General features: G+C 56.3%; 1 protein-coding gene across 1 annotated transcript; it reads right to left on the minus strand.

Moving 5' to 3' along the window:
• Positions 1–5,558: 5,558 nt before the first annotated feature.
• Positions 5,559–60,720, minus strand: KCNQ4 (potassium voltage-gated channel subfamily Q member 4). The gene is made up of 14 exons (XM_087446180.1): positions 60,155–60,720; positions 30,299–30,389; positions 29,511–29,637; positions 29,120–29,295; positions 28,279–28,404; positions 27,790–27,900; positions 27,526–27,621; positions 24,561–24,649; positions 22,708–22,869; positions 15,401–15,621; positions 13,572–13,671; positions 10,966–11,097; positions 8,564–8,693; positions 5,559–7,754 (listed from the first exon to the last, which is right to left on the minus strand). Exons 1-14 carry the CDS (start codon positions 60,466–60,468, stop codon positions 7,542–7,544), a joined length of 2,088 nt encoding a protein of 695 aa, XP_087302306.1. The 5' UTR covers positions 60,469–60,720; the 3' UTR covers positions 5,559–7,541.
• Positions 60,721–60,948: the final 228 nt, after the last annotated feature.

The raw sequence follows: 60,948 nt of genomic DNA on the forward strand, positions 1-60,948 counted from the left end.
TCCATTGTAAGGCAGGTAGAGAAATACACTCCACGCAAAGGTAGCCATCTTAATGACGAGGAGGGAAGACTTTCAGATAAATGATACAATCTACTACAATCAATAAAGAATGTATTGTGGAGTGTTCCCTTGTAGGGAGGCACAGTAAAATAGAAGAACATGGTCCCCAGACCGCCTGGGTTCAAGCCCCAACTCTGCAATTTACACATGTGCTCAACACGTGTGCAGGGTGAGAATTGAGGCCACCTCTGAGAGGTCCCCATTTTTCAGTTGCATTGATTTTATCTTTTATACTGGGATTCCAAATAGGTTATGTTGTAGCATAGGTCCTGGGGCTAAAAAAACAAGGTTTCCAAACCACTTGGTTTCATGATGTATGGCCATGTGTCTGCATCTGTCCAGCTGAGATGCAGCAAGCCCCAGAATGTATTCTCAGCCCTGTGCATTTACAGCAGAAAGGGGACCAGGTTGGAGGGTCAAACCCCCAACTCCAGATGTTATGGGCTGAATTATGAGACCTCGAAATTCATATGTTGATGCCCTAACCCCCAGTACCTCAAAATGTGACTGTATTTGGAGCTAGGGCCTTTAAAGACGGGATTAAGTTAAAATGGGGTTGTTAGGGTGGGCCCTAATCCAATATATGACTGGTGTCCTTATGAGAAGAGGAGATTAGGACAGAGAGAGAGGCAGAGACAGACCAGACACATGTATGCACAGAGAGATGATCACGTGAAGACACTGGAAGAAGATAGCCATCTACAAGCCAAAAAGAGAGGCGTCAGAATGAAACCAACCCTGCTCACACCTTGATCTTGGACTTCCAGCCCCCAGAATGGTGAGGAAATAAATTTCTGTTGTTTCAGGCACGCAGTCTGGGGGCTGGCCCGGTGGCACAAGTGGTTAAGTGCGTGCGCTCTGCTGCGGCTGCCCGGGATTCGCCGGTTCGGATCCCGGGCGCACACCGATGCACTACAGCCATGCTGTAGTGGCATCCCATATAAAGTGGAGGAAGATGGGCATGGATGTTAGGCCAGGGCCAGTCTTCCTCAGCAAAAAAAGAGGAGGATTGGCAGATGTTAGCACAGGGCTGATCTCCTCACAAAAAAAAAGAAGGTAACAACCAATGTAATTATACAAGAAAAAGCAATAAAGGGTATATTAAAAAAAAAAAAAAAGGCACCCAGTCTGTAGCATTTGTTATGGCAGCCCCAGCAAAGTAATACCCCAGGGTGGCAGCTTTCACAAGCCTGTTGCACACAAGAGGTGGGTGGAAGGGGCAGATGTGCCACCCAACTTCTCAGAGAGAAAACAAAGTTGTTTTAACAACTGAAACTCTCCAAAGTACATGAAATTACTACCTAAATTGAGAAATACACAGAATGGTTTTCTTTGTAAAAATTGCAAAGATTCAGGGCATCCCACAGCCAAGGGAGCTGAGCCCCTGCAGCACTGCAGTCCCAGGCTGCTTGGTACGGCTCCTGAGCCTGGGCCTCAAGAGCCCGTATAGCTTCTGCTTTTGCCCTCTTGTCATGTGAAGAAGCCCAGTCTAATCTATAGGAGCATGAGAAGCCACACAGAGCAGAGACGGGCCATCCCACCCGTGGACATACCAGGTTGCTGACAGCCAGCACCAAACACCAGACATGTGAGTGAGGCCGTCTTGGACCATCCAGCCCCAGTCAAGATGCCAGATGATTGCAACCACATTGGTGATGCCAGGTGAGAGCAGAACTGCTCAGCTGAGTCCAGCCCAAATTGCTGACCCACAGAATCAAGAGTAAATAAAATGGTTGTTGTTTTAAGCTATTAAGTTTTAGATGAGTTGTTACAAGCCATAGATAAATGACACACTAAGCTAAAATCCTATCTGCTCTCAAGGCCATATCTTATGTCAGTTTCGGGACCCCCGTAGCCACCTGCAAACCCTCCTTGCTGAGCCAGACAAATTTAGAAGATAAAGAGTGGCATGTGCATTGGTTAATTGTGCATGTTTCCCCCAGGGGCTGCATGACCTCAGGGCGTTAACTGGGTCTCCTGTGTCTGCTCATCCTGTAGATTGTGCTGAGCTAGGGTCTGACAGATAGCAGGTGCTCTGTAGACATTTACACAATTAGTGAAATGCCATGGGACTTGTCTAGGTTACCAACATCTCCTGCTCTCCTAACTGGTCTTCCTGCACCCAGATTGCTCCCTCAAATCCATCTTCCATCCTAGGAAGAAAACTTCCTAAAATGCAAATCTATCCTGGTTTGATCCCTGATCAAAATCTTTAATTGGCTCCCCGCTGCCATCACGGTTAAGTCCTATCTCTTTGGACTGATTTATGAAATCCTGCAAACCTTGACCCCTAATTCTAAAGTCTCATCTTGCGCCACTCTCTCCCTTGCTCTCTGGGCCCAATCAGAGATTTCTTTCAGTTCTTTTCATATACCACACTCTTTTGGTGCCTCTGGACCTTTATACATGCTATGTCCTCCAGTGGAAACACTCACCACCACCCAGTTCCCATGCTTGGCTAAATCCTACTCATCCTTCGGTACATTTGGTTGTCCACTTTGCCTGGATTGAGAGGTGACAAGAAGTATGAATCTACCATGGTTTCTTGGCAGCAGCTAATGGTTTGGCTGGATGTTCAGGGACTCAGAAAGCACAGAATTGGAGGACTGTGATAAGGAAGACTTGGGAAGAGGTTTTTAGATGGACTTTCAGAAATAGGCACAGAGTGTAAAGATACTTCTATCCCAAGTGCAATCTCATCAAAGGGCATCCATGGCAGAGGAGGCTCTCAATGATCAGATGGCTAAGATAGCACATCCCATGGATGTCTGTCAGCCTCTTTCTGCAGTCCCTCCAGTGCATGCTCAACATGCTCTTCTGCAGTGTGGTGATGGCAACACGAATGGAGACTATTTATGGGTTCAATAATATGGGCTTACCTCACCAAGGCTGATCTAGCTAATGCCACTACTGTATGTCAACCTACCATCAGTAGAGACAAATGTGGAATACCCAATATATTACCATTCTACAGGGATTCATCTAGCCACCTGGTGCCAGGTTGATTCCACTGGATCCTTTCCATCATAGAGCGGCAGTGATACATCCTCACTAACAAAGCCAGAATATAAGGTTCCAGGAATCAAAGTGAAGTCGTGGAAGTGGCTGCTCTCGCTATTTTACCAAATAACCCACAGCGTTAGTTTCCTAGGATTGCCGTAACAAATTACTATCAACTTGGTGACTTAAAACAACAGACTTTATTCTCTCACAGTTCTGGAGGCCAGAAGTTCAACATCAGCTTCACTGGGCCTAAATCAAGGTGTCAGCAGGGCCACACTCCCTCCAGAGCTCTAGGGCAGAATCCGTTCCTTGCCTCTTCCAGCTTCTGGTGGCTGCCAGCATTCCTTTGCTGTGGCCATATTACTCCAATCTCTGCTTCTGTCTTCATACTGCTTCCTCCTCTTCTATGTGTGTGAGATCTCCACCTCTCTCTTAAAAGGGCAGTTGCAATTGGATTTAGGGCCCACTGGGTAATCCAGGATAATCTCTCCATGTCAAGATCATTAATTTAATCACATCTACGAAGATCGTTTTTCCTTACAAGGTAACATTTTACAAATTCCAAAGATTAGGACCCGATATCTTGGGTGGCCATTATTCAGGCTACTACACCCACTCACAAGACTTTTGCTTCTTGTCCCCACAACATTGGGCTCTGCTAGTTTGGCGGTCTTAGTTCTCAAGGGAAGGGAAGTAACATGGTTTTCACTGAATTGGAAGTTGAAATTTCTAACTGCCGTTTTGGGCTCCTCGTGCCACTAAACCAACAGGCAAAGAAAGAGTTAATGTACTGGATACCTGACTGATCCTCATTCCCAAGAGGAAATGGGGATGCTGCTGCAAAACAAGGGTGAGGAGGACCAGGTCTAGAGCCCAGGGGATTCTATAGGGTCCCTCTTAGTACTTCCACGTACAATAGTGCAAGTCAATGGAAAGCTAGGGCACCCATAACCATGCAGGACCACTGAGGATTCAGACTGTTGAGGAATGATTTTTTGGGTCACTCCACCACATCAAGAAGCCAAATCAGCTGAGGCCCTGGCTGAGGGCAAAGGGAACACAGAAAGGCAGTGGAAGAAATATGATAGATAGATAGATAGATAGATAGATAGATAGATAGATAGATAGATAGATGGATGGATGGATGGATAGATAGATATAGTATAGATCAACTATGGCACTGTGACCAGTTACAAGAAGGTCTATTGTAGCTATGCATATTCTCTCCCTTGCTTGTTGTGTGTGTGTGTCTTATTAAGTAATTAATATTTTCCTCCCTCCTCCTTTTCCCCTAACTTAACAGTTTAGTGTTTAACTGCAGGTGGGATTGTGACCGAATGAGAGAAGTAATTAACATCACCGAAGTATGGATTCAATGACTAACTCCTGGAGATGGAGACATCTATTGGATGGTGGGCCTTTGTGTTTTTCCCATTTTGGGGGAGAGGGTTAGAGTGTCTTCATTTGTTTGCAAGATAGTTTCATCTTATTAAGTGGGAGCTACCGTTGCTGTATGGAGGTTCAAATATGTGTGGATTGATGTGTATGGATACTGAGTGTCCAAAGGGATAGACTGCGCTAGTTATTAAGCACAGTCTTTTAGTTCCAAACGCAGCCTTCTATGCTCTGCTCTGTGATACCGGGGCTGGGACTCTGCAAAGCACATTACTCCTTTGTTAGCTGGCTTCGACAATAAGGGGCACTAGGGAAACACTGAAAGGCAGGAGGAGTGGAGACCTCCTTCTTCCTTTGCTTAGTAACCTTATCAGCAACAGCCTGGTAGCCACAGTGGATCCCAGCCTTCAGTTTTCTTTCTGCATTGCCAGACAAGCTTCATTGTATCACCTAAGAGGTACTGGCACAGGCAGACAGCACCCCTCTTCAGACCTCTAAGTCCCCCACTATACAGCTCCCCCAATCAAACTTGTGGGTTCTGCTAACCCCAACACCTTCCCTATATTCCTGCAGCTCTAGGAGTGGAAGCTGCTTCCTGCCTGATTTTCTCTAGCTTCTCTCAATGTTCTCTTTTTGTTCTTTCAGCTCACCTACATCAGTGTAACCCGTCCCCTATAGTAAATTCTCCTTGTTGAAAAACCTAGTGTAATTTCTGTTTTCCTGACTGAACTCTGACTGATACAAACTATTAGGAAAGTGGCACTCACTCTTCCCTGGGGCACTATGCCAGGAGGAAGTAAATGTGGAAGTGCTGGGGGTCACCGCGAGAGGTCAGCTTGCCTGAGAGGAAGACTGAGACCAGAGACAGACCCCTGACACAGTGCAGCACCCAGATCTAGCAGTGCATGGAGCCAAACCTTTCCCCTGGACTTTTTAGTCATCTGGGCCAATAAATTTTATATTTTGCTTAAGCCATAATGGGTTGAGTTTTTGTTGTTACAACCAAGAGTCCTAATTCAAATCTCCTCACCCCCACCCCCAGACCAGGTGCCCCACCCCACAGCCGCTGAACAGCCAAGACCAACCACCTCCTACTGAAAACTTTAATGAAACCAATAAGTTAATAAGTTAACAAAGTGAGGTACTTGCATATCCGAGAACCAGGTTGGTGGGGGAACCTTGATCGTGGAAGGAGGGCAGGCTTCTTGCCAAGTCTCCCTTGGTCATAGGGTAATCCCATTCTCCTGCCCCTCTCCACAGCTCTGTCTCTGTGTGGGCGGAGGGGTGGCTCTCTGAGGACAGTGGAGTGCGGGTGAGGTGAGCCAGGACAGGTTCCATCCAGGGCATGATGGTCACATGCAGAGGGCATGTTGGGGCAGAGGCTGGGCACCATGGGGCTGAGCAAGACCCAACCCCAGCCCTGGCGCTGGTGCATGCAGGTCCCCAGTCATGAGACGCAGGCAGCTGGGCCCGAGCCCCTTGTTCGCTGGCACCCCACAGAGGGTCATCATTGGTCCACTACCCATCACCCCCCTGCCAACTGCATTGGCTTTGCAGAAGAGGGACAAAGGGGTAGGGATACCAAAGAGGTGCTGGGGGCCTGGAGTGGATGGGGGCTTATGCCAGTATGGGGGCTGCCAACCAAAGTGAAGAGTGGGGCATGGAAGAAGGGGAAACAGTGCATGTGAGTGCCAGATGCAGAGTTGGTGCCTGAAAAATGGGAGTTGCTAGGCGCATTATTATTTTCCCTGGGAGTTAGAGTGACTAGAAAGGGGGAAGCCTAGATAGAAGCGGGCCTGATAACCACCTGGGGAAGCGCCTGGGGCCTTTCCAGTGCTGTCCAGGCCCCAAAGGCCTAGGCCTGAGTTGTGCTGTGGGGACGCCGAAGAGGGCTCTCAGGGGCAGGCAGAGGCAGCAATTAGGGCTCCTGGACCACTGAGGAGTAGATCTTCTTGAGAAAGGGAGCTGGTAAAGCTCTGGGGTGGGGCCTGGAGAGACCTGGGGTCACTTCAGAGCTCCCTCTCCTACCCAGATGGAGTGGGGGAATCCTCACAGTGGACATCACCCTGCAAGGCCAGTCTACTGGCTTCAGCTGCAAAGGCCCAAGAAAGGCTGAGCGGCTCTGTGCTCATGTCTCCAAGTGTGTGTGATTGTATGTGTCAGTGTGAGTGTGAGAGACTTTCTGCATGTCTGGGGAAACTAAAGGGACATGTTTGTAGGACTGCAGGAGCATTGTCTGCGGGAGGTGTGAGGGAGAATACAGAAACTTGTGCTATTAAAGGCATCTACACGGCCAAAGAGGGGACTGGACATCCAGCAGGAAGAGGGAGCCACTGGGAGGGGACACCTGCAGATGGGAAGGAAGGCCTAGGCACTGCCCTTGGGGGAGACAAGGGAGAAACAGGCCCCATGCTGGGTGGGGAGGGGGTGATATGCCAAAGTATGGGGATGGGGGTGATGGCCAAGCAGCCTGAGACCAGCTACTGCTGGAGGCCCATCTCCCAATGGGGGAGGGGCAGAGGGACCCCATGGGGGTCCCCAAAGTTGCATATTTAACATAGTTTGCATATATGGTGCCCACCTGCCTTGTGGCAGGGTCCTGTGCTTGGGGGTACCTGTGGGGGCACCTTGGGCCCACCCTCAAGTGGGCGGGGCTTGGCGGGACGGCTTCCCTGCTCTGTCCAAAGGGCAGGCCAGACACCTCACCTTGCATAGCTGGAAGCTGGGTCAGGGCTCAGGGCCCCGGGCCCCAGCGCCCGGTTCCCACTCCCCGGGCAGTGCCCCTGCCAGGCGGGCGGCGTCGGGCTTTGATGGAACGGGCAGGGCGCTGGGGGGCCCAGAGGTCGCGTGCAGCCGCTGCTGCTGCCTTCCGTGCGGCCTGGCATCTCGCGCTCCTGAGGTGGGCCGGGTCGCTGGCACCCACATCGGTAGCTCGCCCGCCCAGGCAGCTCAATACTGCGTGTGGCCTCTCTCCCCGCGAGGGAACGAGTTCAAGTAAGAGAGGAGTCCCGAGGCCTCACGGGGCGGGGCCCAGCGCTGGGCCGAGGGGCTGGCCGAGTGCTGCCCCGTCCCTGAGAAGCCCCTCAGTCCACGTTGGTGCTGACCGAGCGGGAGATGCTTAGTGTCTGTGCGGAGGCGGAGATGTCCTCGTGGTCCACAGGGCTGTGGTAGTCAGAGGTGATGTCGGGGTCGAAGAGCGGCACTTGCACGGCGCCCAGGCTGGCCGAGGTGCCAGAGCGCAGGCAGCGCGAGTAGAAGCCCAACAGCAAGTCCAGCTTGTGCTCGATGGACTGCACCTGGGGGCGGGGCGTGCTGGAGGCGGGGCTGGGCCAGGACTTGGGGGCGGGGCGAGTATGGAGGCGGGGCTTTGGAGGAGAGCGGATGTAGGCGGGGCAGGAGGGGGACGGGGCGCGACTGGAGGCGGGGCTTGAGCGGGACGGGGCGCGGCTTGAGGCGGAGCTTGGGAGGAGAGCGGATGTAGGCGGGGCTTGAGCAGGACCGGAGGCGGGACCCGAGGGCGGGACGCGGCTGGGAGGCGGGGCTTGGGAGGAGAGCGGCTGGAGGCAGGGCCTGGCCTGGACTGCAGGCGAGACTTGGGGCGGGACGCGGCTGGGGAGGCGGGCTTGTCCAGAGAAGGGCGCGTCTGGGAGACGCGGCCTCTCCGGGAGGAAGTGCGACAGGAAAGGCGGAGCTTGGCTGGAGGGCAGGACGAAGCTGGGAACCTGGGGCTTATTCCGCTTCCCCCCACTCCCCGCCCCGCGAAATTTAGTTGTGATTGCTTGGGATAGTCTGGGCAATCGAGAGAGACAAGAGAGGCGAGGGTAAATGAAGTAGGTTGGATTTAGACCGGCTTATCTGAGACTATAGCGACCCAGGGCGGGGGTGGCAGGAGACGGTGGGTTTATCGGGTTGTTCAGCAGGAGTGGGCGGGCTTCCTGGGAGGCGGAGTTTATCTGTGGGGCTGGGGTCTGCCGGGCAGGGGATGCCCGGCCAGCTCCGGGTTGCGGCTCTGAGAAGCGCACCTTCCCCCAGTGCTTGTCCCCGCGGCCTTCCAGAGCTTCTCAGTCGACAACACCACACCAGCGAAACTCCCTCCCACACTCACCTGCTTCTCCACCTTGACCACGCGTCCCATTATACTGATTTCATCCACCGCCTCCGAGTCCGAGGGCCCCCTGTCGCCCTTCTCTCGGGCCCTCCGGTCCCCGGGGCCCCGGCCCACAATCTGGTCCACCCTGTGGGGAAAGGGAACCGTCAAAGGTCCCAGACACACGCCAACGGACCCTCCCATAAGAACTCGAGGTTGCCTGCTGAAAGGGGAGACTGCCTGCCCCGGTGGGAGGGGGCCGTTTTGCCCTGCCAATGGAGACCAAGTTGGATGGAGGGACCTGGCTGCTGCTTTGGGGGTTTTCCAGCCAGCCTAGCAAAGGCACCACACACAAGCATGACAAAATAACCACCTGATGGGAGGACAGGTGGGAGATGGTGGACTGGGAAAAGAGGGAGAGACACAAGCGGGAAGGTGAGTTATAAGGTGGACAAGGCTGGAGTTGGTCCCACCTTGTTTTTCTGCTCTCCTTTACAGCAAACTTCTTGAAAGGGTTACCTCTACCCTCTATCTCCAATTTCTCTCCTCCTTTTCTCTCTAAAACCTACTCCAATCACGCTTTCATTCCCACCATTTCACCAAAACTACTGTTGTCAAGATCCCAAATGACCTCCATGTTGCTACATTCGATGATCAACTCTGGGTCCTCATTACGCTTGACTATTGGCAGCGCTCCGCACATCCGATCACTCCTTCTTCCGGCACTTTCTTCATTTGGATTCCCAAACACCACCCTCTCCCACTTCTCCTCCTACCTCACTGACCTCTCCTTCTCTGTCTCCTTTGCTGGTTCCTCCTTTATCTCCACAACCTCTAAATATTGCAGGACCCAAGGCTCACTCCTGGGACCTCTTTTCTCTATTTATTATCACTCGCTAAGTGATGTCTTCAGTTCCAGATTTTCAATTCCTCTATACACTGTTGACACAAATCTCTATCTCCAGCCTCTACCTCTCCTCCGAACTCCACAGTCCTCTAACTGCCAGATCCACACTCCACTTAGATGTCTGACTCCACTCCATCACAAACCCAACGAGTCCAACTTTCCTGATTGAAACTTGCTCCGCTCCTTGCCTTCTCTATGTCAGTCAACGGCAACTTTTTCCTCTTGCTCAAGCCAAAAACCTTGTCTTCATCCTTGACTCTTTTTTTCTCTTACACCCCATCAGACAACCTGTCAGCTCTACCTTCAAAATATATCTAGAATCTGACCATTTCTCCCCTCCATGGCTGCCACCCTGTCCAAGTCCCCATCATCTCTTGCCTGGACGTCTGAAGTAGCCTGCTCGCTGGTCTCCCTGCTTCCACCCAGCTGCCTCATAGGGACCTAGAGTGATCCTTTTACAATAGAACTCAGATCTTGTCCATCCTTTGCTCAAAGCCCCCCAGTGTTTGCATCTCACCCTGGATGAATGCCCACATCTCTGCAGTGGCCTTCAGGACTTTACACAGTCTAAGTGCCATCAGCTTCTCACCTCAGCTCCTACTTCTCTCATGCCAGAACACACTGAGCTCCCTGCTGTTCCTGAAACAACACCCCAGCCACCTGCCCACCTCAAAGCCTTTGCACTTGCTGTTCCCTCTGGAAACTCTTTATTTAAACAGCCACAGGGCTGGTTGCCTCACTTTCAATTTTTTCCTCAAATATCACCTTCTCACCTATTAAAAATTGCAAACCCCAACACCCTAACCCTTATTTTTTCTCTGTAGCATTTATCGCCACCTGACATATTCTGGTGTATGTATTTATCATCTGTTCTCCTTCCACAGGAACGAAAGCTCCCTGAGGGCAGGGACTCTGCTTTGCTTTCCACCATATCCCTGCTGTCTGGTGGGTAACAAATGCCCAATGGCTGTTTCTTGAGAGAACAAATGAATGAAGGGCAGTGAGAATGCAGCCACAGAGAGGGGCCCGGTGTAGGTGACTGAGGTCTCGGTGTGAGAATTCTTCCTATATGCTGGGCTGAGAGAAGATGTGCAGGGGTGGGGGGGTGGGTGATGCCAGAGGCAAGAGGTGGGCAGCATTGAGAACAATTTGCCTAACCCCGGGGAGATGGGTGGTCACTGATTATTTTTAAGCCTATTATTTTAAGAGTAGGAAACAGTCATCTAAAAATGTCCCCCAAGGCGTGCAGGTCAATAGGGTTCGCACAGAGGACCTGCGGCTAGGCCGGCTAGGTCGTTCTTCAGATTCGAGACAGGTGTGGGGTCTGGCCTTGGCCGCGCTGCAAGCCAGGGGCCTTGCCGAGGCCGGAAACGCCAGGGGCCGCAGCGGCCCCTAGGGGGCGCTCGGGGCTGCGTTCGAAGCTTGCGAAGGGTCTCCCGCCCGCAGACCTCCTGCCCGGGCTGGGGCCCGACGTCTCTGCCGCCCCCACCCCATCCGGGGCGGGCGCACCCACCGAGCCTGCAGGCTCTTGATCCGGCCCAGCATGTCCAGGTGCCCTGCCGAGTACTGCTCGATGACGTCTTTCACGTCGTACGGTCGCAGCGTCTCCTTGAATTTCCTTTTGGCCACCAGGAACTTCAGGATCCTGTCGGGGTAGCGGGTCTCAGAGGGAAGGGATTTTTTTCCAGCCCCCTCTCTGTCCCTTCGCTACCCCCTTGTCCAGCACCAGGGCAGCTCCTGCTTGGGCCACACGGCCTCTGCTGGGTCTCCCAGCCTTCCTGCCTACCCCTCAGCTCCCACCCCAGGGCCCCCTGTAGGTTTGCTTGGTGTTTTTTTTACTATGCCTGTACTGCAGTCGCATTAGCCTAGGAGGGCAGGGACTGGGCCTGCTCTCTCTCTGCTAGGTGGGGCACAGGGCAGACCTCTGTGCACACTGTTGATGATGGCAGCAGGGGGGAAGACATTTTTGCATTCACTCCACAATTGCTTGTTAGCACTGCTGTGCTGCACCCTGGGCACCCAAGGGGCGTCAGATCCGATCCCTGGCCTCAGGAGCCCTGGTCTGGGGAGGGAGACGGAGAGGACACAGATATTATGGGGTGACAAGGGCCGAGTCAAGGAATGGAGAAGAGGGCTGGGACCACGAGAAGGGGAGGTCAGGTGACACGTCTTGGGAGTGATACTTCCCAGTCACTGGGCAAGAGGAGCGGGATGAAGGGTGGCTTTCTGGACACAGACAGGCATGGAGGTGTGGGAGTGAGTCAGCTCAGAGTAGCCAGAACTTGGATGTGAAGACAAGGGATTAATCCACCTGGTCGAGGAGGGGGCAGTATAAGAAGACAGGGAAAGAGACTGGCCTTGGGAAGGAGACTGGGAGGGGGGTACTCTGAAGAGCCCTGAATCCCTGGCAGAGACTGGGCAATGGGAAGTTGGGGTGGTGGGGAAGGGGGCATGTGGTTTACTCTGCTTTAGCATGACTCTTCTGCCAGCCTCTGTGGAGAATGCCCTGGAGGGGCAGAGTCTTGGGTAGGAAGACCAGCTCCAAGGCCTGAGCTGGGAGGGGCCAGTGGGGTGGAGATATGGGGCAACTTTGAGCAGTTCAGGAGATGGAAATGAAAGACTTCTGAGTCTGAGTCCAGGATGACTCCCATGGCTTGAGTGACAGGTTGGATGGTGGTGCCACTGCTTGAAATGGGGACATGGGAGGAAGAGCAGGTTTGGGGCATGCTGGGTGTGAGGGGTCTGTGGGATGGCCAAGGAGAGCTGACCTGAGCCAGGTGGCAGCTCAGGCATTGTGTTCAAGAAGCTGGTTACTTGGAGGGGAGAGACAGGATGTGTATAGAGGGGGTGAGGAGAGGCCTCAGACTCTCTAGGGGAGGGGGGGTCCATTTGACTCAGATTTTAAAAGGAACACAAAGGGAAGAGGCTTGTGGGCAGGTGTATCAGCCAGGGAAGAGAGGAGGTGAGTCTGCAAGGCTGGGGGTGAGGGGGGTCTGGAGCTAGGGCTGCAGGCTGGAGACAGAGACTAGGCCGGAACTCCATTCCAAGGAGGTTGGGGGCCAGATCCATGGCTGGGCCATGGCTGAAGGGCTCAGGAGACTGGTCCCCCCTTCATTGTCGAGACAGGGAGATGGCCAGTAGGGCAGGGGCTCTCAAACTTTTTGACCAAAACCCAACATTTGACCTCAGAAACCAGTACACACATATACATATCTGAAATATAAATTTCACAAACATTCTTTATCCTTACTATGAGGAATGCACTCTGATATTTTCTATTCTGTTCTTTTTTTTAAAATGCTGAGCCGGCCCTGTGGCTTGGTGGTTAAGTGCGCGCACTGCGGTGCTGGTGGCCCGGGTTCGGATCCCGGGCGCACACTGACACACCGCTTCTCCGACCATGCTGAGGCCGCATCCCACATGCAGCAACTAGAAGGATGTGCAGCTATGACATACAACTATCTACTGGGGCTTTGGGGGGAAAAAATAAATAAATAAATAAATAAAATTTAAATAAATAAAAAATAAATAAATAAAAATAAATAAATAAAATAAAATAAAATGCTGACCATGGTGCACTAAATTGATTTCACTAAGTTGATTTCAAACTGTTGTGACCTGTGGTTTGAAAAGCGCTACTCTAGAGGGAGTCCTGGGGGAGACAGACAGGCTGAGGGCAAGCCCCCCAAGGAGAGAGAGAAAGTCTGAGACTCAGAGGCAAAAAGTGGATGAGACTGAGACACAGGGAGAGGCAGGCAGAGGCTGACAGACAGCTAGGGAGAGAGAGAAATAAAGAGCAGAGAGACTGACATAAAGTGAGAGACAGAGGAAAGGAGAGAGAAGCAGACAGGACACTGCAGGTGTGAGAGGGGGACTGTGATGGGCAGCCTGCCCATTGCCCCACCCAGCTGGCCCTTCAGACCTGAGGAGCCATATGCCACCTCCCCACCCCACCCACACTCCAGGGTCTCTGCCAGCCCAGCACCGCCAAGGGTGCCAGGTGAGCAGCAGCTGGCGTGCCCGGGAGCTAGGCCAGGCCTGGCCATGAGGGCAGGCCCCAGATGGGGAGCAGCAGCGCGGGGCAGACGGATGGGGGCCCACCTCAGGCCTCAGTCTCACCTGACGGAGCGGATGACCGTCTTCACAGCAGGCATGACATCGTCCACTGTGAGCTCACACTGGTAGCTCTTCTCCTCTGCCACTTCCTCCGGGGGGCCCTCTGGAAGGTCAGGGGGGCCCAGGTGGTGGCAGCAGAAGAGGCCACTCCCAGCCCCTACCACCACCTGCTGAGGTACCAGGGAGACAGAGGCCCAGAAAGGGCCCAGAACCTTCCTGGGGGCACAAGGCAGACCAGGCTCCTGCCCCCTGGCTGCCCTACCTAGGGTGGAAAACTCCAGTTTGTTGCACGTCCATCTGCCCTGTGGCCAGTCAGGGTAAACAGCTGTCTGGTGGCCAAGTGGGAGCTGCTTTAGGGCACATCTGGTCTGGCCTGGGGCAAAGTGCACCCAGCCCTGGAGGAAGCCCCACTGGTCCCACCATGCAGGACAATGAGCCCAAGAGAAAAGGGGCTTGCAGCTTCTGTACATAATCATGCACACAGTCATTCTTCAGCCAAGAGGGAAGGAAGCTCAAGGGGCTGACTCCTGTGCCCAGCTCTGCTACTGGGGAAGGCCCCCAAAGCAAGTCATTCTCTCCAATGAGAGAAATGGCTTCTCCGAGGGTGGTGCCCTGCACTGCACAAGGAGGTGATACTGTCCTGGCCTCATGGGGCCAGGAGGTGGCGGGAGGCCAGGCAGCTTCTTAGGCAGGGAAGAGGAGGCCCGGGGTACCAGCCATGGCCAGGTTCCCGTGGGTCAGCACCTCCCAAAGACTGGTTTGTGGGGTTCTGTAACTTTCTAGGAAAAGGCTGTCCGAGCTGTCAGCCAGCAACATCTTCGGGGCTGACAAGCACAGAGAGAGGCAACTGGGTCCCCTCCCTCCAAGGCCAAAGGGGCTTCCTGTCCCCGTCCTCCATCCTTGTCCACCCACCCCTCCTTCTCCCACCAGGGGCCTGAAGCATGTCAAAGCTGGGAGAAATCTTCCAGGGGACTGGGTCCAACCCTTTCGTTTTCCAGAAGAGCACAACGAGGCATAGAAAGGGCAGTATCTTGCCTAAGTCACAGTGGAAGTCAGGAGCAGAGCTAGAACTCAAAAAAGTGACTGAACTGGTTAAAAAACGACCCCCACCAGGTTCACAGTCTCATACCCACCGGCTGGGCTGCGTGAAGACTGGCAGGGTGGGGAGCATGAGCTGTGGAGATGGACAGACCTGGCTGAGGACAGCAGCTCTGCCACTGACTAGCCGAGAGATCTCAGTCCCCACGTCCGTAAAATGGGGATAAAAACAGAACCTACTTCCCAGGGTCGTTGGGAGAAGTCAACGAGATAAATCCAGTGTGGGGCTGCACAGTCAGGGCTCAGCAAGGATGACTCTTGCTCCTTCCAAAGCACTTGGAATGTGGCTGGCTTCTGTTGAGGACTTACTATATTCCAGAAACTCTTCTGGTCACCTTCCAGGGATAATCTCATTTAATCCTCACAACAATCTTATGAAGCAGATACTATTACTGTCCCCATTTTACAGATGAGGAGAATGAGGCCCAGAGAGATTAGGTTACTTGCCCAAGACAAACAGCAAAGCCAGGATTCAAACGCAGGCCACCTGGCCCCAAAGCCTATGCTCCTCACCACTACCGAAGTCCACCCTCCGCATTCCCATCAGATTCTCAAACAGTCTGGAGCCCAACCAAGTGGGTATTATGATGCCCATTTCACAGACCAGAAGATCGAGGCCCAAAGATGGTCACTCAGTTGCAGAGCTAGGACTAGAACCAAGTCTTCCCACCCTAGCCCAGACTCGGTCCCTACCCTGCCACCCAGGTCCTGACCCTAGACCCCCAGGGGCTCACCCTCCGCAGAGGTGCGGGGTTTGAGTCTCAGTGATGCCCGGAAGCGAGTGCGATCATTGAAGCTCCAGCTCTTCTGCACCTTGGTGGGGCTGGTGGCCTCACCCACCTGCTCACTGCTCGGAGAGGCAGGCATCGGCGGAGGTGCCAGGTGCTGCTTGGAGGGGCCCGTCCGCCGCTGGGAGCTGCTCATCCGGATGCGGTCTTTGATGCCCATCCGGCTGCTGGCAGGGCCGGTCGGTGGGGGAGAGAGCCCAGTTAGCCACAGCTAGAGGTGGGGGGTGTGAGTGGGGACACAGCTGACTTAGGACTTAGGGGTGGCTATTGGGTCCTGATTCTCCACCAAGTGCATGGGGCAGGGTGTGGTGAGGGCGGCCCTGACTCTGACAAGAAGCTGAGCCAGGGTCAGTCTGAGCAGATCCTCTCCCCACCCCCACCTCCCACCCTCATCGCCCGGACAGATAAGGGGTGCACAGGAGACAGATGTCAGAGTGGAAGGAGTGAGAGAAACCCAAGAAGAGAGTCAGAGACAGACAGGAGGACAGGGGAGCTGGCCTGGCCAGGTGGGTGGGTGGAGCGGAGGCGGTGACCCCTTTGGACACAGACAGGCTGCTAAGGGATGGAGAAGCTCACCTGGCCATGCACACTGAGGTAAGCCTCCAGCTCCTCACTGGACACAGAGGCAGGCTGTGTGGAGTTGAGGGTATGAGTGTGTGTACGTGTGTTTGCGTGCATGCAGGTGACAGTGTGGGCACACTGGTACCAGCGTGTGTACATATGTGTGTGTGTGTGTGTACATGTGTCATATTTTCCTCCTTTCCCCACTGCTGGAGCTATCTGATCCCACACTGGTTTGGTCAGGACTTTAGGACCTGGTATAGCTGTACAGGCAGTGCACTGCAAAATTCCAAAGTTCTCCATCACACAGACTTCAGTGTAAACAGCGCCCCTGGAGGTGTGCAGTGTCCTGGCTGCTGGGGGTCTTGGCCTTGTGGGTCTAGCTGCTGGGCCCACATGTATGCCAGGACATGCCTGGTGCCTGCCCTCCCAGTAAAGGTTTATAACCTGTTCTTCAGTGGTCTCCCCTGCCAGAGCTCTGCTTCTGGACTGACATGCTGCCCATGTGACCACGGATCTCCCCTCCCAGACCTGCACCACTGCCTACTGAGCCCCCAGTTCAACAGCACCTACACATGTCTGTGTGCATGTGAACATACACGTGCATGTCTGTGCGTGCGCTCAGACTTCCCTTCCCACACCCCAGCTCCCCACCACATCCCCCAAACCTTGGAGGAAGACAGGTGGGGGGAGGCCTCAGGGTCCCCAGGCCAGGCCCTGGTAACCAATACCTGGCAGAGTAACTCTGTGTCCAAGAGGTTCAAGGACCATGTTATCGCAGTTTGAGTAGGACCTATGCAAACGTCCCCATCCCATGCCCTGTGGTGTCACCGCTGCCTCCCTGCTGTGGGTGTGGCTTGCCTCTTGGAGGGCCCTCTGCAGACAGGTTCTGGGCCCTTCCATCCCAAATGTCTGAGGCCCTGGCTCAGGAGAGCGCCAGTCAGTTGCGGAAGAGGCCTCAGATGGGGCAGGAATTGGGGGAGAAGACTGTGTCACCTACTCTCAGGGACTTTCAGATCAAGGCTTGAGCAGAGGACAGATTCTGGTTTCAGGGTTGGGTGGAAGTCGGGGTCCCTCATGCCCAGGGCATGGGGTACAGGGTATAGAGCTAAGGTGCCGAGGTGAGGGAGATCTCGAAACCAGGAGCACCTTCGGGAAGGCAGCCAGGATGTAGGGTCATCCTTAGGGGTTGGGGCCTCTGCCCAGAGGGGAGAGGTTATAGGTTAAGGATTGGGGCCCTGAGGATATGAGAAGGGAAGGACAGGAGTGGCTCCCCAATCCAGCATGCTGTTTGCTGGCCCAGTATCCACTCAACACCCCACAGATTCCAAACAAAGTTTGAGGGTGGCTCTCCCAAACTTTCCTTTGCAGAGCCATTCCTTTGGGCTCTCCTCATGCTGGCAAGCACCCCCCACCCCGCTGGCCCGTGCAACCCCTCCTTCTGTCCTCCGTTCCTCCAAGGGGGAGAGGACGTAAGGGGGGTGGAGGAGGCCTTGACACTCAGCCAAGGGCCTGGAAGTCTAGATCTCTGTGCCCAGCACATCATTCCAATGGCGTTCTGGGAGAAGGGAGTGACCTCCCTGTCACAAGTATGCAAGCAAGACTAAGCTTGCACTCAGCAGGACTTATGGAGGAGGGGTCTGGGGGCTTGCACTAGAGGCCTTGAAAGGTCCCTTTCCAGCTCTGATTCTGTGATGACTGAAGGAGCTTCCAGCCTGGTTTGTGGGGTTCTGTAACTTTCCAGCCAGCCAGAGGCCCTGGGCTCCTCTTCAATGTAAGAGGGTACTGTTCTCCCACGGGGTGGCCCTGGGTTCCAGCTATTTGGGCAGGGCCCAGAGAATGGCTCACGTCAGCCTCTCTGGAGCCTAAAAGCTCAAAGAAAATGGAAAGAAACCTGGCACTCGGTGGACATCGAAAGAGCTCCTTCCCTCCCCAGGCTCCTTAGAAGACGCAAGGTCCTGTCTGAGGCCTGAGCTCTTCCAGTTCTCCAGCCACTTGATGTGGTGGCTTCCATATTTACCACCCTTTTTTTTTTTTTTTTTGGTGAGGAAGATTAGCCCTGAGCTAACATCTGTTGCCAATCCTCCTGTTTTTTGCTGAGGAAGATTGGCCCTGGGCTAACATCCGTGCCCATCTTCCTCTACTTTATATGTGGGACGCCGCCACAGCATGGCCTGACAAGTGGTGCATCCGTCCACACCCGGGATCTGAACCTGTGAACCCCAGGCCACCGAAGCAGAGCGCCCGAACTTAACCACTACAGTACCGGGCTGGCCCCTACCGCCCCTATCTTATGGATGTGGAAGGAGGTGGAATGACTTGCCCAGGGTCACAGAGCTGCTATGGATGGAGCAAGGACTGGAACCCAGCTTTCTCTGACTTCAGAGATGGCATTCTTTCTCCGGGACAAGCAATCAGGATACGGTCTAGGGCAGCGGTTCTCCACTGGGGGTGATTGCCAGGAGACATCTGGCAATATCTAGAAACACTTTTTGGTTGTCACACTGGGGGTGCTCCTGGCACCTCGTGAGCAGAGACCAGGGATGCTGGTAAACATCCTACAATGCTTGTGACAGCTCCCAACAACAAAGCATTACTCCACCCAAAATGTCAACAGTGTGAGGTCAAGAAGCTCTGATCTAAGGGGTCTGTTGGTGCCTGGGAGAAGGATGGGGTGGGCTTGACTGGGGCTGTCCTATGAGGGAGGGCAAGCTCTGGGCACAGGCTGCACTCTGACTGCCCTGCTGGACCCAACCCCCACCCTCTCTTCCACAAGGAATTTCTTTAAGGACTCATCATCTGCCTGCCAAAGGCCAAGATCACGGGGGGAAGGGAGGCAGCCTACCCCTTCGGGTGCTACATACAGCCGCTCTCCTCAGGACTATGGAAACAGCCTCATTGCTGGCCTCTCGGCTCTGGCCTTGCCCTTCCTGCCCACCTCACCCAGACAGCCCAAGTAATCTTGCACAGGGGCAGATCTGACCCGGCTCCTCCCTTCAGTGTGTTCCCGTTTCCGACAGCCGTGGTTTCCAAGCTGTTTTCTGAAGTAGGCAAGATCTTAACTGCTCAACATACCAAATCAAATGAGGCCAATATTTCCATAGCACCTCCTGTGAGCTAGGCACAGTTGGATTGGAAGCAGATCCTATTACTATCCACATTTTACATCTAAGGAAACTGAGGCACAGAGGGCTTATGCCCAAGGTCCCCTAGTTAGTGAGTGGTGGCCAGGTTCAGATCCAGAATGCACATTTCTAAGAAACATGCCTCTTGGTAGAGCAGCCAGGAGCTCTGTCACTCAACTTCCACTCATGGGCCCCCCAACAAGGCTCCAGAGGCACTTTTGGGAAACCCAGGACTCCATGAGCCCGGGCTGCCAGGCAGTGCAGTGCCAACAGGATGAAGCACACACTGGGCTTTTGGGTTCTTCGTGACCCAGCTCTGCCCCCAACCTCAGCTCCTGACCTCCCGCTCTCAGATCCGGCCACACTGGGCTGCCCGCTCCTCTGCCATGGCTGTGCTCTCACCTCTCACCTTGGGGCACGCTGCTTCCTTGGCCTGGAATGCCCTCACTCACGCTCACTCCTCTTTGGGCCTCTGGTGAAGTGCCTGACCCAGGCTCCACGGCGCCTCTGCTTCCTCCTTTTGTTCCACTCATCACACCGAATAGCAGTCACTCTTTGCAGCTCTCCAGGCACCATGTTTTATTCATCACCATGTCCCTAGTGCGGGGCCTGGCACAGGGCAGGTACCAAGGAATGTGGGGGTGACGCAGCTAAAAGAGCTGGGCTCTGGAGTTGGCGAAGGAGGTGCCAATGCCACCTCCTTCAGGCATCTGCTGGGTCCCTAGGTGGGCAGTGCGGCACTAGGAAGCTAAACCCACGGCCTGGCTAAAGTCAGAGTGGGAAGGACCCTCAGAGAGCCTCTAGTTCAATCTGCCCATTTCACAGATGGGAAACTCAGGTCCAGAGAAGGGAAGCAATTTGGCCAAGGTCACATAAGGGGTCAGCGGCAGAGCCAGAGCTTATCCCAAGGCTCCTATAAGTGTCCCTCCTGGCAGACTGGGCGCCAGGCTCACGCCCCCAGACCTGGCAGAGGCATCCCCAGGAAGGCGAGGGGCTCGTCGGGGCCCCAAGGCAGACGGCAGGCGGCAGGCACATGCACCTTTTCCTTGGCCCCTCCTGTCCCCCTCTCCAGCCCCCAAAATGGTCGGGCGAGGAGGAGTGGGGACAGGAGGAGCAGGCGAGGGGGTACCTCGGTCTCCAGCTGGCGTGAATCCGAAAGAAACTCCGTTTATTACTAAACATCTGGCTGGAAAGTTGAGAACAAGACACAAATAGAGGTTAGTGGGAAGGAGGCAGATGGGTAGAGCGTGGGGAGCTGCCAGGATGGGGCTGGCCTCCTGTGGCTGGTGGGAGAGAAGGACCCCCACCTAAATCATCCTCCAGCCCACATCCCCAGAATGTGGAGCTTCTCAAGCTTTGCATAAGGATCTCCTGGGAAGCATGTTAAACATGCTGAATTCTGTGCCTCTTCTCCAGCGAGTCTCATGCTGTGGGCTCGGGGAGAGGTCCAGGCATCTGCATTTTGAACAAACACCCCAGGGGATGCTGATGCAGGAGGTCAGTGGACCACGCTTTGAGAAACACTGCTTAGCGCCTCATCGCAAAACCCCAAAGAGAGGAGATGCTGGCCCTGACTATGCCATCCCCCAGGAAGTCCCGCTCCTTGTAGTCCTGGGAAGGTGCTCAGCCTGGGTCCAGCCACAAACACTCAGGATGTGGCCAGGTGTCTGTGTGTGTGTGGGGGTCCTATCTGGGGCCCCCACCCCAGAGGGCCCAGGCAGCCAAGAATAAGGATATGGCCATTTGGCCTGAGCCTGGTGACTGATCTAGAAGTCACAGCTCAGCCCCCTGGGGTCTCTGGGAAGAAGGGACACTCCACCACCATCAGCATGAGCCCCAGCCATAGAGACACTCCAGGGCAGACAGAGACAAGGCTGGGAGTTAGTGATGGCCATGCCCTCAGCAGTAATCTGTTCCTAGGCCTTGGTGGGCCCAGAGACCCAGAGCAGCTGTGGGAGATGGCACAGGGGCTGGGCTCCAGGTAATCTCCATTCCCAGAGCCTTCCTATTCAGGGAAGAGGAGAGCAGAACTGGAAGCTACAGGGAGCCCCAGCTCAGGCCCTGGGCAGGGTTGCTCAAATGCCAGAACTTTTGAGCTTCTGCCTGGAAGCCATGGTTGGAGGGGGATGGGGGTAACAATGAGGGGCCTTCAGGCAGCGGCAGAGAATCCGAGTGAGGCCCACCATGGACTCTCTTCCAGGGAGCTCCCAGCCTGGCCTGGTCAGTCATGCTTCCCCTCCCTCCAGCCCCAGACCTAGAGGGGCTCTCCCTCTCCAGCCACTTCCCATTCAGCCCTGGCCAGAAATGACCTTCCTGAGAAGAGGGAAGGAATGCTGTTCCCAGAATCCTCTACACAAAAACCCCCTCCTCCTGGTTCCCCAGGCCTTTTTAGCCCAGAGGCCCTGATCAGCCTAAGTATCACCAATTTTCTGCCCAGGACCTAGAGGCTCAGAGTGACTTGATGCCTTTCTCAAGGACATATAGCTTCAGGTGGCAGAGGCAAGCTTTCACTGCACCTCCTCCTTCTGCTCACTGAGTGGCTCACCTCCTCTCCCCGCCCTTGTTCTGGACCCAGGACAGCATCATACCTGAGGCTCAAGGCCCAAATGTCCACCTGGCTGATTCAGGGATGATGTGTGGAGACGAGACAAAACAAAGAGACGGGTAAGGGACAGGGGAGGATTGAGGGGGCACTGAATCCTTGACCTCAAAGCTACACCTCTATAGGCACAGCCACTTTCCCATGTGTGAGTTAGTGGGCTTCCCTTACCCCAATACACCTGAAATTCCACTATTTATGAACATTTACGTGGAGGTAAGCATTGTTCTTTATTTGTTCTTCTTTCAAGATGCAAAAGCTCCAGGAGAAACAGGTCAAGGGGAAAGAGACTGTTGGGAGTAGCAAAATGTCCCTCAGTAAGGAAGAAAGGCATTGTGGGAGAACCCCGGGAGCACCCTCTAGGATTAGCAAAGCCGTGGACAGGGCTGCACAAGACAAGAGCATTAGTCATTGGATGAGTTTACGCAGGTCCTACAGCGGTTCTTAGTCACAGAGCTCTCTTTCCAGCTGGCATCTGGGTCCTGAGAGGCGAGTTCAGTGTCAAGCCCCTTTTAGAGGAACATGCTGGGGCAGGGGGTTCCCTGCCCTCACACCCCAGAATGGTGCCCACGATTACCTGAGCCGTAAGCACCTGTGGCCAGCGGCCTCCTCCTCTCTCCAGCTTCCCGGGAGGGATGGGGGTGCAGGGATGGAAGAGTGAGGGGGACGTGGAAACAGAGAAAGAAAGAGGACAAGGGAATGAATGGAGGAGATGATGGCAAAGGATGGGGTGGACATCTCCCCCACTCGCCCAGGTGACAAAAAGGTGAGTCCAGCCTGGCCTCTCCAGAGAGGCTCTCAGTCTGTACCTGTCAGGCCATCCGAAGACAACTGCCCAGCCTCATGACAAGGCCTGGGAGTCCCCAGAAGAGGCCCAGACACCCACGTAGCAGCTGAGAGAGAATGAGACAGAGAATGGAAGAGGAGAAGGAGAAGCAAGAGGAGGTGGCGGCCCTGGGGGCCCCTACCTTTCCCCAGGGCAGAAGGAGGCGCTGCCCGGCCGGTGGCAGGTGGCAACGGGCGGGTAACGGGAGGGCGCTCCGTCGGGTACTGGCGCCCGCCGCACCTCCAGGGGCCGTAGGCCCCCATTGCGGGCCCGTTGCACGTGCTCAAACAAGAGGGCCAGCTCTCTGCAGGAGAGGGCGCCATCAGCAGCAGGCAGGGACCTGGCACCACCCCCTCAATCAGTGGGCACTGAGCTCGGATCCTGCCAGGCCCTGAGTCTCTAGAGGTGCTCAGCAAACACCCCAGGCCAGAATAGGCAGGGGTAGGGGTGGGAGAGACTAGCTTTCCTCTCTTGCTTTCTGATCCCAGGATTTCCTGGGAGATCCTCAGGGATGCCGGCTGGGCACAACTCGAGGGCACCTCCACAAGGTGGAAAGTAGGAGCTCCAATCCAGCTTCCTCTGCTAATCAAGCTGAGTACCTGGGCATAGCGCTGTGCCCACGTGGAGGTGAGCGGCAGCCCTGAAGTCCTCAGATCTGACTCTGGATTTTAGGGGGAAACAGATGCTGAGGAAGCGGACTTGATAGGGTGGCTAGCCCAGCTTCCTTCCCCTGCAGCACTGGGTTCTTAGAGACTAGATTTGGCGCTCAGCTTCTTCGAAACTCTCCAGGCCATTTCCTGTTTCCAGAACCCACGGAGGATATCTCTCCTCTGCCTTCTCATTGTTCAGATGAGGAAACAGAGGTCCAGGGAGCAGGAGGCCCAGCGGACCCAGAATCTCCAAACCAGGCTCTGTCCCTCTTAGAGGACCCAAGACCACCCGCCCCTAAGTTTTCCCTCCCCCTCACACACATCATAATTCTCACAAACCAGCCCCTGCCCCACTCCCCATGGCCTGGCCTTGAGTCCTTAGGGCTACCCCTGGAAGGGCAGCTGCTTCTGATCTAACCACCTTCTCTGTCTGTGAGGAGGGAGCTTTTCTCTGCCAGGGGCAGAGATGGGGGGGAACAGTGTGCTTCTAGGAGCCCTCCTTCCCAGCCCCTCTTCTCCTGCTCCTCCCCTGGGAAGCCCCTGGGGCTGGGAGGGGGCAGGCAGGGGGGCAGCCAGGTGTAGGGGTGAGTGGGATCACGCAACAGCTGCTCTTGGAGAACTAATGAGGCAAAAAAAGGCTCCCGCAGACGCGCTGAGCACAGCAGCCTGGCCCAGCCGCGCACTTGACGCCTGCCTGCCGGCAGGACTGAGCTATCCTCCATGGTCTTCATTCCTGCCCAAGGGCCTGGCCAGGCCCCTGGCCACACAATCCTTGGTGATGCTATTAATAATCCCCTGCGTGGAGCCACCCCCAGTGCGGTCTTACCCTGGCCTGGGCCAGTGGGGCGAACCCACTTCTGGGCCCTAAGGCTGCTGCCTGGCACAGTAAAAGTAGGTGCATATTCGTGCACAGGGGTGCTGTGTGGGTCCTCGCACCCAACTCGGCACAGCCGTTCTGGTCCATCCCACACTTTCTCTACCCAGCTGCAACATGCCAGGCTGGCAAGGGCTAACACTGCCCCCAACTCAGACAGGGGAGATGAGCTGGCTGTGCCACTGCCCTGAGTGGCATCAACTATGGGTGAGCACGTGACTGCCAGCACTCCAGGACCTGGCCCAGCCAGTGGGGCAGGGCTCCACCCCATGCCCTGTGTCCAGTGTGTACCACCTTCCCTGGGCAGAGCAGAGTGGGAGAGAGGACACTCAGGCTCTGGGTTACATAGGATCTGCAGAGCCAGCCTCACATGCTCCCTTTCCCATCCTCCAGGGCTGAATCCCAGCCACTTGTCCTCAAGGGGCATTACTGTCAGCCCCCGCCTCCCCCCCACCCCACAGCAGGGCCTACCTGAAGGATGGGAGGATACTGTCGTAGTAGTACCAGGTGGCCGTCAGGTAGGCCCGGCTCGTGTCAGTGGAGTACAGGCGCCACGCAGCCTGGTGGTATGGGGGAAGGGAGGCATCAGCGAGGCCTCTCAGCCCCCCACCAGCCCTCTGCCCCCGAATGGACCCAGGCCTTGGGCCAGCTGAAGGGTACCAAGAACCAGAGGACAGCTCCAATTCCTTAGCCACCAGCAGGGCCAGCCAAAGAAATGGAGGCCTAGAGAGAGATGGCTTTCCCAGGGTGACAAGCAGATCCGCATCGGAGCCAGGGGCCTTAGAGTGCGGGAGTTAAGAGCTGGGATTCTGTCATCAGGCAGACGTGGGTTTCCAGTCCCAGCTTTGCCTTTTACTCATGTGGACAAATTAAGTGAAACTGTAGAGCCTCAGTTTCCTCATCTGTAAAATGGACATAATCCTACTTACCTAACAGGGTGATGTGAGGATTAAATGGGCGAATATCTATCGAATGCCAAGGGCAGTGCCTGGCACATAGTAGGCACTTATGCCAAGTGCCCCTGTTAAACACCCCTGTTATCTCCCTTACCACGGCTGAGAAATATCTATTCACTGTGCATTTGACTAATGTCTTTCTCTCCTCCTAGACTGTAAGCTGTGTCTTGGTCACCGCCGTATCCTCTGGCACATGGTAAGTGTTCTGCACATGTATGGGGAATGAATACTGACTGAGTGAATTATTATTACTAATAATAACCCCACCCCATCTTCCCTAGCTGCCTGTCACTGCCCATGGAGTTGAGGAGGAGAAGAGAAGAATATCACCTACCAACCCCTCAGCATCCATGGATTTGCAGGGTTTCCTCTGCAGCAAGAGGGATGAGGGTCAGACAAGAGGAAGGACTGTCCCTCCCCCTCCAGGTAAGGAGAAGAGCCAGGGAGGGACTGTGAGTGGGGTGATCAGCAAGGGCAGGGAGGCAGGGAAGCTTCTAAGCAAGACAGAGTAGAACTGAGCCTTGGATGCCCTCCTTCTTTGGGTGCCTCTTGTCTTTAAGGGACTGCCCAGCGCTGACCTCACCGGCCAGGCACCCTCCCAGGACAGGCATATTTTTACTTCCTGCTTGCCTAGGCCGCTGGCTTGGGCTGGAGAGCAGCTGCCAGAGCTGTCTCATTAATTATGGGCACCACAATACCAGCTGTCTCTCGGCATGGACAGTGCCAGCCGCCTGCCCCTACGATGCCCCTCGGAAGGCCAGCTCCCAGGGGACAGTGGCCATTGTGCCCCAGGGGATGCTGAGAAGGAAAGTCTGGGCTAGTGGCTGGAGATAGCAGGGATGGGGAGGGGGGCTCCACCCTGCAGAGGAGAGATAACGGGGGGTGAGTCGGACTTGGACTGGGGGGCTGTGCCAGTATTCCCTGAACTACCTCCTGGAGGGGTTTCTCTTGCACACACCCCGACTGGAGAGATGCCAAGGCTGAGTCACAGAGTCATAAAAAATCAGAGCCCTCGCCTCAGGCCATGCCCAGTGAGAGGGCCTCAGCACGGCGAGGGAAACGGAGACCACACACTCCTGGTTTTCCCCATCCCTCTGGCTGCTCCTTCTCTGTCTCCTTGGCCAGCTCAACTCTGCCCACCCAGCCATGAAATGTTGAGGTTCCTGAAGGCCCAGTTCTGGACCGTCTTCCCTTCTCCTTCTTTCTTCTCCCCACTGGGCAAGTTCATCCGTGTCCAGGGTTCCATTACCATCTAATGCAATGGCCCCGAACCTTCTCTGCCCAGCACAGTCCCCTCCTCTCAGCTGCAGACCTGCACATCCAGCCGCCTCCTCAACATCACCCCTTGGGGTCTCAGACTCCACATGCTCCAGCCAAACTCACATTCTTCATGCCCCAGATCTGGTGTCCCTCCAGGAAGCAGGGCCATCGACCACCTAGTTGGGCAAGCCAGAAACCTGGAAATGACCCTACCACCTCTCTCTCCCTCACCCACCTCCTCAATATGCAGAATCTGCCCATTTCTTTTCATCTCATCTGTTGCTACATTACTCCAAGTCATCCAGCACCCCGCCTCTCCCAGACTGTTGCCAGAGCCTCTTATCTGGTCTCCCCCACACACCTGGGTCACCCTCCAACCCATTCACCACTTTTCAAAACACAAATCTGATCATGTCACCCATTCCCCCTGCTTCATACCTGTCAGCGGTTCCTCACTGCTCTTAAGGAAATGTTAAACTCCTCTCTGTGGCCCCCAGGTCTGGGCCTCACCCACCTATCTACTTTACACTCCTCCTTGAGCTTTCTGTTCCAGCCTTGCTGGCCTCCTTCCAGTTCATCAAACACACCATGCTCCTTTCCACCACAGGGCCTTTGCACATGCTGTTCCCTTACCTTGCAAGCTCCCCCCTCACCTCTTCACCTAGTTAACTCCACCCATCCTCCAGCTCTCAGCTCAAGTGTCACCTTCCCAGAGTAGTCATCCCTGAGTCCCCCTTCAAGGTCAGGTCAGGCCAGGTCTCCTGTTAAATGCTCTTCAGAGAACCATTTCTTTCTTTCAAGGCGTGTATCTCAGTTTATAGTTATGACATTCATTTGTGTGAGTGTTTGTGGAATGAATAAAGGTGTTGGGAGTGTAGCAGGTTTACTGATGACTGAACAGCTGATGGGCAGCAGGACTGGGTCTCCACCAGGGGCCTAGGGTCTCTTGTCTGGGTTCCACTCTGCTTCAGGCCATGTAGTCGGGCATTGGGGCAGCTCTGTCTAGCCCTAAACTGGGCCTTTGGTACAAGGGACTAAGTTTCTGACATTCTCAGTCAGCATCCCAGCGCCGTCCCTGACTTGGCATGTGACCCCAGGCATGTGACTCCTCTCCTCTCTGAGCTTCAAAGTGGAGTCACAGTTGTGAAGCGGGGACACATGGGTCAGCACACAGAGTTGACACACCAGTTCAGCTCAGGGGCTTCCTGGGTGCCTTGTACCTGGATGAGGTTGGCCGCTGGCATCCTCCGCTTCTCGAAGTGCTTCTGCCGGTGCTGCTCCTGCACCTTCAGGGCAAAGCCGGAGCCAAGGATGCCCTAGGGGGACAGGCCTGGTTGGGGCAATGTGGTGATGGTGGGACCCCCATCCCTGCCCATCTGAGGTGCCCTCCAGCACCCCCCAAATGCAGGACAGGAGCTTAAAAAGCTCTGTCCCCAGGCCCCCTCTCCCCCAGGCCGGGAGGTCCTAAGCGGAGGGGGACTCACAGCAGGCAAGGCAAAGAAGGAGATGCCTAGTAAGGCGAAGGCAGCAGCCAAGACCCTCCCCAGCCATGTGTGGGGAGTCTTGTCACCATAGCCGATGGTCGTCAGTGTAATCTGGGGACACAAACCAGTTACCCGCAGGGCTGGTCACAGAGGCTACCCACAGGAGCTCGCTGGGGGCACAGGCAGGTGGGACCCTGGTCACGAGGGAAGGGGCCCTGTGGTTGCCCACAGGAGCCGGTCAGGGACACGGATGGATTCCCCCTCCCCCGGGGCCGGTCAGGAGGAAGGAGTACAGGCCACAAGGGCTTGAGGTGGGCAATAGATGAGGACACAAGCAGATCCATGGGGCAGGGTGGGGGGTGTCACAGGGGGTCCCAGCCCTAGCCGAGAAGACAGGGACAGGCCCACTCAACCCTGAGTGGGGGTCAGAACGGTCAGGCCGGGGACAGTCGCAGGGAGAAGGGTGGCCCTGCACCGACCCTCACGCACCGTCCCCCACCAGAGCGAGTCCGCGTAGGAGGAGAAGTCGGAGTTGGCGTCCTTCTCGGCCAGATAGACCAGGAAGGAGGCGAAGATGAGCACCAGGAACCCGATGTACCAGGCGGTGATCAGCTCCTGCGGGGCAGCAACGGGTGAGACCACGGGGAGGATGGAGGCGGAGGGGCGTGAGGAAGTGGGGACGCTGTGCCCACCCGGGAGACATGAGGAGTTGAGGGGCTCCCAGAACGACCTGTGAGGCGTGTTCTGGAAGGGGATAAAAGTACCCCAGCTCTCGGAGTTCTCTGGCGGCGGCTCGGCCCGCCTGTCAGTCTCAGCAGCTCCCTTCAAGACGATCCTGCCCGCCTTCCGGAAACGGCCAGACCCTCCTACAAGCGCAGGGCTCGCCCCGGCCCCGCCCTTGACCCTCCAGGCTCCAAGCTCAGGCCTCCGCCCCAGCCCACCTTTCCCCGCACCCCCAGCGCCACTTCCAGGCCTCGATCCGGCCCTCCATCTAATCCCCCAGCCCCACCCTCACTCTGCTGTGAGCATGGATACCCGAACCCGGTAGCCTCCAAGTGAGACCCTCAAGTTTACTCCTGAGAGCCTGTCCTGATTCCTAGGCCTCGCCCCGGCCCGGCTTTGGTCCCCCCCACCCCGCCCTGCCCCTTAAGCCCCGCCTCCTGCCCTGGTCCTGAGCAACCACCGCCCCCCCAGGTCCCGCCCCTGGCCAGCCCCAGAGATAGCCCCCTCCGGCCGTGTCCCTGCTGAGTCCCTAGTCATCCCCCACCCCCTGGGCTCCGCTCGGGCCCTGCCCTCCTGCTCCGGCCCACGCGCCCCCACCCGGCCGCACCTTGCTGTGCGCGTAGACCACCGAGCCGAGCAGCTTCCAGGTGCCGCCGCGCCGGTCCATGCGCACCATGCGCAGGATCTGCAGGAAGCGCATGCTGCGCAAGGCAGACGTGGCAAAGATGTTGCCCTGCGTGCCCGCGGCGATGACGGCCACTGAGGCCACGAACACGATGAAGTCTGCAGGGGCAGGAGTGGCGAGGTCACGGCCAGCGCCGGGGAGCCAACCCACCCCCGTCAGGACCTGAAGTCGGGGGTTCCTGGGACCGCGGGGGGGCATCAGGAGGGTCCACTGAGTGTGTCAGCAGCCAAGGTCTGGGTCAGGGGTAGGTAGCCCGTGTCAACCCTGGGGCTTGGGGTCAAGGGTCAGGCGCAGGCAGGGTAGGCCTTCTTACCGATGACACAGAAGGGTTTTCTGGCAAAGCGGAGGCGGCCCTGCCATCCTCGGTAGCGGCAGCAGCATCCAGCAGACCAGACCCGGATGATGTACTCCAGGCCAAACACCACTATCATCACGAACTCCTGTGGGGCAGGGGCCTGAGTTCTGGTCCCCACTCTCCAGGACCAGGGCCCAGGTCACACAGCACCGACCCAGCCTGGAGTCCCTGGGTTAGCAGTGCTAGGATTTCCTCAGACCACCTCTCCTGGAGGTTCTTACACTTGGACAGCCCTGAGGAGGATTCCAGAAGGCAGGTGGCCCCTTCCATGTCTTCCGAAGAGACTGAAAGCTCAAGTCTGTCCTCCCCTTTCTGTCCCCATGAGCTGTCTGGGTTTTTCTCCTCACCAGCCCTCCCCTTTCCAGCCATCCCAGACTCTCTAAGCCTGACTGAGTGACATCAAGGGTGGCTGTCTGTCAGCTGTCCCCCACAAGGTGCTTCTGTTTAAGGGGAAAAAAACAACCCATCACGCTATGGGTGGAGTTAGCAGGTTTTGTCCTGAGAAGGAGTGGGGCCTACTCACCTCTTTTCTGGGCCCATCATAAGCCCTGGCATAGAGGCAGGAGGTCCCCCAATACCTGCTGTAGAGCAGGGGCTGAAGCCTAGAGACGGGCAGCCACTAGCTCAGGAACACAGCACAGCAAGCCACTCTCAGCCATGGTATGAGAAGCCTCTCTCCACCTTCACCCTGACCCCAGAGATGCTGCCCCACACGGCCTCCCTCAGCCGGGGACTCTGGCACTCACCAAGATGAGGAGACACTCGTTGGCAAGTTCCTGGTGCTCCTGAATAGTGGACAGCACGGACAGCACCAGGCAGCTGAAGACCAGCAAAAATCTGCAACAGTGGCATGAAGGAGAGGGTTAGACTGCTGGATGGACAGGACAGCCAAGGAGCCTTTGGCAGGGGGCTGCAGAATCGGAGGAGGAAGGAAGCATTATTTGGGAAGAAGTATCTGGAAAGCAGAATCAGAATCAGAGTTGCCTGGAGTTGTGGCTCTGTGCTGGACACCAAAGAGAGATGCCCCGGAGCTTTGGGCTGCTGAGTTCACAGACACCTTACAGCCCTCTTAATTGCCCTGATGCAGGCTACAGCTCAGAGAGGTGGTCACTCAGCTGTGAGTGGCAGGTCTGTCTGGGCTGGCAGTGGGAACAGACTGGCTCAGGTTCCTGCAGTCAGGAAACGCTCAGCCACTCATACGTGGTAGCCTTAGCCCCTGGCTAAGTTTTAATGTTGTCTTGAGAGAAGTGCCACAGAGGTCAGGCAGGGGGGCCAGGGAAGGTCAGCAGCTGAGGGAGGGACACCCCTTCTCTACAAACTCCAAGGTGGCAGGAGTGTGGCTTCATCTGCAGAATGGGGGTAATTGCCTCGGCCTTTGTGGGCTCTTATGGAATTAAATAATGACACAGCTATGGAAGGAAAGGGGATGGGGGGGGGACAGGGAGGGAGGGAAGGATGCAGAGGGGGAGAGGGTATGGGGAAGGGAATCAGGCAGTGTGAAGCCATGCCATCAAGGCCTGGAACTCCCCTGAGGACAGTGGGAAGCTACTGAGTGGCCCAGCCCAGATGTTTAGAAATGGAAGGAACTTTAGAACCTAACTCATCCAACACTTCCCTAACCCCCAGCTGCACACATGAGGAAACTGAGGCCCAGACAGGGAAAGGCATTGGCCCAAGGTCACCCAGTCTGTCCAGGACAGAGGTGAGATTAGAGCCAGGGTTCCTAACTTCCCAGTGGGTGGGAAGAAGGGAAAGGGAATGAGGAGAGAAGCTGGTGGCTTCGGGAGTGTGTGAACACGTGAGGGAGGACAGCTGAGAGGGCACAGGCTGCAGATGCAGCAACAGGAAAGGAGGCTGGACTCCCAGAAGCACTCCTCTTTGGGACAGGGGTGTGCTGGACATGCATGTGTCCTGGAGGAGACTCCCCAGGGAATGGGCTTCTCTGGAAATGCCTCCCTGGTACACTGACCACCGCCTTCCACAAATGTTCTCGGTCCCCCACCTGAGACTGCTGACACTGCATTCTGCCTCCAACACCTCACCGTCTGCCGAGACTCTGCTCACCCTCCCCTCGCACAAACGCTCCCAGCTCCGGGGGGCCTGCTGGGATGCCCCCCACTCCCCTGTTCCCCCTTCAGAGCTCCCCCTCCCAATGCTTGCCTCCCGGTATCTGTCCCAAGTCACTTTCTATATGGCTTTTTTTGTGTTCATGTTGGCAGGGGCACGGGCTCGGAGTCAGAGACCTGGGTTCGAATCCTGATCCTGCTGTGTTTATGTGGCCCTGGGAAAGTCATCTACCTTCTCTGAGCCAGTCTCCTCATCTGTAAAGTGGGGGCTGACAGGAGGGAAGACATGGAAAGGGCCTGGCTCCACCCTGGCCCGCTTACACCTCCTTGGACAGGGGTTCCAGGCCTTCCTGGAGGGCAGGTTTAGGGCCGCGTCCCAGCACATGCCCCTGGTGGAGGAGGCAGGTGGCGGATGTGGGTACAGAGTTTTGAATGAATGAGTGAGGAGGCGGCTGCCTTGGCCAGTTCCAACAAAAGCTGAGTCAGCGAAGACATAAGGCACAGGGAGAGGAGGGGGAGAGCACCAGCTCCTCGTGTTCAATAATTAACCACAGAAAACGCAGCGGCCACATCCAAGGGAGAGGGACTGCGCTGACACACGGCTCAGGGGCAGAAGTGTCCTCCCTGAGGTCATCTCGTCCAGCCCCCTCCTCTGGGAAGGGCTGTAGGCCAATCTTGGTTTGCTCTACTTCTGAATACGTCCATGGACAGAACGTGGCTCACCATCCTCACTAAGCCGCCACCATCTCGCCCCTGACTGGTCTCCCTGCTGTAACCCCCTCTCTTCAAAGCGGCTGGGGGATATTCCTACCACGCAAAGCCAGGAACCATCGCTCTCCTCAGAACTCCTCACTGACTTCCGGTGACACTTAGAGAGGGAAAGTCAAACTCCTCAGCGTGTCTGGCAGTGCCCTGCGAGATCTGGGCCCCCACTCGCACCCCTTGAACTTGATGATCTCCCCTCTCGCCCCTCCATCACCGTGCTCCAGCCATTCTGACCTCCTTGTCATCCCTGGAACACACCAAACGCATTCCCACCACCAGGCTTGCACTTGCTTTGCTGTTTCCTCTGCCTATTTATTGCTCCCTTGCACATGCAGGTCTCTGTGCAAACATCACTTCCTTGGAGAGGCCTTCCCCAACCACCCCCTATCCAAAATAATGGCCCATCCCCACTCTCTCTCCCCTTATCTTGCTTTATTTATTTATTTTTTCATGGCGTCTTTGAAATGCTGAGGAAATGAATAGCAGAGATTCACATTAAACAAATATCAAGACACCATGTCACCAAAGCCCCCAGTTTGTACCCACTGAGGAGGCTCCCAGAGCTCTAAGCACATCCCTCCGTGACCCGCCAGGCTCCCCAGTATCCTCCTGAGAACGGAGGAGAAGGCAAGTCTCTGACCTTGACTGGCTCCATTTGGTAGACGCTATTTAAAAAGCCCCTGAACTTCCCCTCCTCCTGTGTCGTACCCTGGCTGGGAGTTTCCTCACCTAGATGCTCAGTACAGGTGAACAGATACACTCCCTCTGATGGAGAACATCTCGTGTTCCAGGCACCCGAATAATTATCCCCATCTTCCACATGAGGACATGGGGCCCAGGGGGAGACAGACTTGTCAAGATCACACAGTGAATCGGCGGCAGAGCTGGGGCTAGAACCCCAGCTCCGGTTGACCCCCCAGCTGCCTTGGCCTTCCTGAGGGGTCCTCACACGGAGACCCACTCTTGGGACAGCAGGAGATCAATGTCTGGAGCTTAGAGATGGAGGAGACAGGGCGAAGGAGCCCTGAGCTGGGGCCTGGTTGTGTCTGCCAGAACCAGAGTGTGACTTCGTCCATGCAACAAGTAAGGACCGTCTGAGGATCATCTCTGGCCCTGTCTGGGGCCTCGGTTTCTCCATCTATACAAGTATAGGTGGTACACAGGAGCTGTCTGGCTTGCACCTCTATTATCGCCCCCGCAGAGGGGCCAGACTGGCAGCTACTTTCTGGAGCATCTTTGCTCATCAGGTCTGCCCATGTTCTCCCTTGCCCAGCCCAAGGGGCAGAGGGGGTGCTGCCTGGCTGGCTTATCATGAGACTTATCACAACCCTCCCAACCCCCAACCATTCTGTGCTATCCCACTCATTCAGGAGGGCAGTAAGGAATAGGTGAACGGTTTGCTTAGAACCGTGGTTCTCAAACTATAGCGGGCATCAGAATTACCTGGAGGGCTTGTTAAAATACTGATTTCTGGGCCCCACTCCTAGGTTGTCTGATTCAGTAAGTCTGAAGTCGAGTCTGAGTATTTGCATTTCTACAAAGTCCTCTCGTGACACTAATCTCCTCTAGGGACCACACTTTGAGAATCACTGGCTTAGCTAATGCGAATGGTTGTGGCTGACTCAACTATTAGCCAAGTCAAGGCTTTTTAAACAAGTACAGGGGCTGGCCCAGTGGCACAGTGGTTGAGTTCGCGCACTCCGCTCTGACTGCCCGGGTTCACAGGTTTGGATCCTGGGGGCAGACCTACGCACCACTCATCAAGCCATGCTGTGGCAGGCATCCCACATAAAGCAGAGGAAGATGGACATGGATGTTAGTCCCAGGCCAATCTGCCTCAGCAGAAAAGAGGAGGATTGGCAACAGGTGTTAGCTCAGGGCTAATCTTCCTCACCAAAGAAAACCCCAAAACACACCAAGTGCAATCATTGCCTTCTGCCCCCCACCCCGCTGCCCCCACAGCCTTCCCCAAATCACTGCCCAGAAGCAGCCACAGGGCAGGGGAAGCGAGGAAAGCCCTGCTGGGGAGGTGGGTCTCGTACCAACATCAGCTTCACCCCTCATTCGTTGTGTGACCCCATAACTGCTCTGGTGGCCAAGGGCTTCCTATTGGCCAGGCACTGTGCCCAGCCCTCTACATGCATATGGCATCCACTTCTCGCAACAACCTCACGAAAGCAGGACCACAGTCACCCAAGGCTGACCAGTGAGGAAATGGAGCCTCAGAAAGGTATACTGTGATGGCTGCCCAACTTTGTGAACATACTAAAAACCACTCAATTGTATGCTTTAAACGGAGGGAATTTATGGTATGTGAATTGTATCTCAACAAAGCTGTTATTTAAAAGAAAAAAAAAAAAGGGGCCGGCACAGTGGCATAGTGGTTAAGTTCACGCACTCCGCTTTGGCGGCCCGGGGTTTGCGGGTTCGGATCCCAGGTGTGGACCTACACATCACTCATCAAGTCATGCTGTGGCAGTGACCCACATACAAAATAGAGGAAGACTGGCACAGATGTTAGCTCAGGGCCAGTCTTCCTCACCAAAAAAAAAAAAAAAAGTAGAAAGAAAAGTATACTAGGTTGTCCAAAGCTATAAGGCCAGGACCTGAACCCAAGTCCACCTGGATCACTGAACCGTACTACCTCTCTGGGCCTCAGTTTCCCTGTCTGCAACATGAGGTGGGGGACGTCAGTCTCATGACTCTGCAATAGTAGGGCAGAAGGGACAGAGTCAGCCGTGAGCTCAGTTCCAGATTCTCTGGGGATGTCCCTGGAAAGACAGATGCTGGGAGGCTGGAGAGATGGGGATATGGGGTGGGGCGGGGGGTGCGTGTCGTATAGCACAAAAGAGGTTATTGCCTAACCTCTCTCTGGTTATTGCCACATTCACTTAAGAAATGTTAATTTCCATCTACACTCAGCCAGGTTTATTATAAGGCCAGAAATGAATAACCCAGACCCCCAAGAAATTAACGAGTATAACACAGCAGTGACAAGATGGAAGAAGTGATGACAGTGTGCCCAGAGGATTGGGGGGGGCCCAAGATGGCTTTAGCAGAGCCAAAGTGCAGGGATCAGTGAAGACTTGTTGGAGGAGGAGACGAGGACAGGGGTGGGGGCGCCCCAAGCAGAGGAAGCAAGATGTGCAAGCAACAGAGATGTGGGAGCCTGCAGGCAGCCCAGGGCGCCCAGCAGTTCTGGATGGCGTGGGCCTAAAGTGAAGGGGCAGCGGAGAAATCAGGGGCCACAGCGGCACCCTCAGGCATTATGAACGTTATCCTAAAGGCAATGCGGAGCATTGAAGAGTATTAAGAGAAGGAATGACACGGTCTGATTTGTATTTCAGGACCACCACTCCAGGGCAGTGTGGAGCATGGACTAGAGGAGGAGAGACTGACCAGGAAAGCAGTAGAAAGCTCCACAATCATTCCGATGAGAGATGCTGGTGGCAGCACTAAAGAGAAGTGGATGGCCTGGAGAAAGTTTTAGGAAGTCGGTGATTAATTGGACATGGGGACAATGAGGAAGAATCACTCTTATATTTCTGGTTTAGGCACTAGATGGATGAAGGTGCCATGAGTGAACTGAGATGGGAGACCTCAAAGGAGGAGTAGGTGTGGGGGTGATGAGTTCCATTTGGGACATGTTGGGAGGGCTGTGGACACTGGGCACACAGTGGGTATGAAGACAGACTTGAGCCGGAAATACGGATTTGGCGGACATTGGGGTAGAGGTGGTGACTGAGGTCATGGGAGTGGCTAAGCAGTCCAGAGAGCATGTGGCTAATTCAGAGGAGGACCCAATGGATCCCCAGAGGCACAGAGGGAGGAGAGACCTTCCACCCAGACGAGGAAGGAGCAGCCAGCGAGATGGGAGGGAACCCAGAAGAGAGAGGCGGCAGAGATGCCAAGCGAAGGAAGTGTTTCAGGAAGGAGGGAGTGGACGACAGTGTCAAATGCTGCCAAGAGGTCAAGCGAGATAAGCCTGAAAAATTTCCACTGGATTTGGTGACAAGTTGGTCACTGGGCACTTTGATAAGGGCAGCCTCAGAGGGAGGGGAGGAACGGAGCAGCCCCAGATCTGGTGAGAAGGGCGGAGGGGCGGAGAGGAAGTGGAGACAGTGAGTGTAGGTTTAAGTATTTAAAGAAGTTTGACTGTAGAGCAGACGCCGAGACCAGTAGCTGGAGAAGGCTACAGAGCACAGGGAATGGTTTGTTTGGGTTTTTTTAAGATGAGAGAGCCAGAGTGGACGGAGCCAGGAGAGAGAGAGAAGTTGAAGCTGCAGGAGAGAGAGAGGGAGTGATCAAAGGAATGAAGTCCCCAGGGCAGCTGGGAGGCTGGGATCCAAAGCAGGGGGGCTGGTGCTGAGCAGAAAGGACCCTGCCAGCTGCCATGGTGACATGCGGGAAGGGAGAGAGACCAAGTGGGAGGGGACGTTGGGGGACAGGGGAGGCCAGAGAGCTCCCACTGGGGGCTTCGACTTCCTCTGTGAAGAGGAAGCTAGTCGGCTTCTCAGAGGTGGGGAGCAGGGGGAAAGAGCCAGTGTGGAGGATAGCAGAGGGAACTGACCAGGCCCTGGGAGGGGTCCCAGGGGAACACAGGACCACGACCCTCAACAGTGAGGATGGGAGGAAAGATTCAGATCATCATAGGTGCTTCACACGTGCATTCTTGATTTTGTTTGTTTGTTTTTAATGCTTGATGGTCCTGAAGGAGGAAGCAGCTTGTGTGGGATGAGGGGCCACCCCCACTCCCCCCGCCCCAGCAGGCCAAAGTCAACGCAGATCCAGGCCTTGCCCCTTCCTTCCTCCTAGGCCTTCTTCCCTCTTCTCTCTTTCCAGTGTCCCTCCTCCCAGACGGAGCCCTGCCAGTGTCTGCCGCCTGCCTGGCCACCAGCTGGCTCCCTCATTTCTGCATCTGGCCTTGGGAGTGTGTGACCCCTTCCTCGCCCCCTAGACCAGAACTCCAAAGGCAAGCTTCTGTCTTCCCTCAGCTGGGGGACCCTGGGCCAGTCTGTCCTCATTCAGCCAAGGTTCCTCGAGGGCAGAGGCCATGACCTGCCACCTTCCAGCAGAAAAGGGCTTCTTAAACCCCAAACCAGAGTTGATACTGAAGAAGAGACTTCAGCTAGACCTGAGAGGCACTTCCTGACAGGGGGCTACCGTGTGGCTCCTCTGGGGAGAGGGGGCTCTTACTTTCTCTTTCACGGAGATCAAGGGGAGGGCCAGTCAGCTAGGCCTCAGAGTGAGGCTCTTTCCAAGAATCCTCAGGGGCTGGGACGAGAAGTTTCCCCTGATCCAGCGATTCTAAATATGGCAAAGGGAGCAAAAGCACGTGACCCAGGGCTCCACACCAGGGCTGCTGCTGCCACAGCCGCTGTTTCCCTGGGCCAGAGGCCTGCGCTAGCACTCCGGGCTAGGGCTAGGGCTGAGGTCTCCACGGAGCCTAGGTTTCCCTCTGCACAACATGAAGGTGGGGGACAAGCCAACGATGGCTAAAGTCCCTTCAGCCTTATGACTCTCCACAGCAGGGTGGAATGGAGAGGGCTGGCCCTCAGCTCAGTTCCAGATTCTTTGAGGATGTCTCTGGAGGAACAGCAGTTGTCAGAACATAGTGCAAACTATGAAAAAAATGCCCCCTCATGGAGGACCAATTAGAAAAGGTATTCCCTTTAGCTTGAAGAATTATAAAAAGCTGACCCCTCTAGATGGCCCGGTTGGAAACAGGCGGCCCTTGCTCCGGGCTGACCCACCCCAAGCACAGGCCGGAGTTCATTTCCATCCTTTGCACTGCGCAGGATGCACAAGGATGGGTGGCAGCCCTGGGGATGGCCCTGACAGCCACTGCAGCCCTGGAAGGGCCAATCCTATGTGGTACTGCATGACTCCATGCCCCTCTCCTGGCAACCACTGATTCATCTAGAGCTGGACACTGACCCAAGAAAGGTCCCGCCATAGGTTGGGCTGAACCGATCACACTGTCTTTCTCAGGGATGGAACCAAGAACCAGAGAGGAAAGTTGGCAGAGAGAAGTGGAGATGAGACTGCGGTTCCAGAATCTCCTCTCCCTTTCTCTACTCCACGAAACCCAGATGTGCTCCCTGCCATGAGGCCTCTATGAAATTCCCCTTCCTTGCAGTAGGTGTCCTCCACTTCCACATGCCAATTTTTCTTGAGCTAGTGTGAAGAGTCTCAGTCCCACCAGAATACGGAAGGCAGCATCTTCTGGACAAGGTGTATTAATGAGTCACAGCCTCGTCCTCTGCCCCCTGAACCAGCTCCAAACCCTCCCACTTGTTCTCACTGCTTCCCTTTGCCATGCCAGCCGGACCACCTGGTGCACCCGGTAAGCAGGCTGAGCAACATGTCAACAGGAGCCAAGGGTCAGAACTAGGAGGGCACAGGGGCCATCCATCTGCTCAGGGCCGCCAGGCAGCGCTGATTCCTCAAATGAACGGAGTGTGGGCTCCCAAGCAGGAGGCCAGCGAAGTGAAAGCACACTAAGGGGTGGAACACAGGCAGTCGGAGTCTGGAAACTTGAACAAGACGGCCAAGGGAAACCTTCCCCTGGTTCCACCTGAGCAGCTAGCTCCATGTGGATTTGGGTGACTCAGTTTTACATGCTGGGCCTGGCATAAGATTTCATTTGGACAAAGAGTTTTGCTGGTTTTTTAAAAGGGGTGAAATCCACCAACTTGAGGGCTCAGGCCCAAGTCCCTCAGCACGGTTGCAAGGAAGGCCCTTACCCACCCCACCGCCTCACTCTCCACCACTCAGTGCCCAGCCTGGCACTTGATACTCCCTTGTCATAGCTCTGTTCCCCCATAACAGCAAGCAGGGATTTTTTTTTCCCTCTCCACCTTTGTTCTTGCTGTGTCTGCCCCTCCTCCAGCCTAGCTGGGTTAGGTGGGAGCCTCCATCCTATGCTCCTTTAATCCCCCATCCCCATCTCTATGCTCACCTCCATCATGGCCTGCCTACTCCTACAGACCAAGGGCTGGCTGAGTCCTGTCCTTTTCACGTTGAATGCCCTTTGCCCAACTCAGAACAGGTGCTGAGGAAAAACTTCCTGAGAGAAGGGACAACCTCATCACTGGACCTCTGACTGGCACCACCCATCTCCCCGGGGTGCAGATGCCCTGCTGGCCCCTCCTGGCTCCACACCTCCATCCTGCAGGAGGGACAGGAGGGAACCAGGGCAGGCAGCAACTCCCAGGAACCACACAGACCAGAGCCACAGAGCACGCACTCACTCACTCACCAATTCATGCGTTCATTTGGTAAGTCTTTACTGAGTGCTCGCCGTGGGCCAGGCACAAAGACAGACAATGTCCCTGCCTGCAGGGAGCTTACATCTCGTGGGAGAGATGAATACTGAATGAGCAAGTAAAGGTTCAAAATGCCAGATGATGAGGGAGAAATATTAAGTGGGAAAGAGAAACAAGGAACACTGGTATGGGAGTCAAGGGCTATCTTACAGAACGTGGTCAGGGAAAGCAGCTTTGAGAGGTGACATTTGAGCAGAGATATGAAGGAGTGAGCCTTGCAGGTTTCTGGGAGCCGAGGGAAAAGCAAGTGCAAAAGACCTGAGCCAGAGGGTACCTGGTATGTTCCAGAACCATTAAGAAAGAGTGCTCCCAGAGTGGAGTGAGCAAGGGGGAGAGCAGCAGGTGGCGAGGGCAGATGCAGTAGAGGTGGGAAGCAGATCATCTACTGGCTATTGTGAGGATTTGGGCTTTTAATCCAAGTGAGATGGGGTGTTTTGAGCAGGGAGTAACATGATCTGACTTATGTTTGCAAAAGATCACACAGGCTGCTGAGTGGGGCACAGACTATGGTGCGGTGAGGGGCTGGGGGGAGGGAGCAACGGCATTTGCCCCAACATGAGCTGGAAGCTAATGATATATAATCCAAACAAGAGATGGTGGTGGCAAGGGGTGATCAGATACTGATGATATTTTGGCACTGGAAGATCCCTTAGAGTCAATCAATCCTCGCATTTATAGATGGGAAACCGAGTCCTAGAGAGGGGCATGACCTACCCATGATCACACAGTAGATCAGAGGCAGAGCCGGGCTCGGCACCCAGATTTCCCGATTCCTAAGGTAACGTTCTTTTGATTTCTCCTCTCTCTGTAGAAGGACCCAGGTACCTGCCCCCTCACCCCCATCTCAAAAATTCCCTGATCCTGCCTCAGGCTGGGGCCTGCCCCTGCCCTTCCTGCTGTATGTGACAGGCTGGCACTGAGTTCAAGGACTGCCCAGGCCTCCAGCTACTTGAGCCTGGCAGGGTCAGGGTCACCTCTAAGGAACCTTCTGTCCTCTGAATCAGCAGAATCTTTGCAAAGGGGGAAGGGGGAGGGAGAGAACAGTCCAGAACAGGGGAAAGAGCTTAGTCCCCACCACTTGGTTATCAGCACTCTCGGTGCAGAGAGGGCACCAAGAGCTGACAGGGTGGAACAGGAGCTTGGGGAGGGCCAGGCCCCCTGGGGAGCACAGGCTCCAAGACTGAGCCCAGCCTGGGAGTTCTGCAGACTCAGCCATTGAGGATCCCACCTAGTGGGAGGTTAGGGGGCATGATGGGGAGGAGTGTTTCAACGCCTTTGCTGCTAATAAGCAAAGCAGCATGCAAATTCACAGGCCACACCTGGGGCAGTTGGTTGCAGCTGCCCAGAGAGCCTTGCTCCCTGTGGGAACACCAAATCCAGGACCAGCCAGACCGAATCCAGCAAGACTGACTCTAATGGGCCTTGACAGCTGGGAAAGGTTTGCTGTGTGACCTTGGGCCAGAAGTGCAACTTCTCTGGGCCTGTTCCACAGCCAATGTGGAAAAGTGGTTAGGAGGGTCTTAGGCTGGAAGCTGGAAGCCCATCTGTGACATCTTCTCAGTTTCCTCGGCCTTTAAATGGGAGAGGCTGCCCAGCTTGTGGTTCTGACTGATTCAGAGTCCTCTAAAAGGCAACAGTCTGCTTGGTGGCTCTAAGAGAGGTGTCAGGGGTGGGGAGCAGAAGGGGAGGCACAGGGGTGTGGACAGAGCTGGGAACCTGGGTCCATGGGCTCTCTCTACCCTGACTCTGCCATCACTCAGCTGAGGAGTTGGGAAGCTGTCTCTTGAGTCTGTTTAGTCCTCAGCGAGAGGAAGGGGTTGAGTAAAGGTCTCTGAGGGCCCTATTTTTTGCTGATCCCTCTGAGACTCGTGATTTCAGCTTCCCGAATGGGAAATGAGGCCCCAGACAGCTCCTGAAGCTGCCATTCCTGAGGCACTTTGAGTCTGGAGAAGGGTCTTTTACATTTCATTTGCATGATGCTCCTGTGCATGGAAAGTCTGGAGGGACCTCCTTCCACTTCCAAAACTCCTCCGTGAATGACTAATGATAGCAAGGAGGAGTTAGGGTAGACAAAAGCAGAACTTCCAGGAGCTCACTAACCACAGAAAGGATGCTGGAGGTCAGGGGAAGGGGACAAATTGTATCTCTGGTCCTAACACCGCCTTCTCTTCTGAGGAAGACAGAACCCTACACGTATCAGAACCAAAAGGGGGGGCTTGAATTCAGCTTTGACAGTGACCCTTGCCAGGCTCAAGAATTCAGCCTTGGTTGCATGTGAACTGCCCCTCTCTGGGACTCAGTTTCTCCATCTCTCTAATGGGGCCAATGATCCCTGGTGTGGCAGTGTGGAGGCAAGGTCTGGCCCGGATGAACCTGGCGCTGAGGGGTTGCAGAAAGGCTCGGGTTCACTTCGGGACACAGAGGCGGTTGACACGAGGCGGGGCTCCTCGAGAGAGGGAGGGGTTCCTGGGAAGGCGGGCCCGTGGGCGACTCCTCCCCTGGCACGGCCCTCCGCCCCCTTCCCCCGCAGGGGCCCCCTCCTCTCCCACGAAGGCGCCGCCGTTCCGCGCTCTGGGGTCCCGGGCTGGCCCGCCGTCTCGGCGCGGGGCGGGGCATCCTGGAGGGGGCGGGGCGCGGCGGTGGGCGGGGCTCCAGGCCGCCCGGGAGGGGCGGGGCTTCGCCGACACCGGCACAGCGCGCGGGAGGGGCGGGGGGCGGCGCTGCAGCTCCGGTTACCTCCCTGCGGCCTCCACCGCCCGGCCGGCTTCTTTTTCCGTTTCCAAATTAACAATTGAAAACGCTGCGGCCTGAAAGGCGAGCAGCGGGCCAAGCGGAAAGTGTGAAGGTGCCGCCGCGTCCCCGAGGACGGGGGCGGAGAGGGGGACGCGACACCCTGACTGCCCGGGGTTGGCCCACCCGCGGACGCCGGGTGCGGGGACTGAGCGCCCCAGGACCCAGAGGTGCCAAGGCCACCACGTCGGGTTCTGGCCTGATCCGGCCCCTGGTACTGCCCTGGCCAGTGTCGCAGGACCCAGTGCCCAGGCTCGGTGTGGTGCCAGCCCCCAAGGGGGCTGAAGAGGGAGGGACTAGGGCTGGGTTACTACTCTTGAGGCTGAGTGGGAGGAGGGGCAGGTGCCAGGCAGCACCCTCACAGCACCGTCCTTAAGGGCTCCCAGAGTCAGGTAGGTTGGCGTGGAACCTCGAGAAAGTCATTTCACCTTACTGAGACTCAGTTTCCTCATCTGGAAAATGGGGAGGGAAGATACACCGACCGTAGAGAGCTGGTTGTGAGGAATAAATTAAACGAGAAGATGCAGAAAGCTGGCCCACAGTGAGCACAATAGCGGCTCTTATTATCTTGTATTGATAATGATGATATTGAGTCCTTGGCACCCCTCCACCTCCACCCACAGCCAATGGAGCTATCCACTAATGAGGACTACCAGAGTTGACTGCTCTTTCCCTCCCCTCACTTCCTCTGGGCCTCCCCAAAGCCCCACTTGACAGATAAAGAAACTGAGGCCAGGAAGGTCTTTTAAGGGGCTCAAAGTCATATGTGAGTGAAAAGAACTAGGGCCTAAGCCCAGGTCCTAACCCCCAACCTGGGCCCGTCTTATGGAGACCGGTGGTCCCTGGGGTCAGGACCCCCCTCCTCAGTGTTGTGAGAGATGGGTGCTGATACCAGGGCAGCTGGAACAAATGAGTGGGTAATGGAGAGAGTCCTCGCTCCCAGACATCCAAGGGCATGGACTAGAGAGCCAGAGAGTGGACACCAGGGAAAGATACAGTTTCTGGTCCCCCAAGCCCCTGTAATGTAAGCTCCATGAATGCAGCAATTTTATTTATCATGTTCACCACTATCTCTCCCACACCTAGAACAGGGCTTGGTACTTTGCAGGTTTTCAATAAATATTTGTTGAGTGAATGAATGAATGAATGAATGGTCCCCTCTTACAAAGCTGTGGTCTCCCGCCCTGCCGTCTACGTGAAGTGATCTACTTTGGGGAAGGGGACTTGGGGTGAGGTGCCCCTCTCCCCAGCATGGAGACCCAGGGCAATGGAATGCTGGGAGAAGGAGACAAGAACTGAGACAGAGTAAAGGAGGAAAAAGGAGAAGAGGTTCCAGAAGGCAGAGTTGGGATCACCTCTTTCTTCCTAGCTGGTCAATTCCCACTCCTGTCCAGCCCACTCTGCCCACTCCCCCTCCCTCCAGCTGCCTCTTCACTGACTCCACCATGATTCCAACTCTACCCCCAATCCCCACCCCCAATCCACCTAGCTTGCAGTCTGAGTGCCCCTCCCCCATTTATAATCATACGATGGCTCCTTACTGTTCACAGCCTAAAACCCAAGCTCCTCAGCCCCGAGCTTGAGGCTGTACACACACTAAGCAGCAGCCACACTCCACCCCCCATACCCTGTACATTTCCACCTTGGTGACTTCTGTGCTCTCTCCTCTCCTTGGGATGTCTCCACTTCCTTCCCAAGAATCTCTGATCTGCTTTGGGGAGAAATGTTCCCCCAGCCCCTCGTTGGGACTCCTGGCCCCCTCTGGGCACCCCAGGACCCCCTTGTGTTGAGGCTGTTCCTCCCTCTGCCCATCCCCACCACCAGCACCTATTAGGATCCATCCACAAGGGCAAGGCCAGTTCTAACTCCCCCACATGCCCTAGGCTGACCAAGTAGATGCTCAGACAGTATCTAGGAGGGAATAGGAAGACCCCGGCCGGTCACCAGGGCCTTGAGCATCAGTGAGTTGGGGTTTTCCCACTGTCCTGTGAAGCTCCAGAGTTCTGAGTTAGGGCGTCTTGGGGTTGCTGCAGAGGTGGAGGGGTGGGGGAGAGGGCCAATCCAAGACCATCCCAGACACTTGTGGGGCTGGGAAACAGTACAAATAGAGGGGCTGGCCCTGTGGCGTAGTGGTTAAGTTCAGTGCACTTGGCTTTGGCAGCCCGGGTTCGTGGGTTTGGATCCCGGGCGCACACCTATAACATTTGTCAGCCATGCTGTGGCAGCAACCCACATACAAAATAGAGGAAGATTGGCACAGATGTTAGCTCAGGGCTAATCTTCCTCAGCCAAAAAAAAAAAAAAAAAAAGAGTACAAATGGAGACCCACATACTATAAGTCTAAATATTTTAAAGTTTAAATCAAGCTAACAAGCTATAAATTAAAAATTTGTTCTTGGGCTGGCCCCATGGCTTAGCGGTTAAGTGCGCGTGCTCTGCTGCTGGCGGCCCGGGTTCAGATCCCAGGTGTGCCCTGACACACCGCTTCTCCGGCCATGCTGAGGCCGTGTCCCACATACAGCAACTAGAAGGATGTGCAGCTATGACATACAACTATCTACTGGGGCTTTGGGGGGAAAAGTAAATAAATAAATAAATAAAATTATTAAAAAAATAATTTGTTCTAGACTTCCTGACACATATATCTTCATAACGATCTGGAAGGCCAGGTTTGAATTTAAAATTGTGGACTCCTTGGAGTCCCATCTTGGAATCTGGCAGGGAAGGGACAGGCAGCCCCTGCTACCCTCTGGGTCCCAGCCCACGGTGTGCCCTCTTCTCTTCCCACACTGGACTCATCTCTCACCAGGAGGGGCCGTGGGTATGCTCCTGTGGCTGCCCCAGGAGCCATCTGCATTGTTCTTCCAGGCTCTGTCTACACTGGCTGCAGAGAGCTGCCCTTGGGTCTAGGGGTGCTCACACAACGGTGGCCCTTGGGTTGGTGAACCGGGAAAGAGGCCTGTGCAAGCTCTGGAAGCATGGGATCTGGCCAGGGAACTCCAGGGTTACCCGGCATGTGTTCCAGAATAAGGACGGCCGTGTGCAGGCCCCGGGCTGATGGTATGCGGGGCCATGCAGGCCAAGTGGGCAGAATTCTGGGCCCCCACCATCAGCTCCACCCAGAGTGGCCCTGCTTTGATGGGTTTTATATACTGCACCTCTTTGTCACATTTCACTTAAAGAACCAGATCTACTGCTTAAAACAGTTTGCAGAGCAGTAATCTAGACCCTTCCCTCCTTCTAAACACAACGGAAGTTGAGGTTTCGGGGTACCAGGGACTATAGTCATGCAGCAGGTTAGAGCAAATTCAGGGCTCAGTCCCAGGCTTCTGCCTCCTGCCCAGGCCTTGGCCTCCATGAGCACATTTCTGATCAGTGAGACTCGGTGCCTCCAACAGACGGGCCATTGGGAGGTGGTGAGAGCCCAGTCCCTGCTGGGGTTCCAGCAGGCCTGCTGCTGGGGCCTCCTGCCTTGACAGGGGGCTGGACCCTCAACTCAGGTCACCCAGCTCCGGAGTGGATTGAGAGGCCGGGCCAGGCGGAGAAGGAGAGGGAGTCCTGGTATAAATAACCACGGGGGGCCGGGATGTTTGGGCCCGTCTCCTGGGTGACTGCTGTGTTTACCGCCCAGCAAGGGGGGGCATGGCCCACACATTTGCCTCCCTGACTTGTAGCCAAATTTCTCCAGGAAGGGGTGGCCCAGGATTAGCCCCAAACACTCCATCTCTGCACCCCTATCAGATCCTCCCCCTCACTCTGCCCCAACATGGGCCCTAAACCTTCCTGACATTGCCCCCATCCTTCACCCCAAATGCTGCACAGCACTGCATCTCCATCAGCCCCAAATGCCCCAGCATATGCCCCCTTATGTCCCAACTCTGCTCAGATAGTGGGAGGGTAGGGAGCATGAGCAGGGGAAGGCCCCAAGCAGAGGAGCTGGGTGTGTGCCAGGGATCTGAGCTGGGGCCTCTGGGCATGGGGACAGGGACAAGCCTCTCCCACGGCCCTGGCCAAGACCGAGGGAGGGCTGCAGCCCCCGGATTAGGACAGTGCAAATCCCTCTCCCAGCCTGGGGCCCACCCCATGCCTGTCATGTGCAGGGCATTAGATGGCCAGACCCCATTGTGGGAGGGGCTGACAGGGGCCCTCTAGGTCATGCCATTGCCAGTTCCTCTCCCCAGCCTGCCAGGCCAAGAGAAAAACCCTTGATGCAGGAGGGCAAGTGGGAAGGCCCCCTTCCCCGTGGGGCAGCAGCTGCAGCCTGGCCCGGGGTTGGTGTGAGCTGAGTAAGAGCCTGCAGGCCAGCCATGCGTGCCGCGCGCACAGACACACACACACATACACAGTGCCCAGCCGACTGCTGGGTCTTGCTTGGGACATCAGCTAATTTTCACTGAGAGCAGAGGCTCAAAAGTGGGGCTGTGTCCACCAGGGGTCCTAGACAGGTGCTTGGACACCTAGGCTCCAGCCCCATATCAGCCACTTCTCAGCTGAATGACCCTGGACAAGTCATTTCCCCTTTCTAAGCCTTGGTGTAAAATAGTGTAATAATATCTTCCTCCAGGGATGTTATGAGAATTCAGTGGGATTCATTGAACAAACATTAATTAAGCCCCACGATAGGCCAGGCATACCTTAAAGTGTTTGTGGACCATCAGGCGGGAGAGGGGACCTCCTTCATGGCACAAGGTAGAGGCCGAGGCTCTGAGATGTGAAGACCTGAGCCCAGGCCAGCTCTGCCAAAAGGTTTTCACTGTTACTTATTGTTGTTGGGATAATTGAGATGCTTGGGCTGACCCTGGGCTCAGTTCTGGGTTCCACCACTGACCTAAGTTTAGTCCATGCCCTCTTCTGGGCCTCAGTTTCCCCTTCAGTAGAATGAGGGGACTGGGTAAGAATAGTGATTTCCACACCCTACTGAGCTGAGAGAAAGGGAGGAACAAGGAGCTGGAGGAGCCTGAGCCACCCAGCTCTGCCGCTTTCTCAGGGCACCCCATCATTAGCTGGGCCAAATCCCTGGGTACTCCCAGGGGGCTGTTCTAAGGCCACTGTCCTGGGGACCCCCACACACCCCAAGCCCACATCCCCAGGCCCCCTTTGCAGACCGCCTCAGGGCTGGCACCAGCCCCTTCTGTTCCAAGGCCTCCCCCAACTCAGCCACACACACCTTCCCCGAGGCTGGGCTTTGCATAAGTAGCAGAACTTTCCCTACAGGCAAAGTCCTAGGGCTTCAGGCCAGGTCTGGCCAGGCCCTGGCAGGGTCAGTGGGCAGCTCCAGAGGAGCCGCTCAGGGGGCTGGGCTGGGAGGGGAAGGCAGAGGGAAAAGGGGCCAAGTGTATGGCATCTCTGGGGCTCCCTGCAGGAGTCTTCCCCCCACCATCCTCCCTGCCAGACTGGAGAGGTGTTTCTAAATACCAATCTGCCATGGCACTCCGGTCTTCAGCTCCTTGCTGAACTCAGTCTCCTCCAGGAAGTCGCTGTTCCTCAGCCTGGCATTCTCAGCCCGGCCTTGCTCATGTCCCCGCCTCTTCTCTGCATACCTCCTGCCCGATCCAGGCTCCCACTCTCCTGACCTCTTGCAGTCTTTGCAAATGCCATGTTCAGCCTCTCCTCTGGGCTCTGCCTATGCTAGTCCCTGCGCCTAAAATGCTGTTCCCTGATCCTCTGTGCCTGGTTGACTCTCACTCCTAACTCACGTTTCAGGTCTCAACTTCTTCCTCTGGGAAGCCTCCCCAGCCACACCGTTTGGGGCTGGGTTTGGCCCCTCCATGCTGGGCTCCCCCAGGACTCATCTGCCAGCCTGCTGGCCCATCTCCCCCAGGGAGCAGGGGAGGGGCTGATTCACTGCTCTGTCCCAGCATCTGGGACAGGGCCTGGCCCGGAGGGACTGTAGTGACAGCTTCCCAAAGGAGACAGCGGGAAGGAAGGGATGAGTCCGCAGTGTAGAACTGGGGGGTGGGGGGAATGAGGCCTTGAACTTCAAGGCTCAACTGATCCTCATGCCGCCTCCCAGCAGGCCAGCCCATCAGGGCCAGTTAGCACAATGTGGCGGGTAAGATCCCAGCCTCTCGAGCTGGATGTCTGGGGTTTGAATCCAGGCAAGTTACTAAACCTCTCTGTGCCTCCGCCGCCTCATCTGAAAAATGGGCATAACAACAGTACCGACCTCCAGGGGTTGCTGAGAGGAAAATGTGAGAGAACCACGGCCAGCTCTCAGAGCAGTGTCAGGCACAGGGTGAGCACTCCATAAGCATTTGCTATTATTATCTTTACTATTATTGAGAGCCACAGCAGGAGGAGAGGCTGAGACCAGAGAGGGAGGCAACTGCTGAAAGCCACCCAGCAGGAAAGTGTCTCTTGCTTTCCCCCTACCCCCCCACGTACACTGTGAGTGCCCCCCACCGCCCCCACTGCAGCCCTGCACAGCTGCTCTGCCCTCTCACACCACAGACTCCTTGCACACTCAGGCTTCAATTCCCATCCTCCTGGGCACTCACCACTTACTGGCTGTGTGACAGGGCACACACCTAACCTCTAAGCTTCGGTGTCCTCTTCTGCACAGTCGGGTAATGACAATGGCCTCCTCCCAGGGCTCTGAGAAGGACTAAATGAAGTAGTATGTGGCAAACCTCGGGCAGGATACCTGGTGTAGATTCGACTATGAATCTCATTACCATATGAAAACTCCGGCTCCTGGTGAGGGCACCGCTGTCACAGAGTGCCCCAGCCTCCAGCCTGGGCGGCGCTCTAGAGGACAGGATGCCAGTCCAATCCATATGCTCTTACAGGGCCTATTTACCACCCACCACGCCCCCCAGTGTCCCCTCCTCAGGGCTCAAACCAGTGCAGGCGAGGGTGAGACGAGTGGCCCAGGACCCAAGAGAAGAGGGAGGCTGTGGGGGGGGTATAAAGCACACACAGCCCTCTGTTCTTCACAGCACTTTGTGGTTTATGAAGCACTTGAGCAGGAGGTGGGCAGGTAGAGATGACAGCCATTCTACATAGACGGAAGCTGGAGCCTCAGAGAGGTTGAGTCACCTGCCTGGGGTCACACAGCCTTTAGGAAGCAGAAGCAGGAGCTGAACCCCAGCCTGCTGACTCCTGGTCTAGTGCTCCTTTAACTGAGGGGTGAGCCCTGATTCTGGCTGACCCTACCCCGCCAGCACACTCTTGGCAAGAGCCCTGGGCTGGTCCTCACTACCCTCCAGGGCGGGCAGGCCCTGAGGCCCAGGAGGAATAGACAGTGGAGACTGACACTCCTCCATCCCTCTAATCCTCCTGTCCCCACCCAGACTCCACCCACTTCTGGCCCCAGAGCTCGGGAGGGAGGAGGCAGGCTGGCGCCCAGACTCAGGCATTTCACGCATCGGTAAAATTTTCAAAAACACTTTAGGGACTGCATAAGGTTGTCAACTTTTTATTTTGCCAAGTAAGAACATTTTAAAAAAATTCCCAGCCCTATCATTTCATAAAAGAAAGGACATAATCTCAGGCTAAAAGACAGTCCTTTAAATGGAATAAATTTAGCTTTATGAAAAAGTCACCACGTTGTCCTTATTTCCCTTGGTTTTGCCTTAGGCCACTGAAAACCACGAGTCTGCTGACGTGTCTGGGAACCATTTGGAGCTTGGGCTGGGGAGTCACACAGGCACGGGTTCGAATCCTGGCTGCACCATGGAGGAGCTACGTCATTTGGTGCACATAATTTCCCCTCTCTGAGCCTCAGTTTCCAATCTGCAAAATGGGAACGATAATAGTGCCTGCCACGTAGGGGCACTGGAGAACTAAATGGCCTAGTGTTTGCAGAGCACCAGCTCCTGGGAAGAGATCGGTCAAGCCCTGGTTCCCAGCCAGTGGTGCCTCCTTGTCCCACCACTGCCTATGGCTCCCCCTTGCCCACAGGGCAGAGCCCACCTCCGTAGCCTGACGGTCAAGGCCCCACCTTCAGGGCCCTGGACACACCAGGCTCTGTAGGTCCTGGGGCAAAGCAGGTAGAGGAAGCGAGTCCCAGCTCAAAGCCTTTGCTCTAGCCATGTCCTCCCCCCGGAGTGCACTCAGGACAAAAATCACAAGAGCTTCCAGCTCAGCACCTGCACACAGAGGGCCCAGGGTCCTTTCTCCACTTCTCTCTAGTTGACAAAACCCTTCTCATCCTTACTACACGGCCTCAACGCCACCTTCATTCCCTGGCTCAGCAAACCTTCACTAATTACCAACCACGCACTGTGCTCAACCCCCACCACACAGAAGAGCACAGAACACATAGGGGTGGGTGAGCAGAGCTGTGGGGGCTCCAAAGGGCCCTCAATCGAGCCAGGGGTGGGGTAGGCAGAGAGTGATTCCAAGAAGAGGTGGTGCTCAAACTGGGATTTGAAGGATGAATAGGAGTTCGCTAGATGATGGGGTGGGTGGGAGAGGGGAGGGAGTTTGAGGCAGAAGAAAAACACCAGGAGCATTAAATAGCACATTTGGGGACAAGTTGCTTCTTAGTCAAGGAGCAAACGATGCTTCAGGGAGGGGGTTCCTGACTTGGGCACTGGGGGTTGGGGAGTCACTACTGGGGGGAGGAGGGTAGGTCTGCAGAGAGATGCTGAGTTTGAGGTGCCTAGGGGGTGTGGAGGTGAGGCATCCACAGGCAGCTACACAGGATGCTCCGGGACAAAACTGCAGAGGGGGAGGCTGTCATCACAGAGGTGACCCCCTACATGGCAGGAGTGCATGAGACGCCCCCCCTCATGGAAACTGTGTACAGAGAGGACGACCCACGACAGAGGCCCGAGGAGCCGCAACATTCAAGGGGCAGAGAGAGGAGGCAGAGCTGCTGACAGAACCGAGAGGGAAGAGCCAGAAAGGCAGGTTGAAGAGAGTCGAGGGAAGGTGTGTTCGAGAAGGGAGGGCCCAGCAGGCTCAGACCCTCAGAAGGCAGCATCCCAGGGAGCCACAGCCTGGGTTCCGATCCTTCCTTTACAGCCTATTAGCTATGTTGGCCTTGGGCCTCAATTCCCCTATCTGTAAAATAGGGCTAATTTATTTTTTAACAAAAAGGAGCATAAAGGGCAGGGGGGAGGGGGCTGACAACCTCGCTCCGCCTTCACTGCATCCCCAGACTGAGCCTCCCTCCCTCTGCTGGGCCACAGGTCACACTCTCCTTCCCCGTCCTCTGTCTCTCCCACCAGACGGCCACCAATCCCCAGAGGTGGGAAAATTAGATGAGTGGCTGAAATCAGGGCCGCTCCCTTCCCTCGGAGTACAGACTGGGAGGCAGCATTCTTCCAGTACAACTCCCAGTACAACTGAGGAGGGGTGTTGGAGAAGTCCCCACGTGTGCCGTGTCCTTGGGCCATCAGGTCCTTTCACCCTGCCTCGGTCTCCCCATCTGTGAAATGCAGCCGTGAGCTGCTTGAGCTCTGAGGCCCTTCTGGCTCTGATGCTCTGTGGCAGGATGAATGGAGAAAGGATGAGGATAGAGAGGCCTGTTCCGGACCTGCTGGTCCTGCCCAGGGGAGGAGGTCCCACAAGGATCTGGGTCCCCATTGTCCCCAAGATTGGTCCCTCCAGAAGAGGGTGGCAGCAGAGCCAAGAAGGGCAGGAGCAGAGGCGCTGGGATTGTGCTGACGAAGCTGTTCCTTCTCCCCTCCTTCTCTCCCTACCCCCTCCCCTCCCAGGGGAAAGCCAAGCCCAGCAAAAAATAAACCCAAAGACGGTGACCTGGATGGGCCTGAGCTCCCAGGGAGGAGCGGCAGGGAAGGAAGGGTGGAGGAGAGGCAGTCTGTCACCACCTCCCCAAAAGCCTAAGGGTACCTGATCTGATCCCTCCAGATCCCCCCAGAGTTGGGCTTAAAGGGAGCAGGCTCTATGTACTCTCCTTCCTTCATACTGTGAGGGACGGGTGCCACTTGCTTGACAGGGATAATTAGCAGAGTAAATCTTGTCCAGCCCAGCTAGACATGAGTTCCCAAGCTTTAGAAAGAGTACTCCAGGGAATCTCACTCTACCTCCTGGTTATTGGACAGTCAGTCCCTCCTGCTGTCTGACCTCCATCCTTCCTGCTTCAGTGGGTCCATTTATCTCCAGCAAGCTGTCCCCCTGTCCCACCTGCCTGACCTAGATGTCCGAGGAGTAGAGAAGAAAGTGAGCCCCAGATTTCCCTGCAGGGACTGTGAGGGCCCCTAGGTAGGAGACCCTGCTACACCCACTGTTCCCCTAATCTCTGAGAGGGAAGAAGGAAGGAATCGCTGAGCTGCAGGCTCCCTTTGCCTCCCTCAGGCGCTGCTCATGGATTCCCAGCCCAATTAGTCTGCTGCCTGGGGCTGCCCCTCCCATCCTCACCGCTCCCAGGTGCCAACCCCCAAGGGCAGGCAGATCCTGCCCTAGGGATAGAGTTGCCCAGAAAGCCTGGAGTCCTGAGGGGCTCTATGGGGGCCCCAGAGTTCTGACCAGCACCCTATTCCCAGCCCCTTGGAGCCCCAGGTAGGGGCAGGCAGCCTCCTGAGTGCTCTTCTAAGTGCTGCCCCGTCCTCTGAGGGGCCCAGGGAGAAGGTGCTGGAAGAAGAACTCCCCACCCCCCACCCTACAAAACTCGAGGTCTGAGACAACAGCTCCTCCCATGTATCCAGAGTCCCTCCAAGCCAGGCAGCCCTGAGTGGTCCACTTTCCTGTTTAGCCTCATTTTATGGAGGGGAACAGTGAGGCTCAGGGACTGGGGAGGAGTGGGGGTGGGCAACTTCCCAGGAAGTGTTGAGATCTCCAAATCTCCTTGAGAATTCCCTGTCCCCATTCCCCAGGATGCTGTGCTCAGGAGAGAGTGGGGGATTGCCCTCCTCTCCCAGGGGTCCCTGGCTGTCACCCCTGAGCATGGTGGCTCCACTTCCACCTCCCTGGGGCCAGGCTAGCTGCAGGGTTTGACAATGAGGCCCACACCTCGGCCACACACTGACACTCACACACGGACACGCTCACACCTTCAGCCAGACCTCTCTGCGAGTCCCTGGGAGAGGAGGCAGGAGAGGGGGGTGGTCAGGGCAGGCTCTCCAGCCTCCTCACTGGGCTTGCCCCTCCCCCAGGCAGGGCGCAGGCATGGTCTATCCTCTGCCTCCCCAGGCCTGGGACAGAGTCGATGCTCTTTAGGTATACTTGTCAGGTGAAGGAAGGAGAGAATCAGCAAGGGGCCGGCCCCGTGGCGCAAGCAGTTAAGTGCGCGCGCTCCGCTGCGGCAGCCCGGGATTCGCCGGTTCAGATCCTGGTCACCGACGCACCACTTGTCAGGCCATGCTGTGGCGGCGTCCCATATAAAGTGGAGGAAGATGGGCACGGATGTTAGCTCAGGGCCAGTCTTCCTCAGCAAAAAGAGGAGGATTGGCATCGGATGTTAGCTCAGTGCTGATCTTCCTCAACAAAAAAAAAAAAAAAAAAGGAGAATCAGCGAGGTCCCAGGGACTCAGGCTGGAGTCCAGGTGCCACCATTCACTAGCTGTGTGACCTTGGGCAAGTGGGTGCCGTCCCCTCACCAGCCTCACTTTCCCCAAGTGCGAAATGAGGATACACTGTGCTGCCTGATACAACGGCTGGGAGGGTTAATGAGCAGATGCGAGGAAGAGGCTCGCAGCGGGCGGGGCACATCCCCGATGCTCCTGGGCAGTCCACAAGATGCATCCTCCGGCTCCCAGTGCAGAGCCACTCACCCCGCAATCCAGGCAACACAGCTCCCACTCTTTCCTGGGCACACCGACACAGTGCCCATGCTGAGCCAAGGACAGCCGTCAAAGCTCTCCCCAGGGAGGAGAATGAGGGTGATAACAACAGATAATAGTGACGGTGATGATGACAGACAACGGCTAACGTTTGTGCCCAGCACAGCGTTGGGTGCCTTAACTCATTCAGCCCTGACAGTCCTAGAGGCGGGGATTATTATTTCCATGTTTCAGATAAGAAAACTGAAGCTCAGAGAGGTTATGTAACCTGCCCAAGGACACAGAACTGCTAAGGGTGGAACCAGAAATGAACCCACATCTGTCAGACTCGGATCCCGTGCTCTTAACCTCCTGTGGGACAGCCTCTGCAGAAATGCAAAGTTCCCCCTCTTCCTCCACTCCAGCCCCACAACTCCCACGCTAGGGATGTTAATGAGACTTGCCCCAGGTCAGACACTCAGAATTCTCTGTTGGGGGCTGGCCCCGTGGCTTAGCAGTTAAGTGCGTGTGCTCCGATGCTGGCGGCCCGGGTTCGGATCCCGGGCGCGCCGACGCACTGCTTCTCCGGTCATGCTGAGGCCGCGTCCCACATACAGCAACTAGAAGAATGTGCAACTATGACATACAACTATCTACTGGGGCTTTGGGGGAAAAATAAATAAATAAAAATTATTAAAAAAAAAAAAAAGAATTCCCTGCTGGGCCCCCCAGCGTACAAGAGGTCAGGTCAAGACCTAGCCAAAGGTACAAGAGGGCCCTGGCCAAAGACCCACATCCATGCAGGGGAGGAAGTGGGTGGGAAACCTCCAGCTGGCTGCTCCGAGTCTGGGGAGGCTCCCTGCAGCCAACTTTGGGGGCAGGGGCAGGGCCTTGGCCCGGTCTGCGGAGCCTTCCTCTCTCCCTGCTCCCCAGACAGTTTCAGCTCCCTCGACTGCCTCAGAGAACCTTAAATCAATCACTCACTCAAAGTGCTGCCCTCAGCCCAAGAATAATCGCCTCTTCAAACGCTAATAGCCCCAACGTTGTGAGAGCACAAGCTTCCACAGCAGTAGGGATTGAAGGCAGACATTCAGCAGGGCTTCCTCAATGGAAGGAATGACTGCGCTATGGAGTTGGGGTGGGGTAGCAGACAATGAGAGATCTGACCTGCTCCAGTGACCCCAAAGGAGAACTGGGGAAGGAGAGAGCAAAGTGTGTAAGGGGCAGGGAGGGGGCTAGAAGGCTGGCAGGATGGTCTCTCCACTCACCCCCTTCTTACAAAGACCAAACAAAAGGAGGGGGACTGAAAAACAGCAGCACAAAAAATTTGGGTCACACTCTGAGACTTTCCCCATCACAGGCCAAGTTCTCGGGGCATCAGTCTTCCCTATCGGCTGGGGTGAGGAAAATATTATCTGAAGTCCTGATCTGGGAGGCAGAAGGCCTGGGTTCCTGGCACATTCTACCACCGACTCGCCAGGTGTGAGCTTGGACGAGTATCTGCCCCTCTCTGCGCCTTGGTGTACCCAGCAGTACACCTCAGGGCTGGACAGAAGGATCTCGGAGGGCCCTTCAGGGGGAGCAAAGGCCAGCAACGTCCTAGGAAGCCAGCCGCCTGGCTCCCACATGGCTCTGAGGCTGCCCTCCAAGGCGGATGCACAAATACACAGAGGTAGCACCGCGGTGTGGACAGGTGAAGGGGAAAACTCAAGGAATGGGGCCAACTCTGTTCTGTCCTAGGGGCCTGGGCTGGGGCCACAGGCCCAGGTGTGTGTCTGTGAAGTCAGTGAAAAGGTAGCAGCAGCTGTCCATGAGATTTCTTTTCGTTGGATGTACGCTGCCCGTGCCTTTGTGACATCCAGGGGCATGGGCGTCCAAGCTGCAGCGAGTGCATGCGTGAGACAGACAGATGGGCGTGTAGCAGGGGGATGTGTGCTTGAGCAAAGCCGTGTACAACACAAGTGTGATTGCACTGCGTGAAGCTGGGCAGTTTCCACTCAATTCTACAAAATCCTGCCACTGCCTAGCCCCTGCGCCTGGGTGCTGGGGACAGAGAGACAAATCACACAGGAGTGTGGCTCCTGAGGAGCCTGGGGTTGGGGTGCTGCCTGAAGCTGAGGTTCAGGAGAAGGACAGCTCTGGGCCAGACCCAGCACTGGGCTGAGCCTCCTCCACACTAACTGGGTGACCTCTCCTGAGCCTCAGTTTCCCCATTTGTCAAATGAGGAGGATGACAGCCCCCGCCTCACCAGGCTGTTGAAGGACACAGTGAGGGTGGTTTATAGAGTGCTGAGCACAGCACCGGCATCTAGCTGATGCTCCACGCATGATCAGAAATTTCAGGTCAAACTCCAAGAGCCACAGCAGGTGGCCGCAGGGAGCAGGGGAGGTCCTGGACAGGCAGTCAAGAGACTTTGGGTCTGGTCCTGCATCTGCCACAGATTTACCCTGTGACTTGGGTCTCCGGAGCCTCAGTTTTCTTATAAGCAAAATGGGGCCGTCAAAATGTGAGGACGCACCTCGGAGGACGCCTGAGGGCTCTGGGTACACTTTACTAGGATTATTTCCAATCCAGGTGACATTCTTTCTCAGATGGTCGGGGTGGGAGTTCAGCGGGCTCCAGGGTTAGGAGTCTGAAGGCCCCAGGAGCTGCCGCCACCTCCTTCCTTCCCTATTCCCACAGCTTCTGACCCCAGGGACCAGGCTGCCAGAAGATGTTTACAGAGCGTAAACCTTTACATAGAGAAAGTTCGCTGGGCAGCTGAGGGCTGGGAGCAACAGAGTGGTGCAGGGAGGATGGGGGGAGATGAGGCTCTCCTCTGGACCAGCCCCTTCCGGCCCTCTGACTTCAAAAGCGAGGCCAGGGTGGCCTGTGAGAGGGTGCAGTAAGGAGGTGAGCATTCCCCTCAAAGGATCAAAAAGTGGGATGGGCAGTAATGTGTTCTCAAAATTCAGAGAGCAGGGGCTGTGAAGGGTTGAATGCTTACATAAGGGACCGGGGGCAGGGAGGGGGCTAGGGCCTAGGGCCTAAAGAGAAGAAGGAGAGCTCGGAGAGGTGCCAACAGTTCCTCATTCTGGATCTCAACACAGAGAAGATGGGAATCAGCCATTTCTACTTCCCAGAGGCCGCAGCTCCGGCAGGAGAGGTGGATCTCGCTTTGTCCTCTGGGCACTCTCCCACACCTCGGTGCCAGAAAAGGTGCCGGTTCTGCGTGGGGACTTGGCTGGCAGGTGTGAGGGAGGTGTCTCCTGGGGTGAATGGACTCGGCTCCCCCCAATTCCCTCCTTCCTGAGCCCTTCCCTTCCATGCTTTTCTGCTGGGGCCCCTCCTACCAGGGCCGGAGTCTCTAGAAAGGGGGTCCTAGCTAACTGTGCACATGGGACTTTCCTCACTTGGGCTGCCTCTGAGGGCCATTGGGGAGCGGGGGAAGGATTTGACTAAAAGCGCAGCAGTAGGGCTAGAAGTCCGATAGCAGGAAGCACTTCCTGGCTTACCCAAGACTCCGCAGTGACTAAGAAACCCCACATCTGGAGCTCTTCAAGAACAGGAGAGGCCTCCTGTGAGGCCCCCTCCGCAGCCCCAATAATAACATCCATCCTCCATGCTTCAAGAGGCCCTGCAGCTCACCAAGCTCTTTCTGACCTATTACCTCACCCAGGAGGGAGGCACATGAGGTTGGGATTTCTACCCACTTTGACAGCCTACAGCTCTAAAGCTCAGAGATCAACCCAAGATCACACAGCACACAAGAGGTGGGGATCCTGCCCCCACAGCCCCCTCTGACCTCTAAGGTGGATGACCAATTCCCTGAAATCTTTAAACATCTGGAGGTTTTCATGCTGCATCTCCCTCCCCAGAGCTCCTGAGAGATGCCTCTGCCCTGGCTCCTGGGGACAAGTGGTCAGAACAAGCTTGCCCCTGGCCAGGGCACTCCTGGCATCCAGAAAGGGCAGGATGTGGGGCAAAGATACCACCGGATTTAGCTCCTGGAAAGGAAGGAGATGTCCTTCCAGAGAAGGCGAAGACAGTGGCCGGCCAAGGGACACGAGGTGGGTCCTTCACCTCCAGTGACCCTTGTGGGGGCTGAGAGGCCAGGCCTGGTGACTAAGGACACCACCTCAGAGCCCTATTGGCTTCCTCAGGCCCAGCCTTGCCTTGGAAAAGTCATCTCCCAAGAAGAGCCCATGGAGGATGCAGCTGCTCTCTGTGGAGTGTCTCACTCCTGGGCACCCCAGGCTGCAGTGTGGGCAAGGGCACCACTCAATTAGCAGTCCCCTGCCCCTCACCCCAACTCCACCATCCCTGGTACCCCAGCATGGAAACTTCCTCACTCCAACAGCCCTCTCTGCAGCAAAAAATGTTCATCCCAGGCCCTCCCAGGGGGCACTGGGGGCTGGGCTCCTCCTAACCGTTGACCCTGACCCTAAGCCTGACCTCACATCCTGAGCAATTTCAACTCTCGGCCCCCGTCCCAGCCCAGCCAGAGTCTCCACACAAAGTCGAGGCTGCACCCCCAGGAGCCTCATGGCTGAGAAAGTTCTCTTCTTCTACTCTCCAGCGGCTCTTTTACCAGCATTTCTTCTCCTTCACCTCTGAAATTCTGCGGGCCCACTGAGGACAGGGCAAAGTCTCGCAAGCAAGCACCAGAGGTCACGCAGGAAGACAGACCAAAAGACAGGCAGAAACAAACAAATAGAAGAAGAGTGAGACAGTCAGGTGGACAGGCGGATAGACAGGTGGTCAGACAGGCACACAGATAACTGGACAGGCCAAGAGAGGGATGGAAACAGAGAAGCAGAAGGACTGTCGGACAGTTAGACAGAGAAATGAACAGACAGGATGACTCACACACAGGTGGAAACTCAGTTGGGCAGAGGGACAGTGAGACAAACAGAAGGACTGTCAGACGGTCAGGTGGACAGGCAAGGGGACCACCCAGGAGACCCCAAGACCAGAGGGTCCTCTCTGCAGGCAGCAAGAAGAGATTAACAGTGGCACATTTTCCAGGGAACAGAGGTCTCTCTCGGGCACCTCTGAACGTCCCAGCGCCAGGCCGAGCCCTTCAACTGATAGCCGCCCGGCCTCTCAAGTTCCCCGCTGGGCCAGGCCATCCCCCAAGACTGAGCTCTCAGCTGCCAAAATTCACTCTTTACATCCAAGAAGGGTCAGTGTTTTTGAAAGTTGCAGGAGCCTGGGGAAGGGGAGGAACCCCCCCCCCCCCCCCCGCAGCGGCAGTGTTTCTAAACCTACCCCTCTCCTCTTTCTTTTTCCCTTGGGGTGTCCAGACCAGGCCTGGTGCAGTGGCCAGCGAGCTGGGCAAGCTAACCGGCCCACCCGGCAGGACAGGCAGGGCAGCCGCTGCTGCCCCTGGGAAGTTGAGGGTGGAGGGGAAGACTGAGTGAAGACTCAGAGAAGTCAGACAGCACACACGAGTGTCAGGGCCCAGGTGCCTCACCCGGACCCCCAAACACCTACAATCGGGGGCCAGTCCTGGGCTGGGGTGGAGGCTGTCCCCGGAGAGGCGCATCTGCAAGGGAAGCCCAGGTGGGAGCCCACTGTAGCTACAGAGCTGGGGAGAAGGTGAGAGAAAGCGTGTGGGGGGAGACAGACGTGAGAAAGAGAAAAGGGGAGCCCCACTTGAGTGGCTCCAGACTGCAGAGAGGATGGGGACAAGCAGCTGGGTGTGGGGAGTACCGGGAACAGAGGAGCAGGGGTTGGAGATCAGATGGATATAAGTTGAGGCGGGAGGTCGGAAGCGAGGTCAAGCAGGGGTCAGGATTTGGACATGGGGCTTAGGCTTAGGCTGGGGGGATCAGAAATCGGGCTCAGGCCTGGGAGGAGAGAGATGAGGGTCGGTGGCGGAGATGGGGTACAGGAGGCGGAGCCAGGGCGGGGCGCCGTCCCGGGGGAGCCCGGGCTCCGGCAGGGGCCGCGCGGGGCGGGAGCGCGGGGGCGCGGCGCAGACGCGGGGTCGCAAACTCACATGAAGACGTGGTAGATGAAGGCCCAGCCGCGGGGTCGCTCCAGCACGTTGTAGACCCAGTTCTGCAGGCGGCGGTAGCGCTTGTGCGCGGCCGAGGAGCGCTGGCCGCAGGCGGAGCCCGAGCCCGAGCCCGGCCCAGGGAGGGGCGCGCCCGGCGGCAGGGGGCTGCCCAGGAGGCCGAGGCGGCGCGGGGAGCCGCCCCCGCCCGCCTCGCCCTGCTCGCTTTGCACGGCTGTGAGCGCCACCAGCTCGGCGCGGGGGGCGTCCCCGGACGGGGGGGCCAGGCCAAGGCGGCGCGGGGGGGGCTCGGCCATGGGCGGCGCCGGGCGGGGGGGCCGGGGCCCGGGTACGCTCCGGGGTGGGGGCGCGCAGGGCGCTCAGCGGCGCATGGCTCGGACCCGGGGCCGGCGGGGCGGCCCGGGGCGGGCGCGGGCGGCGGGGGCTAGGGCCCGGGCCGGGGCCGCGCCGGGGCCGGGGGCGGACGCTCGGAGCCTGGGGGCCGCCGGAGCCCGCACTGACCGCCCGCTTCCCCGGCGACTGGGGCGGCTCTTTCCGACTCCAACTCTCTTATTACGCGCTCCATGCCGCTCGCCTTTCCACCTGCCGCGGGCGCGCTGCTCACATGTCACCCTCCCCCGCCCCGCCCCTCCCCCGCCCGCCCCGCGGTCGCCTTCCCAAATCGGGAGGGAGCGAGCGCGGCCGGGCGGAGGGAGGGGACGCGCGGAGAAGGCGGCGGGCAGGGCATACCGGCCGCGCGGGCCGCCGAGTTGGTGCCGGGACTGGACCGCGTGGCG

Source organism: Ceratotherium simum, chromosome 22 (genome assembly GCF_057802395.1).
Source record: "Ceratotherium simum simum isolate JZ-2026a chromosome 22, ASM5780239v1, whole genome shotgun sequence".
In the NCBI taxonomy this organism is placed as follows: domain Eukaryota; kingdom Metazoa; phylum Chordata; class Mammalia; order Perissodactyla; family Rhinocerotidae; genus Ceratotherium; species Ceratotherium simum.

Coding starts and splice junctions, on each gene's coding strand:
- KCNQ4 (XM_087446180.1), bottom strand. CDS start 60,468: ATGGCCGAGCCCCCCCCGCGCCGCCTTGGCCTGGCCCCCCCGTCCGGG. Junction 27,901..28,278: donor ACTCGCTCTGGTGGGGGACG/GTGCGTGAGGGT, acceptor TTGTGTCCCCAG/ATTACACTGACGACCATCGG. Junction 15,622..22,707: donor TCCTTCTGCCCTGGGGAAAG/GTAGGGGCCCCC, acceptor CGGCCCTGCCAG/CAGCCGGATGGGCATCAAAG.